This window comes from Dama dama, chromosome 18, assembly GCF_033118175.1.
Source record: "Dama dama isolate Ldn47 chromosome 18, ASM3311817v1, whole genome shotgun sequence".
In the NCBI taxonomy this organism is placed as follows: Eukaryota; Metazoa; Chordata; class Mammalia; order Artiodactyla; family Cervidae; genus Dama; species Dama dama.
Window position 1 is genome coordinate 8,711,858 of NC_083698.1, and position 60,643 is coordinate 8,772,500.

Here is a 60,643-nt window from a genome sequence, read left to right on the forward strand (position 1 = left end):
CTGATATGAAAAAGTTTTAATGGTCTGGACAGAAGATCAAACCAGCCACAACATTCCTTTAGGCCAAAGCCTAGTTCAGAGCAAGGCCCTAACTCTCAATTCTAACTCACAAAGGCTGTGACAGGTGAGGAAGCTGCAGAAGAAAAGTTGGAAGTTAGCAGAAGCTGGCTCACAGGTTTAAGGAAAAAAATGCTGCCTTTATAAAAGTGCAAGGTGAGGCAGCAAGAACTGATGGAGAAGTTGCAGCAAGTTACTCGGAAGATCTAGCTGAGATAATTAATGAAGGGGACTGCACTAAACAACAGATTTTCAATGTGGACGGAACAGTGTTCTATTGGAAGAAACGCATTCTAGGACTTGCATAGCTAGAGATAAGTCAGTGCCTGACTTCAAAGCTTCAAAGGATAGGCTGACTCTCTCATTTAGGGAATCATGCAGGTAATGACTTGAAGTTGAAGCTCATTTATCATTCCAAAGATCCTATGGCTCTTCCGAATTATGCTCAATCTACCCTGCCTGTGCTCTAATAAATCAAACAACAAAGCTTGACGGTGCATCTGTTTATAACATGGTTTACTGAATATTTTAAGTGCACTGTTGAGACCTACTGCTCAGGAAAAGAGATTCTTTTCAAGATATTACTGCTCACTGACATTGCATTTGGTCTCCCAAGAGCTCTGACAGAGATGCACAGGCAATTAATGTTATTTTCTTACTTGCTTAACACAACATCCATTCTGCAGACCATGGATCAAGCCACCATACATAGCGATTCCTCTGATACATCTGAACAAAGTAAATCAAAAACTTTCTGGAAAAGGTTCACCATTACTTTTAAGTGTAGTATAGCTGAATATACATATATATTCTTTTGCATATTCTTTTCCATTATGGTTTATTACAGAATATTAAAGATTCACCATTGTATTAATAGATGATATTAAGAATCTTCATAAAAAATTTAAATTGAAAAAAAAGAAACTTTTTGATTCACGGGGAGAGGTCAAAATATCAACAGTAACAGCAGTTTGGAAGAGACTGACTCCAATCCTCATGGATGACTTTGAGGGGTTCAAGGCTTCAGTGGAGGAAGGAACTGCAGACGTGGTGCAAATAGAGAACCAGGATTTGAAGTTGAGCCTGAAGATATGACTGAACTGCTACAACCTCATAAAACTTGAATGGATGAGAAGTTGCTTCTTATGGATGTATAAAGAAAGTGGCTCCTTTAGATGGAAACTATCCTTGTGAAGATGCTGTGAAGACTGTTGAAATGTCAACAAAGAATTTAGTCTATTACATAAACTTAGTTGATAAAGCAGCAGACTAACTTAAATTTTGAAAGAAGTTCTACTGTGGGTAAAATACTGTCAAACAGCATCACGTGCAACAGAGAAATCATGAAATGAAAAGTCAATTCATGTACCAAACTCCATGTTTGTTGTCTTATTTTTAAAAACTTCCAGTCACCCCAACCTTCAGCAACCACCACTCTGATCCGTCAGCAGCCATCAACATCCAGGCAAGATCCTCTGGGACTCCCCTGGCGGTCCAGTGGTTAAGACCTCGCCTTCCAAGGCAGGGGGTGCGGGTTGATCCCTGGTTGGGAAGCTAAGATCCCACATGCCTCATGGCCAAAAAACCAGAACATAAAACAGAAACAATACTGCACAAATTTAAGATTTTAACAATAGTGAAAGTCACTCTGTTGTGTCCGACTCTTTGCAACCCCAGGCCAGAATACTGGAGTGGGTAGCTGTTCCCTTCTCCAGGGGATCTTCCCAACCCAGGGACTGACTCAGGTCTCCGGCATTGCAAGCAGATTATTTGCCAGCTGAGCCACCAAGAAAGCCCAGATTCCAATGGTCCACGTCAAAAAAATCTTAAAAAAAAGAAAGACCCTCCAGCAGCAAAAAGATTGACTTGCTGTAGTCTCAGATGATGATGAGCACTTTTTAGCAATTAAGCATTTTGAATTAAGGTATATATCGTTTTTGTAAGACAGCATGCTATTGCACACTTAATAGACTATAGTATAAACATAACTTTCATATGTACTGGGAAACCAAGAAATTCCACGTGACTCACTTAATTGCAATATTCACTTCACTGCAGTGATCTAGAACCAAACGCACAATAATCTCTAAGACATGCTTATAATTCACTTTTTTTTACAAGAACTGACTCTTCCTCAGACTCAAACCTTAAAAGAGGACATGTTTCAAACGACTATATAAAAATAGATAAACAAGGTCCAAATGTATAGCACAGGAAACTATATTAGGTATCTTGTAATATACTACAATGGAAAAGAATCTGAAAAGGTATATATTTTGAATCACTTCATTGCACAACAGAAACATCATAAATCAACTATACTTCAAAAAATATTATATGTGTATGTGTATATACATTATATATTTATATTATATAATACATATTTATATATGTGTACTTATATAAGATTAATATTTTATATAAAATACTTACATTTATATAATGCCTGCCAGGCATTGCCCATTTGTTTCTACAAAGATTACAAAGGAAGTTGTCCCTCTCCCAACCCCCAAATAGGTACTGTATTTTACTTCTGTGCATCCCACACTCTCTTTGGCCACTGGCAACTACTGTTGCTATATCATCTCTCAAAAGTCCAGGTATAATCCTCATGACCAGCTGATGCCAATAAGCTTTTATTTCCTCTGCCCACCTCCCTCAAGTTTCTTATAAATTGTTACACTTCAAATCAGTATCTCACAAAGTGTTCCTAAACAAGTCAGAAAAAAAGGGACTTAAGGGGGTTTATATCCCCTTCTTCCTTCAAAGCCAGTAAAAATGCATCAAGTCCTTTCATCACATCACTCCGACCTCCTCTTTCCCCTCCCTCGTCCACTTTTAAGGACTCCTTTGATTACACTGAGCCCACCCAGATAATCTGGGATAACCTCCCCATCCCAGGACTTAAACCATAACAATAAAATTTACTCCCAATCCTACTGCTGTATCTATACAATAGATTATTTGTCAACACAGAAGAATGAAATACTGATACACAGTGTAAGAATGAACCTTAGAAACATGTTAAGTGAAAGAAGCCAGTCACCAAAGGCCACATATTGTATGATTCCATTTATATGAAACGTTCAGAATAGGCCACTTTATAGAAAGATCAGTGGTTGCTTAGGGCTGGGAAGAAAATGGCAACCCACTCAAGTATTCTTGCCTGGGAAATCCCATGGACACAGGAGCCTGGCGGGCTTCAGTCCATGGGATCACAAACGAGCTGGGCACGACTGAGCGACTAAACAGGGCTAGGAAAGCAGGAGGGGGATAATGCGGATTGAGTGCCAATGTGTACAGGATTTCTTTTTAAAGGGCATGAACACATTTTAAAGTTAGACTGCAGTGATTATTGCATAGCACTATAAATATTTTTAAAAGCTGCGTACTTTGAATTGTGTAATATGGGAATGATGTCTTTAAAATGCTACTGTAACTATTTATTCTGGCTACCACTAAACAGTTATTGTGTGCAAGAAACCTTAGAGGCCCTATATCACCTAATTCTTAACTCTGGGAGGTCCATTTCTCATCTTATAGATGAGAAAATAGGTTCAGTAAAATTAAAACATTTACACAAAGTTACAGAGCTAATCAGGAATAGTGCCAGATATATTTCTCTAAAAAAGTGTCTCTAAAGTCCATGCTTTCTAAGTTATGCCATGTTTGCCATCAAATAGTTTATTGGAAATAGTTGAGTATCATTTACATACAAATGGCCTTGAAAAAACATGCATTTTGTTAATATCACTGGTGGGAATAACCTTTTTGACGTATCAACGATAAAAAATAAGGCTTGACACAGGGAATTATACCCATTATCTTGGTGTGTGTGTGTGTGTGTGTGTGTGTGTGTATCTGTATCTATAATGGAGTATAATCTGAAAAAAAATAACATTGAATCATTATTCCGTGATCATGAAACTTAATACTGCAAATCAACTATATTTCACTAAAAGAAAAAAATGCTTCAAAGGTTAAGCGTCATGTGTTACTTAATTCAAAATCCATATCTAGAAAACAAATGCCTCTGGGGAAAACTGAAAGTAATTACAGTCATATAATTGGTTCCTTCTCTTTCAATTTATGCAAAGCTAGACCGAGAATGTTTTCAAGATACAGATATGTGTCATTTTTGAAATTAATGCCTCTAGAAACTTTTGGCTCTCTATTTATATTAGTAGAAACACCAGCAAATTATAGACAAAAACCATCATTTCTTTAAACTACATTCATTAAGCAAAAATATTCCTTTATTTAGACTTACATTTAGTTTTTCATCCATATATTTACAGGAATTTACAAACAGTAACTTACTAGCCATTCCAGAAAGGTAAGTGGACCAAAAAAGTATAAGAGGAAGAAATACAGATATGATACTAATGGTATACTTCACCTGAATTACTAAATTATCTATTTAATTGTTACATTAGTCTATTTGTTGCTGGAACAAATTATCACAAACTCAGTGGCTTAAAACAGCGCAGGTTTATTATCTCCTGGTTCTACAGGTCTGAAGTTCGACAAGGGCCTCACTGGGCTAAACTCAAAGTCCCGAGTTTCGCCTCCCTCTCTGAGCACTAGGGGAGAGCGCTTCCTCGCCTTGTCCACTGCCGGGGGCCACCTGCACTCCTTGGTTCCTGTCCCCTTCCTCCTTCAAAGCCAGGAACAGTGGGGCAAGTCCTTCTTCCATCACATCACTCTGACCTCTCCTTTTACCTCCCTCTTCACTGTCAAGGACCCTTATGATTACACTGGGTCCAACCAGATAAGCCAGGATAACCTCCCCAACCCAGGACTTCCAATTAAGGTTCTTAAATCATATCTGCAAAGTCCTTTTGTAATATAACAAAACATATCCACAGGTTCTGGGAATTAAGACATTGAAATCTTTGGGTTAACTATTATTCTGCCTGTCACAGTTGCCCCTATCTTCAAAGAAATCAGGATATACCCACAGGAAATTTAGCCTAAACTGGAGGAGCCATGAGGCATACTAATGATTTAAATGGAGTATGTAGAATTTGGATGAAGAATTCCTCCTCTGTGTTGTCTTAGTTCTACTGACACTGTATTTTGAAGATGAACTATAATTAGATATATAGAATAACAGGAGAAATAGTTGCTATTCAAAACCATGATAAGAAATAGAACTATCTAAATCAATCTCTCAATTTTTAAACAGGAACAGAAGCCAAAAAAGCTTATTTTGCATTTTCTTTCTACACATTGTTCTGTCATAGCACTCAGCAATGACCATTAATACAATATCCACAGCCTATATCATAAAATTGGATGTTGTACTATTAATAATTCGAACTACAGAAGAGGTAGCTGGGAAGACTATATACTTGGATATACTGACAGTGAGTTTTTATGAAACTTTAAAATAAAATATCCAAAGGCACACTACATATGTATATGTGGTTAAAAACACAAATCTCTCCTTTTTGAAAGGTCCAAATTCAAAATGAAATAATATCACTATATTAGAAGACTGACTTTTGTTTAATTCTCCAGAACAATGTTCTGCTCAATATATAACTTTTTCAACTTAGCATTATATCTTTTTTGACTCCAAGACAGAAGGCTGATGTTTGATGTACTCAAGTCATAGCCAATGTTTACCAATTCTTTGATTCGACTCTTTAAAGTACTTATGCTTGAATCCAAAATCCGAGGATGTTCAATTATTTGTGAGATGTTAACTTTTTCTTCTATGAGGCAGTCTATTTTATCATTAAACTTCTTCTCTCCCAAGAAGATCACATCTGGATAGCTTAAAACAAACTTCCGTATCTCTTTCGCAGTACACCCGAGAGAGATCAGTTTTTCTTTGATATTTCTGTAGCTTCTTCTCATACAGTCACTGGAAAGGTCTAGGATTTTAGCTCCTGGACCACATATCAGACTAAGCAGCTCCTCGTTATTCAAGCAGAACGTGGACTGTAAAAATTCAATATTAGTTTTTATCCGTTTGGTGCTCTGAATTAAGATGAAAGGGTTTTTAAAAATTATCTTCCTGACAAAATCTGTGGGACCATTGTGACCCAACGACAAACAGACTTCTTGCAAAAATTCAACCATCTGTTTATTCAGATTAAGACTATTGGAGAAGGTACGCGGGGCATTGGTCAACAATCGACAAAGGTATTTATGGGTCAGTCCAACTGAGTAGAGGAACTTTATGTTATTCTCTAAGTTCAGGTTGTCACTGGACCGAAAAAAAGATTCAGGAGAACGTTCCAAAATATTTACAATTTCAAGGTCTGATGTCACAATTCTTCTCCACAGATCCCACCGATTTGCAAGACTTTCAGGCGTCCGAGTCATGGCTCGTGGGTATCTTGATATGATGCTAGCAATCACTTCTTTGCTGGCTCCTTTAGACAGAAGGAATGTCTGCAGGTCCTGCTCATTAGTATCTGTTCTGTTAAAAACTCCAGGCTGTCGCTTCCTTGCCATGTCAACATCTACTCCCATGGTAAGTAAGTTATTCAGCAGTTCCTCATTTTCCAAAGGTTCACTGTCTGCGTTATCACATTTCTTACCGAAAAGCCTAAATGAAACTGATTTAAAGATGATTTCTGTTGAAAATCGGATCATCCAACATCTTGAACCAAAGAGATAGTTACTTCTCACATACAAGAGGTTTCCTGGCGCCATAATGGTCAGGTAGCCCAAACCGTATGGAATGCTGTACAAAACAACATATACAGTATTACACAAACACACATGTTAAAACAGCTAACACATTTTATCATGATCCTGTATTGTGGTCATTTCTGTAAGAAAACACTAGAGATCCAGCTCTCCTGATTCTGTGATAACAATCTCCCCACCACACCCCCACTCCCTGGCTCACCACTTCCAATTATCTGTGGGCCAGGGGCCACTTCTAGTCTTAACACAAATAAAAGCAGCACACAGCAACAACACTGCCCCAGAATTATTCTTGCCTTTACTTACTGTTTGGTCCTGCCTGCACTGGCTACCCAAAACCAACTGCCCCTTTGCATCTCTGCTTTATCTAACTGCTTTCCAAAGCTTTGACTTATTTTTACTAACACATGCTTTCAATTCTGCCTTGTCTTCTAACTTCCCAGATTCTTGGCCTTGCATTTGCCCACAGATACCAGCCTTCTTTGCCTCTTGCTCTCACTTTTTGGTTATCAAACTTTAAATCTAGCCCTGAAAACAACACTTCATACTACGTTATTTCCACCCTAAACACCTTTTTCTAGGTTCATGGTATTCTTTAAAGCCATCCTTAATTCTTATCCTACATGCATCTCTGGTCAACAGCCCTGATCCCAATCTCCATGTCACTCAATTTACCCTAATGCTCCCTCAGTTGTTGGGTTAACCCAACAACTCCAAACCGATTTTCACTTCATTATGACCCAGTTGGGATATTTCATACACAGTGTCCACAACATGTGGAATTATACAGAGAAGTGAGATGTACATATTTAAAAACTTACTTTTGCCATTCTCCTTACCACCATTTTACAGAAGACTAACTCAGGGCTCTCTGCATCTGCTTCACAATACATATAACTTTGATCAAAAGATTAAAACCTTGACAACTCATTTTCCTGATCATTTAGAAATGGGACATAAAATGTATGAACTTATACATGACAATAATCATAGGTCCCTATTAAAACAAATATCTCTGTTTATAGGAAATATTTTAACAGAAGAGCAACAGAAAAGTTTTTGTCTTGCTATCCAAATTGTCAGATGATTTATGCTCCTAAATTGCTTATGGTCCGAGTCATACAATACACAACACTTTTTTGTAAAGTGTTGTACATAATACTTTACCAGTACTTTCTCCTTTTCAGACTATATAGCTGTGACAAACTGCTCTTAATTTCTAATTACTTACAATGGGCTCTTAGTACTTAAAAGAGGGTTCTCCCTCTTCCTCTCTCCTAATTAAGCATAAAACAAAGAATAGAGATAAATGGCTCCAACTCACTACTACTATCTCTGGGCTTGATATGCTGCTTTCAAGATCCATAAAAGAAAAGTTCCTCTGTGCCTATCCTTTTAAAATACTCCAATTTAACAAGAACTTGGATTATGCCTACTGGCTGGGAACATTCTAATAACTCACATAATCCATTAATCCTCAAAGAATTAGGAGAAGATTCCAAAACTATAGATTCAAGTAACATTCTCACAAAGTAAACAGGAAACAGCAAAAGCATGTTTTAAGACTGCCCTATACCCTGAGTTCATTATTCTTCATGTCTTCATAATAACATATACTCTGTAACTATATAATCTTCCAAAAATACACGAAGACAGAAACTTAAAAGTAAGAACCTAATTAAAGAATGAGGCTTTACCTTACCCAGCTCAAAAACCTCCTCTCTTCCAGATGCTCAGGGTGACCTCTACTGGATAAAGGGGCAGAACACTGACAGCTCTAGATAAAACCAGTGCTTTCCAAAGAGTGGGTATGAGACGATCCAATGGGATATAGGAAGAAAACAGTAAAGCTCTAATTTATACTTGTCTTGGCCTTTTAAAATTTCTACTTTTTACATGTTTCATAATTATACAATATAGTAATAACAGTACCATAAGACATGTATATAACTAGTCAGTAAATATACATATGTTCAAGGTATATTTATAGACCTTTTTAAAATTAAGATTATATATGATCAAAAATGTCTAAGACTACTCCTTTAGACCACATTCTACTCTTGAGAAACAGAGCTGAATGAGTCACAGTAAGTTCAAAAGAAATTCTACTGACGACAAACTGAAAGTAAAAATATATGCCAAACATCTTAACAAGACAGTAAGAAATTAAGACTTCTGGATCTGTTATAGGTGGATTTGTCTTTGTGTATAATTCATTCTCCGTGGACATACCTTTCACACAAATTAACAAGTCCAAAACCAAACTGAGCATCTTTCCCAGCCCCCAAACAAACGAGCCCCCCTCTAATTAATGAAATCACCATTACTCTCATAATAAAAGATGTGAAAGTAAGCTTTGCTTTTTTTTCTTGTCCTCGAACCCAGAGTCATTCATTCATGTAGACTCTGCTTCTTCAGTATCTCTGAAATCCAATCTCTCTGCTCTTCGCTAATTCTCTCACTCAAGATTATCAGTCGCTTAACTCCTTTCTCTAATATCAGTCACTCAAAAGTGCCCCCCACGGAACACTTATGAAACAAACATGTGGTCATGTCCCTCACTTCCTGATTAGACACCTCTGTAGCTCTCCCCTGGAAGGTAAAATCTTCAGACTGGCCTTTCTAGCTAGCTCTTCTATTTTGCAATCTCACAATGAAACACCATTGCCTGTTAAGTCTCTGGTCCTAGACATCCTTGACCATTCTTGTCTTCCCGAGTTTTTAAAGCCACTCTGTCTTTCAGAAAGGCCCATCCTCCTAAATCTATCCATAGTACAAGATTCCATTCAAACAGTATTTTCCCACAACTCTTTAACTTAACAAGTACTTCAAGGTGAAGTGAATCATTTGTTTTATAGTAATTCATTACTAAGGAGCCTAAAATTAAGTCTTCTATTTAAATAGGAAAAAACTGAACTGGCCACAAAAATTTGGTTTTGATTACAATATTATAAATGAAAAAGTTGGAGCTCCCCCCCCCCCCCCACTATCAATAGTATGGGCAGGATCAGCTAAACCTAAAAACAATGGTAACTAACATCAACAATTGGTAAACATAGGAAGACATAAGACTTCTAAATATCACTGTTGGAAGGGAATTTGATACCATCTATTGTATCTTTCAACCCAGCATTTCTACTTCATGAAGATTATCCAAAGGAAATGAAGGACAAGAATGCACATTTGTTACTTCACAGAAAAAAAAAAAAAAAAAAAAGATGAGCATTATAATAGTTTGTGGGAGTAAAAAAAGAAGGAACCCAAATGGCCACTAAGAGCAGAATGATTTAATAAACAGTGGTACGTCACTACAATGAGGCTTCCCCGGTGGCTCAGAGAGTAAAAAACCTGCCTGCAATGCAGGAGACCTGGGTTCAATCACTGGGTGGGGAAGATCCCCTGGAGAGGGGAATGGCTACCAACTCCAGTATTCTTGCCTGGAGAATTCAATGGACAGAGGAGCCTGGTGGGCTACAGTACATGAAGTCACAAAGAGTCCCACAAGACTGAGTGATTAACACACATCAATATAACATTACACAGCCTACTCTTTAAAAAGAGGCAGATCTAACACAATAAAAAATATGTCCTAGGCATTCTAAGTGGCAAATTGCTTAAGAGTGTGGCTAGGATAATATCACTTGCATGAAAAGGGGAGAGGGGATAAAAACGGGGGAAGTTATTTTTCAGGTTTCAACACAAAAAAAGTTACACCTGCTAAATATCAATGTTATTTTACTCTTTTAGCACCCAATATCCCTTCAAAATAGTCCTATGACACCTAGTATGGTGAATAAATATTTAAGCAGCCTAAAGCAAGTAGTATCAACTGACTCAATCTATAAATTTAAAAATAATTAATATTCCAAGTTATTTCCATCTGTCTCTCAAATTGACATTTTTAATTACCAAAGCCATTACTCCAAGCGTTAAAAGCCAAAGTTAACAAATACACGGAAAACCTCTGTACTTGTGAGGTCTAAGGGATAAAAGTGAGTTTATGTTCCCCTCTGCTCACAATTCCCCGGACAAGGGGGCTTTGGATGGAAATGGGTAATCTCTGGTTACACGGTACTGCATTCCAGTCAGTCTTTCGACAAAAAGAGCTAAGTTTGAAGATCTTTACAGAAATTCATTTCTCACCTCATCTGTCTTAAGGACAGAGGACTTTGCGTTCCTCCAAAAAGCGGAAAAATAGTTGTCCCTAGAAACAGAAAAAATAAAGAAAGGGGTACAAAATGTTGTCAGGACTCCGTAATACAGAAAAAAGATCAATCTCACTTAACAGTGCATAATGTTTTCGTAAAATGCATAATTTTCAGCACACTAAGCATCTCTCAGAGATATTGGGAAGAAAATGCTAAGTACAAGCCCGAGGATAAAGGGAAAAGGCAGCAGAAACACGAGCATAATTTGCAAAACCCAGAACTAAGGGCTTCACAAACATCATCTTACTTAAAAGGTAGGCATTATTCCTAAAATTACAAAATGAGAAAAAGTGCCGAGCTCCCTTACTAGCTTGACTTAGCTGGTGGAAGCAAGTTTCGAACCTACGCGGGTCTGTAACTCAAAAACTCTACGGGTATTTCTACGAGTTCCAGTCCGCCGGTTCTTCGGTCCCTCGTCCTCCCACAAGGAAAGTCAACCAGGGGCTGCGCGGGAATGGGACTCAGTTACACATCACAGCCACCCAGACCCGACTCTAAAAAGAAAAAGCACAGCAGCACCGAGTCACCAACCTCAACCTGGAATACAACAGGGCACGGGAAAAACCCTTTCCTGTCTCTTCTGCAGTCTCGCGAGAAATGGAGGGACGGAAGTGGACAGAAATAACTTCCGGTGACAGGCCGCGCATACATGTGACGTCACGCCTCTGGCACCACCCCTCCCCCGCGGCCGCGCAAAGCTTTTCACAGCCCGACGCTGGGTCCCGGCAGGGGGCAGCAGGAGACCGCGGTGAGCGCCTTCTGGGAGTATTTCGGGGGGCGAAACGGGACTCGGGGGAGCCTTCCAGCCATCCGGCCAGAGGCCCTGAGTTGCTGCTAGACACCGACATGAAATGGGAAAATCACTATTATATACATGAATTTTGTAGCGTGATAGGTTGATTACGCTTATTTATGTGATAACATGATGTAGATGAAAACTTCAGCGTTTCAGTTCAGTTCTATTCTGTCGCTCAGTCGTGTCCGATTCGGCGACAACATGGACTGCAGCACGCCAGGCCTCCCTGTCCATCACGAACTCCTGGAGTCCACCCAAACCCATGTCCATTGAGTCGGTGATGCCATCCAACTATCTCATCCTCTGTCGTCCCCTTCTCCTCCTGCCCTCAATCTTTTCCCAGCATCAGGGTCTTTTCAAATGAGTCAGCTCTTTGAATCAGGTGGCCAAAGTTGAAGTTTCAGCTTCAACATGAGTCCTTCCAATGAACACCCAGGACTGATCTCCTTTAGGATGGACTGGTTGGATCTCCTTGCAGTCCAAGGGACTCTCGAGAGTCTTCCAACACCACAGTTCAAAAGCATCAATTCTTCGGCGCTCAGCTTTCTTTATAGTCCAACTCTCACATCCATACATGACTACTGGAAAAACCATGGCCTTGACTAGACAGACCTTTGTTGACAAAGTAATGTCTCTTGTAGGGACTTATATTATCAAAGATTATTTCAAACTTAAGCAACATCATGGTTTGTTTTCATTGATGTCTTGTAGGCGATTAGTTCTCCTGAAGAGATTAGTTCTTCTGAAAATAAGTTCCATATTTCCTATCTAAAATTTTCTGATTACAAATATATCTTAAATGCATATTATAAAATGCTGAATAAGAAAAGTATAATAATGGTCAGATAAGAATGGTGTATTATTGATTCATTTTTTTCTTCTCATATTTTTGCAAAGAGGTTTACTCATTAAGGATTAAAAATATTTTTCAAATTCGCAAAACATTGTCATTACCTCCAGTAGGAGAAATGACTTGGTTGCCATTGGCATTGCATTAGAATGGAATCTTTATGTACCTTGCCTGTGTTTTATTCATTATTCACTATACCCCCCACCCTGTTTTCAGGATGAAGGGATATGGTGAAAATTAAGACAAAGCCCTGCCCTCCTGGACTTTATTTCCAAGGTAGGTCTCATTCTCACCCTGAATGTCTGCTTATCTACATGCTTCCCCAAGACCACAGGTGACCCAAGCCTCTACTAAAATGATGTAATTAAGAAAAGAAAGTGTGGTTGGAATCACTGGGAACTGTGTGTGGGAGAAGACCAGTGGCAGGGAGTAAGCAATGATGAAGAAACAAAGAGGAAAGGGGATGAGGTGAAGTAGTAGCATGGTAGAAGATAACTTTTCCTAGAAACTGTTCTAAAGTTTTTATCTTTCTGAATTTGTTATAAAGGCTAAAGTAACTCAATTTTTAAGTCAAATTTATATTGTCATTATTGTCATGTATCTCTTTTTACAGTTCTCTTCCTTTTCTGCAACCATGGCAATATAAGATCATATATGTGTTTCTTTTTTAAAATAGGGGTATAGCCAAAAAATGTCCAACCTACCACACAATTGCACTCATCTCACATGCTAGCACAATAATGCTCAGAATTCTCCAAGCCAGGCTTCAACAGTACGTGAACCATGAACTTCCAGGTGTTCTAGCTGGATTTAGAAAATGCAGAGGAACCAGAGATCAAATTGCCAACATTGTTGGATCATCGAAAAAGCAAGAGAGTTCCAGAAAAATATCTACTTCTGCTTTATTGATTATGCCAAAGACTTTGACTGTGTAGATCACAACAAATGGTGGAAAATTCTTCAAGAGATGGGAATACCAGACCACCTTACCAGCCTCCTGAGAAACCTGTATGCAGGTCAAGAAGCAACAGTGAGAACTGGACATGGAACAACAGACTGGTTCCAAATAGGGAAAGGAGTACATCAAGGCTGTATATTGTCACCCTGCTTATTTAACTTATATGCAGAGTGAAGTGAAGTCACTCAGTCGTGTCCAACTCTGCGACCCCATGGACTGTAGCCTACCAGGCTGCTCAGTCCATGGAATTTTTCAGTCAAGAGTACTGGAGTGGGTTGCCTTTCCTTCTCCAGAGGATCTTCCTGACCCAGGGAACGAACCTGGGTCTCCCACATTGCAGGCAGATGGTTTACCGTCTAAGCCACAAGGGAAGCCCTATATGTAGAGTACATCATGTGAAATGCCGGGCTGGATGAAGCACAAGCTGGAATCAAGATTGCCGGGAGAAATATCAATACCTCAGACACGCAGTCAACACCACCCTTGTGGCAGAAAGTGAAGAAGAACTAAAGAGCCTCTTGATGACAGTGAAAGAGGAGAGTGAAAAAGTTAGCTTAAAACTCAACATTCAGAAAACTAAGATCATGGCACCTGGTCCCATCACTTCATGGCAAATAGATGGGGAAACCATGGAAACAGTGTCAACTTTATTTTCTTGGGCTCCAAAATCACAGCAGATGGTGACTGCAGCCATGAAATTAAAAGACACACTTACTCCTTGCAAGAAAAGTTATGACCAATCTAGACAGCATATTAAAAAAAGGAGAGACGTTACTTTGCCAACAAAGGTCCGTCTAGTCAAAACTATGGCTTTTCCAGTAGTCGTGTATGGGTGTAAGAGTTGGACTATAAAGAAAGCTGAGTGCTGAAAAATGTTGCTTTTGAACTGTGGTGTTGGAGAAAACTCTTGGGAGTCCCTTGGACTGCAAGGAGATCAAACCAGTCAATCCTGAAGGAACTCAGTCCTGAATATTCATTGGGAGGACTGATGCTGATGCTGAAACTCCAATACTTAGGCCACCTGATTCGAAGAACTGACTCATTGGGAAAGACCCTGATGCTGGGAAAGATTGAAGGCAGGAGGAGAAGGGGATGGCAGAGGATGAGATGGTTGGATGGCATCAACAACTTGATGGCCATGAGTTTGACCAAGCTCTGGGAGTTGGTGATGGACAGGGAAGCCTGGCGTGCTGCAGTCCGTGGGGGTTACAAAGGGTCGGACACGACTGAGCAACTGAACTGAACTGATCGTTGCTTTACAGTGTTGTGTTAATTTCTGTGGTACAACAAAGTGAATCATCTATATGTATACATATATCCCCTCCCCCTTGGACCTCCCTCCTACCCTGCAATCCTCCTATCCTATCGTCTATGACATCGCAGAGCACAGAGCTGAACTCCCTGTGGTACATAGCTGGTTCCCATTAGCTATCTATTTTACTTATGGTAGTGTATACATGTCAATCCCAATCTCCAAATCATCACACTCACCCACCCTTCCCCCCATATATGTGTTTTTAAGTGACCTTACTTGGGGTGGGGATCAAAGTTGCAGGATTGAATGGACTGCTCCTTCCCGGGCCCCCTTTTTATTTGAAAGCATGTACCAGGGCAAGGACAGACTCTGGAGCCCTCCTTCCACAAGTTGTACTTAGACACTCAGGACATATGCTGAGAGTCAAGTACAAATATAGTATCTGTGCTGTATTCAGAAGCACCTCTGCCCTTTTATAAAGAAAGTTGTTTGCTCTTGTTTGAGGTTTTCTGTTTGTTGTTTTTGTTGTTGTTGTTGTTACTAAGCCCAAAGTACCTGCCTGATCAGCTCTGCCCAGGAAGTGTCCTTAGTTTTTCATGCAAATGGACTTCTAGCAAAACCACAAGGCTTTGGTTGACTACTCATGTTTGAATCTCAGAGGATCCGACTGAGGTCAGAGAGGAAGTGGTCCTCCACCCCACTCCCCCTACCCAATGAAATCACACCCACAGACTCCTGCACTCATGGACACATGGCTCACCCACACCACGTCAGCTTCCCAGACAGACTGCCAGCTGCCTACAAGTCTCACTTGAGGGCCTTCAGAGGAACGTCAGGTCTCTGCCTAGAACTCTCTTCCTCCATTCTCTTGCCTGGCATTTGGTTTGCCTGAAAACCAAAGAGAAGTCTGCAAAGCTTAAGGCTGAGTAAACCAGTAAAGTTACCCACATAGTCACAGGCAGTTAATATTCTTTGTTTGCAAACAAACAAACAAAAGGGCTAGCTTAATTTCCTTCCTTTCCAAGACAGTTGTTTTTAACAACATTTTTACAGAGTTTCCTGCTGGCAACTTTATTTCTCTGAAATGTGCCTAACCAGAATCTAGAAAGACATCATGAGTAAGCTCTCCTACTTCCAGGCTAATTACCACAAGGGTCGGTGGCAAGGAACTGGATACTTAGCCTGGCAAATTTGCTGATTCCAGACCTGATGTTGAAATGGGAATCCAAGTTCTTGTTCACAGTGTCAAAGAATGAAATTTATGATCAAGCAGACACTCATGGTAGTAAACATGCAGGATTTATTTTAGAGAAGTGAGAAGTACAAAGCTCTCAGGACAGACACCGAGATAGGGCGAAGTGCCCCAAAGGCAGGAGTTACAGCAGTTTGTATCTTTATCAGTATTGATCTGTTTGTTTTTGGTTGACTTGGGTCCCTGACATATATGTAATTTTTAACCAATCGTTTTAAGGCAACTATGTCTAGTTTGAGATTTTTTTTAAAAATTTTTTTGTAACTTGCTTTTATTTTTTTTTTTTTTTTGATCCCCAAGTCCTTGACTTTTTCTTAGACATTGAGTTGCCCTCCCATGACCCTTTCTAATGACCCCAGGCCGTTGTTCAAGGACCAGATGTATGGGGTAAAAGTTAAAGGTCTACCTGGTGTTTTTCTTCTTGATAAGTTGGACAGCAGTTAACAATTGTCCTGTCTTGGGTCTGGATGTTTTATTACCTACTAGATTAGGGAGGTATTTCTCTGAATGCCTGGAAACTGAAACAACTGTATAACTTTAGGTTAATGAAGCAAGATATTTGTATGGGAGAAAAATTTGAAATTTAAAAAAGAACCAAGGTCCCAGCCCTACACTAGCTGCCTAAAAATTTCTTCCTCGATATGATCCTGGGTTCTCAAGGTAATTAGATTGCCACCATCACCAGAAGAGAGTTGGCTAAGAGAAACACCATAAACTTGAGATTCCACTCAGTCTGGTGAGTTTAACAACCTTTTGGGTTGTTTGATCCTACAGTACTCTGCCTTAAATTACCATGAGGCAATTCTTCATCACTGGTAGAAAATGTTACATTACTGCAGAGCAGGGGAGCAAATATTCACAAGATGGAATAAAACCCACTTTTTCCAAAATTATATTCCTTCCTGTTTACAGTCTATCTTAAAATTCCACCTTTAGAGATTTATTCCTCGGTATTTATAGCATGACAATTTTAAATCAGAAACGGATTTGAAAGGGAAAACAAATTAAGCCAACAGTCAGCGACCAGCAACCAGTTCCTCTGGTTCTGCCGGCTGCACGCGCTCTCTGATAAACCCAGAACCACCTGAGTTCTGCTAAAGTAAACCATGTCACCTGAAAACATGAATGAGCAAAATGAACCTCACTGCAGATGTTGTCCAAGGCGTTACTTGCCACACCACACAGAAAAGCAGCTTTCAGATCTGTTGTTGGACAGCCTGGCTCACATTTTCTTCCTACTGGATGGTCTTCAGGACTTCCAACTCCTCTCCTCACTATTTCACCCAAAGTCAGCCGTGCTCCAGGCCCATCTTCAGATCCAAATCCACCTGAGGCTCAGTGAAATAAAATCCCACCTAGGTAACAGATCCTAGTCTTCTTAGTAGTGGAGAGGGATTCGAAATAGCAGACCGTATTAAATCTCGCTTTTAATAGTTAACAGTTATAGAATAGTTATTATGTGTAAGGTCTTGTTAACCCTGCAAAGCATATTTTGTTATTCCTACTTTACAGTTAAGAAAAGGGAGAGATGAAGCAGTTAAATAAGTAGCCCCATATCACACACCCAGGAAGCAGGAACCAGAAATCAGATCCAGGCTATTTGACACCAAACCTGAGCTCTTAATAATTAAATTCTATTAACCTCCATGGCTTACTTGCTCAGTTGTGTCTGACTCTCTGCTACCGCATGAACTGTCGCCCACCAGGCTCCTCTGTCCAAGAGGTTTCCCAGGCAAGAATACTGGAGTGGATAGCCATTTCCTTCTCCAGGGGATCTACCTGACCCAGGGATTGAACCCAGTTTTCCTGCATTGCAGGCAGATTCTTTACCAACTGAGCCACCAGGGAAGCCCTATTAACCTCTACTGCACCTAATAAATGCCTTCCCTAGTAAGTGCATGAAAATATTGATTGAATAAAGTTACTTATATTTCTAAGATGATCAGAAATACTCTAGCTCCTTATAGTTATTTTTTTCCAGCTGCAAAAATTAATTTTCTTTGTGGAATACCAAAATAATCCACTAAAAAACACTACATTATCTTAAATGAAAGTGAAAATTGTGAGTATATTGCAATTGTTTGCTAGTATTATTTTTCCAGCTTTATTGAGGTATAATTGACAAATTAAAGTTGAGTATATATAAGGTATACAACACAATGATTCGATGTACCTATCCATTGTGAAATGATTACCACAATCAAGCTAATTAACACATCCTTCACCTCACATCATTACTATTATTTTTTGTGTGGGGTGAAAACACATAAGATCTACTCTCAGCAAATTTTAAGTATACAGTACAGTATTATTAACTATAACCCCCTTGTTGTACATTGATTCCCATAGATATCTAAAGCTTTCTGTCTGGTATTAAGTGAATGGATGAATAAATGAATGAATGAACCGACTAATTTACTGACTAAGCAACTGAGCTTCCTCATCTAAAAATGTTTTCTTTCAGTTGGTCTTTTGATATTTATGCATCACCAGGTAGGCACCAGAGAAACAAAGAAACTTAAGAAACACTCCTTGCCTTTAGCAAGTCTGATGGAGATATTCATAGTCCAAGAGAAAAGTGTTGACCCAGATGACATTGAAGGTCCCTTCCTGCTATAGGCTTTTGTGATTTTATTGAGTAGGAGCTTTGCACCCCATGTACTGAACTGGTAGATTTATGATCAGGGGAGATGGCCCATTCTTCCTCCCATCTTAAGCACCCAAATCAGTGAAAAGGAGAAGATTTTAAATGACTGCTAACCTTGGCTAGATTTTGGGAGGGGGAGGTGGGTGCTGTCAAATAATCACCGAAGAGGTAACTTAGGGCTTCCTCTTCCCTGGAGGCTCAGACAGTAAAGAATCTGCCTGCAGTGCAGGAGACCCAGGTTCCATCCCTGGGTCGGGAAGATCCCCTGAAGAAGGGAATGGCAACCCACTCCAGGATTCTTGCCTGGAGAATTTCATGGACAGAGGAGCCTGATGGGCTGCAGTCCATGGGGTTGCAAAGAGTCAGACCCCACTGAGCCATTAACACTTTCACTTTTCACTTTCACTAAGCAAAATAGCAAAGATGGGAAGTCTTACCTTACTGCCATCCAGCCTTCCTCACCGCTCCTGATTCCTGTCTGCTGAACCACTGGTACCTCCTGCTTCCGCCTGAGTCTCCCGCACCTCACTGTGACACTAGGCAAGCCAGCTGAGCATAAAGAGTACCCGTCTCCAAAGCTGCCTGTAGAACTTCTCTCTTCAACCTTACCTGTGAGGTGGACTCTTGACCTTTCCACCTCAGTATCCCTCATAACCTGCTGTTGTCAATGCTAGCTGCACATTAGCATCGCTGCGGGAGCTTTTTAAGTATCCCAAAGCCCAGCTCTCCACCCGCAGGGATTCTGATTTAATTGGTTTGACGGGAAGCCCAGACATTGGTCTGATTTTTTGTTATGTTTAAAACCAGTTTTGGTTTTCAATGGATGATTCTAATGGATAGCCAAAATTGAGAACTACTGTAGCTTTGAAACTGGAGTTGTTTCATTTGTACCCGCAGGTTAAAGCCCCCTCTGGATGCTGGGGCCAGTTCTGTTTCTCACCAGGGAGAATTCAAGTAGCCTTCAGCTAGCAGCTCAGCAACTCGGAGCTTAATCCCAGGTGACCTGGGCTCCCAGTGTCAGTGATTACCGGCTGCTGTTCCTTGTGATTGAGCCTCTGCCCCAAAGGAGTACGGGGAATAAAAGAAGGGGAAACAGTTGCTGGGCAGGCAAAACAGTAGGTGTTGAGGCCTTCCCACTGTGTTCTGCCTCCCTTCCCCTGCTCAAACCACTGTAACAAATTTGACCAGAATAAACAGTATCACTTAGTGACAGGCACGGATAGGAAATTATCTGACCTAATATCACTCAGCCATGCCCATGTCAAGCTGCAGATTTTTCTCTTTATTTTACTACATCTACCACTCTTAGTGATAATTTTTAATAATCTCTTGCCCAGAGATATCTCATCTTTAATCGCCTTTCCTTTATACTCTCCCTGTCTTAACTTGAAACTGGTTATTTCTAGAATATTTTCCTCTCCCTTGATCCATTTTTACCTCCCCCACCATGACTATAACCATGCCTAAGCAAAAGACTATTATCAGTGGTGTATTTAAACCAGAAAAAAAAGAGAAGTAACATTTTAAAGGGAATTCTTTTTTTTTTTTTTTTTTGGTGTAAAAAGAAAGAATAAGTTCTAGAGTTCATAAAAGCGCTAATAAAAGCTCTTTACAATTCTCACAAGAGCCTGTATTCTTTTTATTCTCCTCTAAAGAAAATTTTTCTTCAGACACCAGCATTCAACATAAGTCATTTTTAACTGGTGTGTTGTTTTCTCTTTTGATACTGGCTTCTCTTGTATGCAGGTCAGGAAGCAACAGTCAGAACTGGACATGAAACAACAGACTGGTTCCAAATAGGAAAAGGAGTATGTCAGGGCTGTATAGTGTCACCCTGCTTTTTTAACTTATATGCAAAGTACCTCATGAGAAACGCTGGGCTGGAGGAAACACAAGCTGGAATCAAGATTGCCTGGAGAAATACCAATAACCTCAGATATGCAGATGACACAACCCTTATGGCAGAAAGTGAAGAAGAAGTAAAGAGCCTCTTGATGAAAGTGAAAGAGGAGTGTGAAAAAGTTGGCTTAAAGCTCAACATTCAGAAAACTAAGATCATGGCATCTGGTCCCATCACTTCATGGCAAATAGATGGCAAAACAGTGGAAACAATGGCAGACTTTTATTTTCTTGGGCTCCAAAATCACAGCAGATGGTGACTGCAGCCAAGAAATTAAAAGACGCTTACTCCTTGGAAGGAAAGTTATGACCAACCTAGACAGCATATTAAAAAGCAGAGACATTACTTTGCCAACAAAGGTCCGTCTAGTCAAAGCTGTGGTTTTTCCAGTGGTCATGTATGGATGTGAGAGTTGGACTATAAAGAAAGCTGAGTACTGAAGAATTGATGTTTTTGAACTGTGGTGTTAGAGAAGACGCTTGAGAGTCCCTTGGACTGCAAGGAGATCTAACCAGTCCATCCTAAAGGGGATCAGTCCTGAATATTCATTAGAAGGACCGATACTGAAGCAGGGAGGTGATGGACAGGGAGGCCTGGCATGCTTCAGTTCATGGGGTCGCAAAGAGGCAGACATGACTGAGGGACTGAACTGAACTGAACTGAACTTGTCTCACAGCTATTTTGGGTTTTACTACTTTTTTAATACTTCATTTTACAGACTCTTTCCAGAACACTAGCACCACCTACAATATTGTCTTAATTGAAAATTCTACTCTGGTACTAAAGTTTCAAAATGAGTGTAAATATCTAGCACCATGATGGAGGTTCCCTTCACTAAGCAGTCTGCTTTTCCACTGTCACAGGGGAAAGGCCTTGAGGTTTCACAAAGGCCAGGAATGAACATGAGGGCAGATTTTATTGACATCTGTTTCTGTTGGTAAGATTGATGACTTCCCAGCCATCAGTGACATGGAGAAATTCAGTCTCTTCTTCAGCCCAGGAGAAGCTGCTAAATATCATTTTCCTAGTACCAAGGAGTTTCATAACACACCATTCTTTGTACCCAGTTAATTATAGTGGCAATCTAAAGAAGCAACCCCTATTGTAAGGTTTAGAACAATTCTCAGAAAAAGTACTTTTTAAAATTCACATATTTGTCTAGTTAAAGATAAGTGCTTTAAAATATGTTCATTTTTCCTGACATTAAATATAAACCTTAGCTTGATTCTGTTCTCTGTTTTGATCAGGCACTGTGATTCTCTGTGAACATTAGCAAAAGATTAAACAGGTACAGAGAGAAAGAACTCTCAAATGTTTTAAAGCACATAGAATGATTAATTTTTTCTATTGTGTATTGAATTATGTGTTCCATATTGCCCTTGAGAATATCACAATCATGACTTATGATCTGTATGTATTTTTAGGACATATTTAAATTAGTCATTGTGAATCAGATATCCTAAGATCATTTAATTAATTACCTGCATTACCTAACCTCTACTTAAATTTCTTCTCTAGACATGTTACTCCTACAGACTAAATTATTCATCTCACCAAACTTTCTAGGCTGACAAAAACCACTTGCTTTCTAGCTTAGGTACTATTGTGAAAGCAAGTCTCAGTTCAACAAATACTTTCTCTTTTATTGAAAGATAATGGTAAAGAATCATCATGTCTAAAAATAGATACTTGGAGCTTAGAATCTGTCAGACCATATGTTGTACGACTCCAAGATCCAGGCAACAAAGGCATCCTTCTCCAGTGGGTATGTATTATTACTTTCTAGAGGATTGAGTGCCAGCCTAGTCGTATTGACTGCACCGTCATTGAAACATGCTTAGAAGAGAAGCAGATGTGAATTCCTGGGGATGGTGGAGGGAAAACATTAGTTAATTGGCACTGAATGCATTTGTACCTGTGTTGTGAGAATGCATATGATGATGTGAATATTTTTCTAGTGTTCTTGAGATTTCTTTTAAGAAAATTACTTTTCTTGTTTCTCATTGACAGTCAATGAAATAACCACAAAATACAGAATTTGAGGCAGCCTTCACCTCTAAGCAAGACAGCCTTTCACAGAACTTTATAAGATCTTTTTAATTCTTTTTCTATATTGAAATTTTAACATTTTTTTCTACTAGACATTATTTCATTGTTTTAACCTTTAAAACTTCTTTTAAAACGTGAAATAAGTTTTCAAACCTGTTGCCATGAATCTCTAAATATGTTTTCCATATATGGTACACATGTTATATTATAGCATGTTGCAAATTCTATATGGTGCAAACTCAACCATCTTCAGAGATTCAATTACAGTTTTATATTAGAATATCATTCTGAGACTGCATACATAGTACCTTAAAGCAATTTGACCATTACTCGGTTTAGACCACAAACAATTCCAGCCTCCAAAGGGGGATTCTTTTATAACTATCAAATTTCCACTCCTCTTTAGACTGCAGAGGCCCAACTGCATTGCTATATTTACAAAACCAAACACTTTTAAAATGTAAAGGTCAAGAGGCCCAGGTCTTCTCTAACTACTTAGCAACAATTGTGCTGGTAGTTATAGAGATAGAAACGTCTGTTCTTTATTAACAAAAGAACTTAAGTCCTCTTAAGTGATGGAAGTTATAGAAGAGGAAAGAAGAAATGAAAAGTAGTATCGGACAGTATATTTATTCCAAGACATGAGGCTGTGTGTATACTTCCCTGATGGCTCAGAAAGTAAAGAATCTGCCTTCAGTGCAGGAGACCTGGGTTCGATTCCTGGGTTGGGAAGATCCCGTGGAGAAGGGCATGGGAACCCACTCCAGTATTCTTGCCTGGAGAATTCCATGGACAGAAGAGCCTAGTGGGCTACAGTCTGTGGGATCACGAAGACTCAGACCTGACTGAGCAACTTTCACTGTGAGGCTATATTTCTTTTATTTTTTAAAATTATGTATGTGTGTACGTATATGTATGTATATATGTAAAGTAAGCTTACATACATGATACAAAGATGCAAAAGCAGATACAATAAGAACTTATCTCTCTCCTTTTATTCAGTTACCCAGTTCCCCTCTCTGAAGGACAACCTGTACCCAGTTTCATGGCAATTCTTCTAACAACAAAATACATGCATTTGCCAACATACATATATAAATTTACTCTCTCTCTCTCCTTTCACTCAAAAGGTAATATGTCATATATTCTCTTCTGCTCCTTGAGTTTTCACTCTCGAAGATTGTTCCAAATCCGTCATATAGAAGTCATCACTTTAGCTACTGTCTGCATAGTACTCCACAGTACAAATATAGCATAATTCATCTAAGTAGTCTGTTAATAATAAGCATTTACTAATGTTTCCAAATGACGAATAGGCAGCAATAAATGTTTCATTTGTGTGTATTTTGTACTGCACATATGCAAGATTATCTGTAGAATAAAAACCTAGGTGTTGAGATGATTGGGTCAAAGTGTGAGCATTTTCAATTTTGACAGAACCAAACTACCCTCCGTGAACATTCTACTGGTTTTCACTGACAGCAGTAACATATGAAATGGAAACAATGTTTTTAGCCAGGACCCACTGCATATTTGTACTCCAAAAGAAATGAAAAAGGACAAATATATTCTTGTTACATGTTATAAATGTCAGGAAACTCTAGCATTTGAAAGATAGGAAATAAAAGCTGACAGTACATAGTAAATATTTCATAGTTTGTTGACAAGCAAGAAAAGTATCATCATGTTACAATAGAGAATTTCTAATGAAAACTGTTAAATTTTTCTATTTCTATTGATAATTCTATTACTAAAAGTAATAAAGAGTTATTTCTGATAACAATGATAACAACAGGAAATATTAGATGAGATTTCTAAACGTTCCATAATACATGGAACAAGTAAATATATCAGTGGACTGTGACTTTTAAAATCTTATTTATTATATAATTATTTATTATTAGACTACAATAATGGGTATCATAATGTCACAAGGCTCTAATTAGTCCTCAAATTTACAAATAGCTATTCTGGGAATACAATTTAAAATTATTTTAGGGAAAAAATCCTTGAAGAAATAGTTAATAGTGCTATAAAAATTCTTAACTGGAAGACTAGGTATTAATACTACATTATTCATAAAATGAAAAAAGCTCAGTTCAGTTCAGTCGCTCAGTCGTGTCCGACTCCTTGCGACCCCATGAATCGCAGCACACCAGGCCTCCCTGTCCATCACCAACTCCCGGAGTTTACTCAAACTCATGCCCATCGAGTTGGTGATGCCATCCAGCCATCTCATCCTCTGTTGTCCCTTTCTTCTCCTGCCCCCAACCCCTCCCAGCATCAGGGTCTTTTCCAATGAGTCAACTCTTCGCATGAGGTGGCCAAAGTATTGGAGTTTCAGCTTCAGCAGCAGTCCTTCCAATGAACACCCAGGACTGAACTCCTTTAGGATGGACATAGTAATTAAACCCCCTTTATTAGGAAACAGGGCTTCCCTTGTGGTTGAGACAGTAAAGAATTCGCCTGTAATGTGGGAGACCTGGGTTCGATCCCTGGGTTGGATAGATCCCCTGGAGGAGGGCATGGCAACCCACTGCAATATTCTTGTCTGGAGAATCCCCATGGACCGAGGAGCCTGGTGGGCTACAGTCCATGGGGTTGCAGAATCGGAAATGACTGAGTGACTAAGCACACACACATATTAGGAAACAAATTCTTAAGAATTCTTAACCATCCTTTATGATTCAAAATTTCTTTCATTGTTCCAAATTTAAGCTCAACTGAATGTCAATACCACTGTGTGGATTTTTCTGATCATAAGATGAATTGGACTAAACAGTTCGGTGGTAAACCTTACTACTGAAACCCTAGAAGTGATAAAACAAGTAGTTTTAAAGACAAAGTCCCACAGAGCTAGTCATCACATTTAAATTGTGTCTGCAAAATGCAAAAGAAAACAATTTGGTCAAACAACTACTGGTCAAGTAGGTGAAACATAAAACCAGTCAAACACATCTTTCAGCATCATATAAGGGACAAACTGCTGCTTGACTGGATTTCATCCAAATATTTATCATGCTGTAATCTTAGCCCTGTTCTCAGATGACAGCAGATAAGGTGGCAAAACACTGCTTTGCAGTAGCCATTTAAAATTAACCTCATTGTGTAACTGTCATATATTTCACCGCTGGTGGTAAAGAGTCCTCTTGCCAGTACAGAAAACGCAAGAGATGCAGGTTCGATCCCTGGGTCAGGAAGATCCACTGCAGGAGGGAATGGGAATCCATTCCAATATTCTTCCCTGGAAAATTCCATGGACAGAGAAGTCTGGTGGGCTACAGTCCATGGGGCCTCAGAGAGTTGGACATGACTGAGCACACACACATAGACACACAAGTCAAAAGGCAGGACTACAACATAGAATGCACGTCACATGAAAATAAAGTAGCTTGGCTCTTTAGAAAGAATGGGCCTGAACTGTATGAAAATGATTGTTTGCATTTAACAGTAATAATACATTTTCTGTCCTGGTTCACTCACAATCCATCTCTAGCATCAGCATCGTGTATGGTACCAATACATCAGGCAGGTTTAAAAACAAAGGACCAGTTCTTCATCCTACTATCATTTCAACACATTTCATGTCTGTAGTTATTTGACGTTGGCCATCTCAAGATATTCTGGAATTTTCCACACTAGTAGCTTCTCTCTACTAGCGTTTCATATAATTCAGGAGTGCACAGAGAATTAATGTGATCTCTCTTCAAATAAACAAGTCTCCTTATACAAATATAGAAGTCAACCTCTGACTTTTTAGAAACCTGTATCTAATCATGTGCTCCCCAGATGCTGCTACCATGGTGCCAGAATAATTGGTAACATTCTGGGCTGCTATATTGTGACAGCTGGCGCCATTATTTCTTAAGGCAGAAAAATGATTTTAAAAAATGAACAACAAAAATTCAGTGTTTCTGAAGCCATTGCCCCCTTTTCTGTCTGTATAATGCTGTCAGCTAAACCCAAGATCTGCAACTAGATCAATATCCTACTGACATTTCTCATGTGCAGTCTCTGTTGTTTTCTCCATCCTTATGTTAAGTTTTAAACTAATGAATTCATTAATAAACAGGACATTTAGCCAAACAGGACATTTAGCCTGACAACTAATGTCTACACAATGAACCAAAAAATCATCCATAGAGGTTGATTGGATTCAGTTATTAAAATAATCAGGATAAGACAAGTGAAATATTTCTTTTTAGATTGTTTTGAAGCAAACATTACCAAGTGAAAGAATTAATCTAATTATTTTTTTCTTCATACTTTGTAAAAATATTCTGAGATCACAATGATTTGCTTTCTATAGGTAATGAATGCTTTGTAAATATTAGCTCATCTAAGTCTTATAATTCTAAAAGTGAGAAATTATTATCCTTGTTTTCCTGAGGAGGAAATTGCTGCTCAGAAGAGTTAAGTAACCTATCTACAGTTATAAAATTAGCCAGATTGTAGCAAAGCTGGCCTTGCAACTAGATATCAATTTCAAATACTATACTCACTTATTTGTGAGTGAAAGCAAAAGTGTTCCATAGATATCATTCTTCAGAGAATAGAGCCAGAAGAAATTAATTTGAATCGTAACAAAGTGTGAAGTTTGTAAAGAGAATGCTGTTTTTCAATAAGGATGGGATGTGGAAAGAAACATACAGGGAGTTGCTATTACTTTATCCCTTACACATGGGTTACATTTTTCAGTATGTATTAAAATATTACATAATAAAAGTATTTTAAAAGAAATTTTAAAACAAACTAATTATTGAGAGATGTTGTGAATATCTTAAAATATAAAAACAGATATTTTCCCCTAGGTAACCTCAAAGTAAGTAATGAGTGGGCTCCAAGGAACCCACCACAGCCCACACAAAAGTCCTGACCCACTATTTACCTATCGTGATTGTTTCTTTGTTATTTCTGTGTCAGAAAACTCAGATGACTCCAACAGGTATTAGGGGAAATCTGCTCCTAAAATAAGATTAGAACAAAATCCTAAGAGGATTAATTTTCTTACGGGAAGGTCATTTTGATTCAAGTGGACAGTTTTGAATTTGGATTTCAGTATACCTAATAAAAATCAACAGGTACCTTTCCTTGATGTTAAGATACTAGTTTTCAAATCATTGTGACAAATCATTGTGACATCATCACGTTGAAGCCCAGATATGCTCATTTTCTCAAGAGGGGTTTCTTTCTGTTAAGAGTATGTGTTCTGATAGAAGGCTCTTAATGAAATGCAGGCTAATAAATTTGCTGTTATGCATGCGGGCTAATTCATAATTATTTTTCAGGACTATACCATGCTCACAGACATCTGATTGGTCAACCTTTACTGTGGTTTGGTCTTATTCATTTAATTTTGTTTTAGTAGTCATGCCTGTAATCATAAAATAGCCAGCCCAATCCCACTTTTCAGAGGTAACCATCATCTTGTACCATTTGTGTTCAGTTCCTTTTATTATTTCCGTAACTCTAAATGACATTTCTTCATGTTACATGAGCTTATTAAATTTTAATTTTTACTTTTAGCAAAATTGCATTCACATAACCTAAAACGTCAAATAGTACTACAAAGCTTATAGTGAAGAGTGTGAGACTGTCAGGGTCCTGTCTCTCTCAATCTCTTATGCCCAGTCTCAATTGGCAGCTTCTTTCAGCTTTTCTTTCTTTAGCTATTTATATTTTATATAATATGCTTATAGTGCTATTTTCTGCTTCTACTTTAGGTGTTTATATGTCAGCTTTTTACCCTGAAAAATTTGGATTGGGCTTTTGTACATAAGGTCGCCACATTCTTTTCTACCCATGGTTACAATTTTTAATCAAATTATTTGCCCATTATTTTATATTACTATTATTACTGTGCAAATATTGTTCATAACTAAGCCACATAGTGTAGTTTAGTTTTTTATTTGTGTTACTAATTATTTCATGAACTCTCTTAACCGGACTGTAGAAGTCCTTTCCTTATGAGTAAATATGTATCAGGTGAGCTATTAGTTCTGATTTTTAACTCAAAGACATCTTTCCTGGAGTCCAGGTCCTCCTGCTTCTGTATGGATTGATCATGCTCCAGACTCTCTGTATGACGACAGCCCAGAATCGTATTAATTATTACCCTAGGTCTTCCCTTTCCTTTTCCTCTTGTGTTGAATTAATTGTTTCCTGGAACCTATATCTTCTTATTTCTTGGGGTGTGTTCCCCCCCTCATTTTAATGAAGTCAGTCATCTGATAGCTGCCTAAGAGTCCATAAAAATAATATTTTTAATATTTATTTTTATTTATTTGTTTGTTTTTCCCTGTTCTTAGTTGCAGCCTGCAGGTTCTTTAGTTGTGCCATGTGGGATCTAGTTCCGAGGCCAGGGATCAAACCCAGGCCCCTGTATTGGGAGCCCAGAGTCTTAGCCACTGGACCACCGGGGAAGTCTCAAGAATAATATTGTTGAAATCTTGCAAATCTGAAAGCATCTTTAGCTTACCCTCCTTAACAGTTTGCCTTGAAATCCAGGGAGGCTGGAATTCATTTTCATCTATACGTTTTTTTATGGCATTGGTCTCTTGCCACACTTTCCAGTGTGGCTGTTGAGAAGGATGGTGCCAACACTGACTCCTGAATCTGGTTTTCCCTGTGTGGGAGCTTTTATTAAACATACATTCTCTCCTTCTCAAGTATTTGTCGGGCAGCCATTATTGTGCTAGGCTCTGTCTTAGAAGCTAGGGATTACAGCACTGAAAAAAAGAAAGGCATATATCCCTGCCTTTGTGGAACTTACATTCTGGGAGTGGGTGGGTAACAAATAATAAGCAAAATAAATGTAACATATGTAACATGTTAGATAGTGATAAGTACTCAAGCAGAGAACTGAGAGTATGCAGTGTGAGGGCTGGAAATGTGGATGATAAGGGCCTTACTTGGAGGGGAGACTTGAGTGAAGACTTGAAGGAAGTGAGGGAGCAAACCTCACTGATGTCCAAGGGATGACAATTCTGGGCAGAGAGAACAGAGGGCACAGGCCCTGAGACAAGAGCGTCTGTCTTTTTTAAGGAATATTAGGAAGCCAGTGTGGGGGCTGGAGCAGATATACGAGGTACAAGGTAAATGGCCCTGAGCTCTGAGCAGTAAGATGGAGCCGGATCTTGTGAGAAGTTGGCTTTTTATTCTGAAAGAATGGGATACTTTTGGGAAAAAGCAGAAATATGGTTGCTCTCAGGGCTTCCCCAGTGGCTCAGTGGTAAAGAATCCACCTGCAATGCAGGAGACATGGATTCAATCCCTGGGTCAGGAAGATCCCCTGGAGAAGGAAATGGCAACCCACTCCAGTATTCTTGCCTGGAGAATCCCCATGGACAGAGGATCCTGGCAGGCTACAGTCCATATGATCGCAAAGAGGCAGACACCATTGAGCGACTGAGCACGTATACACACATGACTGCTCTCACTTTTGATACCTGAGTAAAAACATGGAGGGCAGAGGTGGGGCAAGCACTCAGGATGCTATTATGATAATCCAGGTAAGAAGTAATGGTAGTTTGGGCCAGAGTGGTGCTAGTGGAGGTGTGACAAATGGTCAAATTAAAGGCATATTTTGAAGGTAAAGCTAACAGCATTTGCTGACTTACTTGATGTGGGGTGTGAAAGAAAGGAATCAAGCATGACTCCAGGGTTTTTGATCTGCAAAAACTGAAGAAAACAGTTGTCCTTATGTGAAGTGGGAAAACCTATGGGAGGAACAGGTTGGAAGGTATTTATCAACAGGTCAGTTTTGTCCATATTAACTTTAAGATACAAGTAGAGATATCAAACTGAGAATCTAAGGAGAAGTCCAAGCTAAGATAGAAATTTAAGAGTCATCAGTATCAGCTCAGTTCAATTCAGTTCAGTCACTCAGTCATGTCCAACTCTTTGTGACCCCATGGACTGCAGCACACCAGGCCTCCCTGTCCATCACCAACTCACAGAGTTTACTCAAACTCATGTCCACTGAGTCGGTGATGCCATCCAACCATCTCATCTTCTGTCGTCCCCTTCTCCTCCCGCCTTCAATCTTTCCCAGCATCAGGGTCTTTTCAAATCAGTCAGTTCTTCACATCAGGTGGCCAAAGTATTGGAGTTTCAACTTCAGCATCAGTCCTTCCAATGAACAGTCAGGACCAATTTCCTTTAGGATGGACTGGTTGTATCTCCTTGCAGTCCAAGGGACTCTCAAGAGTCTTCTCCAACACCACAGTTCAAAAGCATCCATTCTTCAGCGCTCAGCTTTCCTTATAGTCCAACTCTCATATCCATACATGAGTACTGGGAAAACCATAGCTTTGACTAGATGGATCTTTGTTGGCAAAGTAACGTCTCTGCTTTTTAATATGCTGTCTAGGTCTGATGGTCATATGCCAGTCAAATGCCTGGGTGAGATATCCGCTTGCTGAGTAGATACACATCCCAAGACTGAGCCCTGAGGCACTTGAACAGTTAGAGATTGATGAGATGAAAAGGAATCAATCAAAGAAAGGTCAAGAGGAGCCTGCTGGGCTGTCGTCTATGGGGTCGCACAGAGTCGGACATGACTGAAGCGACTTAGCAGCAGCAGCAGCAGCAAGTAAATGTCACATGTCCCTGCAAGTCAGGTAAAGAAGATTCTCAAGGAAATGAGAGTCATCATCTGTGTCAAATTGTGCCGAGAGGTCAAGGAAGCTGAGGTTTGAGAGATGACCATAGATTTGGCATCATGGAAACCATCAGGGACTTCGGGTGGAGCAATTTTGATGGCATAATGGAGATGAAAATAGTGATTAGAGTAGGTTTAAGAAAGAATGAGCAGAGAGAAATTGGAGATGACTGGAGCACTGCTGACAAGGAAAGGAGAAAAATAGAGCAGTAGCTGGGGAAGGGGGGTTCCCTGGTGGTTCAAATGGTAAAGAATCTGCCTGCAATGCGAGAGATCTGGGTTTGATCCTTGAGTTGGCAAGATCACCTGGAGAGGGGAACAGCTACCTCCTCCAGTATTCTTGCCTGGAGAGTGCCATGGACTGAGGAGCCTGGCGGGCTACAGGCTACAGTCTATGGGGTCGCAAAGAGTCAGACATGACTTTCACTTTCACACGACTTTCACTTTCACACGTCTTTCACTTTCAGCTGGGGAAGAAAAGAGAAAGTTGGTTTTACACACACACACACACACACACACACACACACACACACACACACACACAGAGTGAGAGTGAGAGCTAGAGGGAGAAAGAGAGAGGACATATTTGTATTCTAATGAAAAATTTTCCTGGAGACAGAAAATTCGATGCTTTGGGAGAGAAAGAGAAGAATTACTGGAGCAAAATCCTTGAGTAGGCAAAAGGAAATGAAATCTAATGCACAGGTGGAGAAATTTGCCTTTGTTCAGAGAGTTCATCAAAAGTAAAAGGAGGAGGTAGGATGTGGGCCTCGTGACATGAAGAGCAGGATCTTGTGGTGGTAGGAGTTATGGAGGATCTCTTGTCGTTAATTCCAAACTCTTCCCAGCAAAAGAAAGCTGAATTATTAGCTGAAAGTTAGGGTGCTGCTGGCAGGTTGGGGTTTAATGAGAGAGAAGAGGTATGAAGCAGTGACAGAGAATGAATCATGGAAATATGGCACAAGTAATGTAGCATTTAGAGCCTTGGTGACACTTGGGTGCATGTTATTAAAGTGAAACCAGTCAGCATGATTTTTCTGCAGTCTTGTTTGTGGGGCTTGGGTACAAAAAGTGAGTTTAGTGTTGGATCTAACCAGAGTTGTGGTTTTTTTCAAGTAAAGACAAAGAAGGAAGAGGAACAAGATTGATGAGGATACAAGGTCTTTATGCCCAGAGTTCTATAATTTTTTCAGTGATTGCCTTTCATTCATTGTAGTAGGCAATCTATAGGCTCTCAAAGTGGAGTGTCCTGCTTTTTAGTTCTAGAAAATTCTCTTGTATTATTTCTTTCTTATTTATCCCCTTCACTTTCTCCTTTTAACTGTCCAAAACTGCTATTAGTTGGATAGACCTCTAATTTTTTTTTATCTTTTCTCATGTATTTTTTCTCTGCCTCGTTTTATTCTCCTTTGTGAGAAATTTCCAGAAGGTGAGCTTCCAACTCTTTACTGAATTTTTATTTTCACTATTCTTTTTATTTCTAAGAGCTTGCTTTCAGTCACTGACTACTGCTTTTTTAAGGTCACCTCCTGTTTTGGCCTCTTGTACACAATCAATAACCTCTCTTTCTTTCTGGGGATAAACATTATAAGTGCTTAAAATTCTTTTTTCCTTCACTCTCCACACTGTCTCTGCTTTCTCTAAGTTCTTTGTTTACTATGGCTTCCGTTGTAAGTGTTGAAAGTCTTCCATTTAAAGTCTCCTTTGATTGTCTTATAATTCTTGATTATCTGCTTGTGTGTGTGTGTGTGTGTCTAGTGGAAGGCTTGCTGGTGAATGGGCTACTCTAAGGGTGATTTGCAGGACTGTTGATTTAGAGAGCATCCAATGTGTTGATCCATTTTCTAAGAGTGGATTCTTGGAATATCCCTCCTGGCAATGTATGTCTAGGTTCCCATGCTCTGGAAGCCAAGAAGGAAAACGGGGGCAGAAAGGCTTAATAAATTCTGCTGCATCAGTTTGCCATCTCACCCCTGATCTCAGCTGTTCTTGTTCTCTGCAGGCCTGGAACCTCTCTGATTCAGAATTTCTAGGTAGGACTTCTGGTTTCCAGTTCTGCATTTAAGTATCTTGAAAGTCTATCCTGACAAGGGAAAAACTGAACAGGCTGAAAAGCCACGCTTCTTGGATCCCAAAGAGAAGAGGAGGACGCAGGGCAAACAGCTGCCCCCAAGACTGGTGGTGGTTTAGTCACTCAGTTACATCCAACTCTTTGTGACCCCATGGACTGCAGCCCACCAGGCTCCCCTGTCCATGGGATTTTCCAGGCAAGACTACTGGAGTGGGTTGCCATTTCCTTCTCCAGGGGAACTTCCCAATCTGGGGATTGAACCTGGGTCTCCAGCATTGCAGGAGAATTCTTTACTGACTGAGCCACCAGGGAAGAGATGGGTAAATACAGAGTCACAGCTGACCAGAACTGAGATTCCTGGGTGGGAACAACTAGGGGAACCAGTGACAAGGTAGGAAAACCTGGATGTAATTGATGAACTGCTGGAGACTCAGTGCGGACAAGTATGAGAGTTTAAAATGCGGATGGGTATGTGAGCTAGACAATTGAGGCTTGGCCATTAAGTATGTATCTATATAAGACATATAAGGAATTAAAATAATTCAGTGGAGGCAACAGTTCTTTATTCCTGCCTCTTCCCATTTTCTAACCCTGCAGAAAATTAACAGTTAATTGTAAATGCTTTTTCTATTTTCTAAGAATGAAGAAACTTCACATAATAGCAAAGCTTCATGATTTGAACAAGAACCAAGTTCAGTTAAAAAATTTTTATGGGAATTTTCTTTTTTTTTTTTATGGGAATTTTCTAAACACTTTGAGCAACGGGGTGGGGGAGGGAAGGTGCTAGTCCATTTTTATGATTTTACTAAATGTTTTCTCAAAAATCCTCTAATTTCTTCCTTGTTTGAAAAATGGTTATTTTTTGAAACCACTTTATCACTGACTAGTTTTAATTAATGTTTTTGCAATTGTGCTTCCCTTGGCTTTTAAAGATTATAAAGATGAAATAGCAAAACTGAAAATATTCCAGTTACCTTTAGAAAGTTGCAGTGTAGATGTTATTTATCATTATCTTTTGAATTCTTCGAGTCTCTGTATCTTAACAGATCATAACTGATCATTATTCTAGTATCTTGTGCAAAGTTTTACCATCATTTAAATATTAAAATGAGAACAGATTATAAAATGTGTCAAGCTACTGAATTGCAGTGTTCTACAAGAGCTATGATTAATAACTACAATATCTTTAGTTCAAAGTGAGGTCGTTTTTCAACTTTTATAAGGAAATACAGTTTTTGAATTTACAGTTTAAAGAACACCCTAATGAGGGTCAGAAATTGTCAAAGCCTTTCTCACATATTTGTTTCTCATATATTTAGCAAAAACTAAAAATACAAAATGCTGCTTTAAACTCAGTACAGTTGTGATGCATTGTCCTGTGGTGGCAAGGAGAAAGTAAACAGAGTCATGGTTAAAGACCCAGGGTCAAGGTCTGCCTCTGCCTTTTATCAGCCCCACGACCTTGGGAAAGTTACTTAACCTCTCAGTCTCCTCATACTAACATAGAGATAGTACATTCTTCATAGAGTTGTTAGAATTATGTTGAGATAGTGTACTTGAAAGGGGCTTCCCTGGTGACTCAGCAGTAAAGAATCCACCTGCAATGCAGGAGACGCAGGAGATGGCGGTTCGATCCCTGTGTCAAGATCCCCTGAAGGAAGAAACAGCAACCCACTCCAGCATTCTTGCCTGGAAAAGCCCATGGACAGAGGAGCCTGGCGGGCTCCAGTCCATCGCGTGGCACAGAGTCAGATGTGACTGAGTGCGCATGCATGCGATGTGCATAAAGCACTTAGTACCTAACTGGTGTGTACTTGGGAGTCACTCAACAAATATTAGCTGTCACGATTATTTTTATGGTGGGCAATTTGGACTTTTTAAGATAGTATAATTTCTTTTTATTTTGGCAACTGTACTTTTGTTTCTTTGCAGGGACCAAAATTTCAAAACAAAAGAATGTTATACTATATCGTGTTCTTTATTCTTATTTTCCTTCTTGTTTATTTTTAAAAAAACAATTCTTAAGTTTTATAAGTATATATTCTAGTTTATTATTGCAATATTAGTCAATAATGAGGAAACTTCTTTGATATGCCTATTTTCCCATGTTAGTACTGCTACAACAAAATGCCATAAACTGAATGGTTTATAATCAACAGAAATTTCTCTCTCATAGTCCAGGAGGCTTGAAGTCTGAGATCAGGGTACCAGCATGATTGGGTTCTGGTGAAAATTCTCTTCTGGGTTGCAGATTGCCAGCTTCTCTTTGTGGATTTCCCTGGTGATTCAGACGGTAAAGAATCCACCTGCAATGCAAGAGACCTGGTGTGATCCCTCGGTTGGGAAGACCCCAAACTTCTCTTTGTATCCTTACATGGCCAGAAAGAGTGAAGAAGCTCTCCAGAATCTCTTTTGTAAGGGCACTAATCCCATTCATGGGGCTTCCCAGGTCTCACAGTGGTAAAGAATCCACCTGGCAATGCAGATGTGGGTTCAATCCCTGGGTCAGGAAAATCCCTTGGAGGAGGGAAAGATAACCCACTCCAGTAGTCTTGCCTGGAAAATTTCATGATCAGAGGAGTCTGGCGGGTTACAGTCCATGGGATCACAAAGAGTCAGACACGACCGAGCAACTGAGCTTGCACTAGCACGCACACACACACAATCCCATTCTCAAGGGCTCTGCCTGCAAGACCTAATTACCTACAAAAGGCCCTTACCTTCTAATACCATCATAACAAAGGTTAAGGTTTCCACATATGAATTTTGGAGGGACACAAACATTCAATATTTAGCCTTGTACTCAGACCGCCTGCATTACTGTCACATGAGCTGCTTGTTAAATGTGCAAATTCCTGGGTCGGTCCTTTACGCTCTGCTCAGACCTTCTGATCTAGAAATTTACATTTATAATAAACACTTCATGTAATTCATATGCACTTTAAAGTTTGAGAATCACTGTTATAGACAGTGTCAAATCAGGGAATCAACATATATAATCTGGACATTAACAAAATATCAAGTTTTTTTTAAGCTACTACAGAAATGTTAAAAGATAAAAATTAAGTCACTCTTGTAAAGGTAAATCAGCAAACTTTACAATCAAAATCATGTCTATAGACTGAGATTCTATATTTTAAATTAGTAAATTAGGATATTTTCTTTCAAAAAGTGGTATTATGCCATATTTCAGTTTATTTGTCGATGTAGATGTCATTCAATTCCTTCAAACACATTAGGTCTTTCAAATGTTTAGGTAGCTTTTATTAAATCATTGCTGCACAATACCAAATGATATTCCAGTTATTAGATTAGAAACAGAAGTTTGTGATGATTTTTGGTTGACAGCTTATTCCAAGAGACTCTCTAGCAAAGTTTTATAGCCTGCTATACACACACAACACATTCAGAATTACCTTACATACCTTCAAAGAGGTGAGTTCTAGTCCTGATTTCTTGGCTGAATAGAAATTCATGTGATGATATATAAATATATATATATAAAATCACATTAATTTATTTGTGTATATTAATTCTTGGGCTATAGAAAGCATTCAAATATTTCATATTATTTTGCCCTTTTTAAAGTGGCATAGAGTTTACAAAAAATCTTTGTTAGACTTTTTAAAGATGCAGAAAAAAGTCGTACTCTGTTTACTATTGGCAATGGAGATTTTTTGCAAATACATACTGGGATGTAGGTAGTCAAAGCATTATCTTCTGAGTTATAGAGTTACATGGGTACTTGCAAGACTGGGAAGTATATCAGGTATCATGGAAAATTGGAATCATGCCTAAATTCTCAGTTGACAAGGTATCTGCCTTTCCAAGAGGGAGATATTGTGATTAGGTCCATAAGTCACCATTCAAAATGAGTGCTGACACTGGTTAGGAACGTATGCCATATTAATTCACAGGTGATCAGCTGCCTTTGTGTCCAGTCCTTTTAGAGGTCCACACATTAGTAGCCAGGCATAAACAAACCTGGTTTCACTCAAATCCAGCACAAGCCATAGCAACTAGGGGCAATTTCCCTAAGAAGGGCATTTTAAATGTTGTTCAGTCGCTAAGTCGTGTCTGACTCTTTGTAACCCCATGGACTGCAGTACACCAGGCTTCCCTGTCCTTCACCATCTCCAGGAGTTTACTCAAACCCATGTCCACTGAGTCAGTGATGCCATCCAACCATCTTATTCTCTGTCGCCCCCTTCTCCTCCTGCCTTCAGTCTTTCCCAGAATCAGGGTCTTTTCCAATGAGTCAGCTCTTAGCATCAGATTACCAAAGTATTGGAGCTTCAGCTTCAGCATGAATCCTTCCTATGAATATTCAGGGTTGATTTCCCTTAGGATTGTCCTCTTTGTTGTCCAAGGGACTCTCAAGAATCTTCTCTAGCACCACAGTTTCAATGCATAAGTTCTTCGGCTCTCGGCCTTCATGGTCCAATGCTCACATCTGTACATGACTACTGGAAGAACCATAGCTCTGGCTGTACAGACCTTTGCTGGCAAAGTGATGTCTTTGCTTTTTAATAAGCTATCTAGAATTGTCATAGCTTTTCTTCCAAGGAGCAAGTGTATTTTAATTTCATGGCTGGAGTCACCGTCCATAGTGATTTCGGAGCCCGGGAAATTCAAGTCTGTCACTGTTTCCATTTTTACCCCATCTATTGGCCATGAAGTGTACTATAGACAGTATTTAATATTTCACAGGCTCTTGGTGAAAACAGAAGAGACACTGCGAGATTATTTGAAATTTTCTTTCAGATTCAAAACTAAGTGTATCTTGACTTTAACAACTACTTGGACCCTTTGATACAACTCTTTGAGAAACTCATTTAGATTATGTTCTGTGACTACTTGGTGTCATGAAGATCCTTGAAGATCTGAAGTTAGTATATATTCTCTTCAGTAATCAATAGCAGTATCTTGGATTATAGGCATATAATTCCATCTTGATAACAGTAATATCTTAGATTCTCTAACATTTCATTAGGCCACTTCAAACAAGTTCTGATTTCAGAAGTCATAAATAATCTTTTGAAATCTTAAAATTTAACCAAAAAAGCCCTCAGTTTTACTTAATACCTTCTGGAAGCATGTATTTATTCCTTTCAAACTCAGGTACTAATTTTGTTTGGAGGAGCAGCTTAACACAATACAGTAAGACTTAAATTGGAGCCTGGGACTAATTCTGGGTAGGACTTTTGCTACCTAACCATGGAAATTCAGGCAAATCACTTAACTTCTTGAGCCTTCAGTTTCTTATTCTGCAAAAGGTAAAAAAGATACACCACTATGCTCCCTCCTATTTCCTTTTCATATACTTTAACCTCTATTAATAGGTAAAAATAATAATTTTTGGTTTTAGGGTTTAATGTCTCCTTTTTCTTCAGCTTAACCCTAATTACAAAGGGTACAAGTTGCATTTGCTAAATAAGTTCAATTGTATGTCCCAGAAATATGTCTTGTGATGACTCTGAAATTGTATATGGGTTTCTGGCATCGTGCAAGTGTCATTTAGCAATTGCTTCACAGGTAGCCCAGTGAGCACCTGAGTGGGGAGTTGGGAAGGGCAAGGAGTTGGAGTTAGACTACAGAGTCAAGCTAGGGCAGATTAGGGAGGGCCTTGAGTGACAGATTTAGGAATTTGAAGGTCCTTTCATTGTGCAGTAGGAAGTCATTTTATAATGGAATGGCAGTGATAGTTGTGTTTTAGAAGGCTAATCTGACACTCATAAGGACTAGAAGATAATGGAGAGGAATGAACATGATATACCAAATTGGAGTCTTCTGAAATATTCAAAATATAAGATAAGAGGGGTATAATCGACCGTGTGGGCAGTGGAAAAAGAAAAACTGGGAAGGAATCAAGATGCCCTGGGAAAGAAAGCACAGCAGGGCATGTTCCTGATAGATGCGATGGACGAGGTAAGGAGGGATTCAAAATTCTCCAAGGTCTCAAGTTGAACAGACCAGAAGAAGGAGGTCATTAACAGAAGTCGAGATGCCTGGAAGTGTTACCTGGATGGACGATTCTGGAGCATAGTTTTAGGCAGGTTGCATGGCAAGTGATGGTGAAGCATACTCAGTGGAAACCGTGGGTGAATGTCTTCTAATGAGGGAAGCAAAGCCGTGAAAATAGTCATAGATGAAAGCTTTCTCTGAATAATTTTGAGATAACATTTTATTGCCATAGGATCACGTATCTGGATACTCAGTGTTTTGTATTAGGTTTGGAAAAATTCAAGGGAGTAATCAGTACAAACCGTGGTGTTTCTGTTTTACAAGAACTGCTTTTGAAAAATGAGAAAGAGGTATACCTGTTTGTAAGGAATTACTGATGAGGCATTACTGACTCATTTTAAATCTGACTCATTTTTAAATGGCTTGTACAACAAAATGCAGAATTCACCAGTGGGCGAGGTGCTTTAAAGAACAGGGTTGAAATTCAAAATACATCAATCATGTGGTATTGTTATTAAAGTATTTGTGACACACAAATAGGAATTAAGCACATAGGAAAACCCAAGACAATTGTGCTATGGTGAAACACATAATTCAAATATTTAATGAAAATCACTTGGTTAACTTAAATGAATTTTATAGGATTTTGCCAAGATCCATAGAATGGCAACTACAATGACCAAATGTATTTCAGATAGACCTTATGAGAAAGGGCTAAAGAAAAATCATGTAATCCATAAGAGAAATGGCTAAAAACAAACCGTAATGTTCCTCCTCCTGAATTTAGGAGGTATATTTTGTCCAAGACAATATAAGAGAGAAAAACTATATTTAAAAATATATATAAATATAAAATACATAAACATATATTTATATATTTTATAAATATAAAATATATAAATATATATTTATAAAATACATAAATATATAATAAATATAAAAATATATTTTAAAAATATAGAATATAAAGAATTGCTTCAATTGCTGCTGCAGGTTTTGTGAAGTCAAGGTCTATTGATAGATTCTGGCTTCTAAATGAGATGGCAAATAGGTTGTATCTGACCAATTTGTGAAAGATCAAATAACATGAAATGGCAATTACAATATACTGGTTAAGGTGGGGGAAGGATGGGCTTCCCAGGTGGTGCTATTGGTAAAGAAACCCACCTGCTAATACAGGAGCTGCAGGAGCTTCAGATTCGATTCCTGGATTGGGAAGATCTCTTGGAGTAGGAAATGGCAACCCACTCCAGTATTTTTGCCTGGAGAACCCCATGGACAGATGAGGCTGGTGGGCTACAGTCCATGGGATCACAAAGAGTTGGACATGACTGAAGTGCCTTAGCCACAGCGGCAGCAGCAGAGGGGAAGGATGGAGAACACTTCTCCAAATATGATTTGGCTACAGTTAGAGCAATCTTTTGGAAATAGGTTGATATGATTACAAAACCCAAGATTCAAAAGCTGAGCAGAGTTATATGGGAGGTTATCTAAAGGTGTTGATTTTCTGTCAGTGAAACTTCTTACACTTGGAGCAACAATAAAATGCTTCCTGAAAGAAAAAGAAAAATAAATAATAAATAATTTAATATCTCATTTGTTGTTCAGTCACTAAGTCATGTCTGACTCTTTGAGACCCCATGATTGGTGGATTAATCTTAACTTTCAGTTTCAATATTTGGCCTTGACTAAGGAAGCTCTTCAGGACCATTTTTAACTTAGAAAGAAGGGCTTTGCCCAAAGGACATTCAGTGATCACTGTGTAAGGAAAGGCCTTCCCTGGTGGCCCACACAGTAAACAATCCGCCCGCAAGGCGGGAAACCCGGGTTCTATCCCTGGGTTCATTCAGTCCCTGGGTTGGGAAGATCCCCTGGAGGAGGGCATGCAACCCACAGCAGTATTCTTGCCTGGAGAATCCCCATGGACAGAGGAGCCTGGTGGGCTACAGTCCACGGGGTCACAAAGAGTCGGACACGACTGAGGGACTCAGCACAGCACAGCATTTAAGGTAATTCTCCATGATGGAGAATATTCAATGAAATATTTTAAATTCTTTTGTTGTAAGTCTTTAAAATCAATGTGTTAAAAACCACTACAATATTTAAAAGTAATTAGCCTCCAATTAAAATAAATAAATTGAAATTTAAAAATAAAAAAATTAAAAAAAAATCAATGTGTTACACTTATAGTATATCTTAGTTCAGACAAGCCATATTTCATATGTTCAGTGGTCACATGTGGCTAATGGCTATTGTGTTGGACACCATGGCCCCAGATGATCTCATCCAAGCCCTCACCTTAAAATCCCACCTATATGCTGATTATTTTCAAATTGATGTTTCTTGCATGGACCTCTCTTCTGAAGTCCAGACTCAAGATAACCAGAGCTATACTTGACATTACTCCTCAAATACCTAATGAAAGTGAAGTCGCTCAGTCGTGTCCGACTCTTTGCGACCACATGGACTGTAGTCTACCAGGCTCCTCCGTCCATGGGTTTTTACAGGCAAGAATACTGGAGTGGGTTGCCATTTCCTTCTCCAAATACCTAACATATATCTCTAATTTATCAAGTTCAAAACTGAACTCATGGTCTCCTCCAAATTTACTCTTCCCCATTTTAGTTATTGGTAACTCCATCATTTCAGTTACTCAGGACAAAAACATAGAGTCAACTTTGACTCCTTTTTATCTCAAATTTCATATTCAAGCTACAACTCCTGTGGCACTCTTAGTTCCATGTTTAAGATATACCCAGAATCTAATTCACTGCCGTTACCATTGTCCAAACTCCTAGTATCTGTTGCCCAGATTATTGCAGTAGCATCCAAAATGATCCCCCATAGTCCGGCCTGCTCTTAGCCAGATGTCCTTTAATAACGTAATCCAGAACATTTCACCTATCTGCTCAAAATTCTCCAAAGGCTCCCAGTCTCACTTAATGTAAAAGCCAGTCCTTAGGACCTTCAGAACTCCACAGGATCTGGCCTCCTGTTACTTCTCTGACCTCATCTCCTACTGTCTTCCTCCTTGCTCACTCTACTCTAGCCACCCTTGCCTCCTGCTTTTATCAAGACAGTCACGATCTAGCTTCAGATCTTTAGACTTGCAATATCCTCACCTATCTCCATGGCTCACTCATTTCTTGCAGTTCTTTGCCCAGATATCTTCTCAGGAAATGATGTGAATGAATGATATGACTTGAATAGTTGCCAGAAGGAGGTGTTTGAGAACTAGTGCCACATGTTTGCCCTTCTAACAGAAATCAACATACAACTTTCAACATTTATTGAGTACCCATTGTATATTAATATAAGACAAACATGTATGATTGGCTGGTCTTAGTAACGGGAAACACTGAAATAATCTTATTCCTTTAAAAGATTCTTGAACATTTTCAGCGCATACCAGAACAAATATTTCTTGAATGTTTTCAGCACATAGTGGAACAAACAAGTGAATTCCTTAGTTACTGAAATGCAGCATCTACTAACAAGCAGGAATATCTTGTCAGATATTATAGGGCTTCCTCCTCCTAGGCAATCAGAACCTACAAACACAGTCCCTCTGTCCAGGCAGTATTAAAGTCACCACACTACTAGAACACTTAGTTCCAGTCCTAGTTTTACTCTCAGCTTGGTGGGTGACAATAAATCATTCTTTTATTGTCTGAATTACTTATTCCCATGATCAAATGCTTAATCTCATCCACTTCTCAATTCAGGTTAGGAAAACAGGACGATATATACTTGGGTGTTACAAGCTGCCACAATTATGTATGCATTATGGGGTCTGAGAACAAAAAATATATATTTTTTAAATCTAAGATTTTCTAAATCAGGACTATTCAAAACTGGTCTTCAGTTTGTGGTAGATTTGAGATCTTTACTTTTCTTCTTTTTCTTTTTTTTAAACCCAATTTTCACTCAACACCACTTGTATGATTTAACGCATAGCTTATTCTAGTTCACACATACTAGTTTTTCAGTTCAACCTAACCCCAAACAAAGGAGAAACATGATCAACCTGAGAAGTCAAAAAGTGTAGGTAGGTCATCCCAGAAATAGATTTGAAGGTAAGATGGTGGGGAGGAAAAAGGAAGTAATGAGGGAACATATGAAAATAAAGGAAGGAGAGTCATGCTAAATTTATTGAAGTGGCTCAATTCAATCCAACAAGTGTTTATTGAGTGTGAAGCATTTCGCTGGTCTTTTTAGTAATGCCAAGGTGAGCAAGACAGTCTTTGCCATTAAGGGTTTGGGAGTAGGAGGTGAATTAAGAAGGGCTGCTGCTGCTAAGTCGCTTTAGTCGTGTCCGACTCTGTGCGACCCCACAGATGGCAGCCCACCAGGCTCCTCTGTCCCTGGGATTCTCCAGGCAAGAATACTGGAGTGGGTTGCCATTTCCTCCTCCAATGCATGCATGCATGCTAAGTCGCTTCAGTCCTGTCTGACTCTGTGCGACCCTATGGACAGCAGCCCACCAGGCTCCTCCCTCCACAGGATTCTCTAGGCAAGAATACTGGAGTGGGTTGCCATTTCCTTCTCCGATTAACAAGGGCACAAGTTATTAAAACATCATGCAGAGTACATAAAGGAAATACAGGGAGAAGAGAACTGACATTAAGGGTATTTTAATATGCCAAGGGCAGTCACATATGTTAACTCACATATGTTAACAAGCCTTCCAAAACTTCCAGGTAAGCTAGAGGAGGATAGGTAACTTGTTCAAGGTCATTTAAGCGAAAAAGCCTATGCTGGCTTTGTCCTCAACCAAGGTAGAAAGCCTAGGCTCCTTTCAGGACACCATAGCTAAGGGGAAGCTCCTAGGAGGCGTGGGAAGGGATTAAGTTAAGATTGGCGAGAACAAAGAGATCAGAAAAGCTAGTCAGGGCGGCGAGTGAGGTGGGCCTTGAAGCTGAACAGGCGATTGGGCAGCCTCCTGTGAGAAAAAAGGGAGGCACTTTCAGCTCAGGAAGGAGTGAAGGCTACTGGCCGCCCTGCCAGTCCTCCGGGTTGGCCAGTCAATCTAGGCTGAAAAATTGTCGTCCAGTGGGCCCCTTCCCCAACCCAACCCCCTCTTGGCCCCCGTCTTTTTCTTTGGGGCTTTTCAGCGTTCACCAATTTCACCGTTAGGCACCAGTATTTTCTCCTTTGCTTTGAAACTTGAAAAGTCTCAAATCTTCTAAAAAAACGACCACCGAGTCCCTTGGACGATGGTGGGGGGGGGGGGGGGGGTCCGACCGGCGCCCCTGACACAGCGCCCTCTCCCACCCCCTCGGCCAGGCCGCCACCCGGGGAGCAGCACGCACCCCCGGGAAAGTGTGCTCCCCCGAGAGCCGGGCTTCCGGGCGGGGGCGCCGCGGGTGGGAGGCCGGGCGGGGGGCGCCGCGGCGGGGCGGGGCCGGGCGGGGGGCGCCGCGGCGGGGCGGGGCGGGGCCGCGGCGGGGCGGGGCGGGGCCGCGGCGGGGCGGGGCGGGGCCGCGGCGGGGCGGGGCGGGGCCGCGGCGGGGCGGGGCGGGGCGGGGCGGGGCGGGGCGGGGCGGGGCCGCGGGCGCACCTGCCCGGCGCGGCGGGACTCGCGGCGGCTGCGCGGCCGACGTGCTCCCCCCTCCCGTTCCGCCGTGTGTTTACGTGGAGACGAAGATGGCGGCGGCGGTGACGACGCTGCCCGTGCGGCCGAGGACGGTCAGCCAGTGAGCGCGCAGACTGGTTCCACTCCGGGAGGGGCGAGCGCCGGGCTCGGCCCCGCGCCCTGCGCCGCGGAGCCTTGCGGACCCACCCCCGTTGGAAGCGACCTTACCCTTCCGTCCCCGACCCCCCGCCTGTGTTCCCCCAGCCTTCCCCGCAGAAGCTATGGAGGACGAAGAGAGACGGAAGAAGCTGGAGGCTGGCAAAGCCAAGGTGAGAGAGCCGGGGGCCGCCCGGCCCGCGCTGGGAGGCGGTGGCCGGGGAGGGCTGGGAGGGCTCCTGCGAAGCGGAGGCCTCAGCTCGGCAGCCCCGGCGCCGCCTGGGACGGAGGTGCTGCGGCGTCTGCTTTCCCCCCTTGCCCTCGTCTCCCTTTTCTAAATGAAAAAGCCTGGTGAGACACTACATAGCGGTTATTTCCGTGATGACTGGGTGGTGTGGCTCCTTTCTCGTGAATGCCCAAATAAAACCTCTTTTTTACTGTATAAGCTGGTACAGCTTGCTTCTGAATCTCCAGCCTTTGACTTGTTTTGAGGGGGTTTTCTGGGTTGTGCAGACATTGTGCTTTTCAGGGCGGGGGTTTGGGGCCCTTCTTTACTCGGTTGGGGATTTGTGCGCTCATCATCGGCTTGGCTTTCTTAGGCGGCACGCTGGCACTCTCGAGTGTGTGACTGGCCTGTGACAGCTGCCTCAGTCGTGGCTTGAGTGTGCCACAAGTACCAGTTGTGAACGTCGCTGGAGGGGCGCTTTTAGCGTGGCTTTGTGTGTTTGTGTTTGGGGGTCTTTGTCACGGCATGCGCCTTGCATTGTGTGGAATGTTATTGCAGTCTGTGAGTGGAACTTCTGGGGACGAAAGGGTCCATGTTCTAAGCATCACCTATAGAATTCTTCCTTTCTTGTTGAGTCCCTATCTTACGTGGGTGTATGAAAAAGACTGGAAAGCAAACAATGGAAAAGGTTTATTATTCACTGGGTTTCATGAAAAATTTGACATAGACGAAACATAAATTAAATAGAATATTTTTTTTTTAAATTACGTGCTTGAGCATATTTTTTGACTGGCCAAAAGGACCCCTTCCTCCCTATAACGAAATTACAATTCATAGATTGTATGTTTTATTAGAGATGACTGTTCACAGCCATACTTGCATCTCAATTAAATTATAATATAGTTTAACTGTTTCTTTTCCTCTCCGTCTCCTCCCTCCAAATAAGCAAAGCGAGACTGGGTCTGTGATTTCAGTAATCACTAAAGAACCACACTGCGGAGATACAATCGTAGATGCTTAACATAAGTTTCTTAAATTAATATAAACATGTAAACTAGCTCTGTATTATCTAAGGTCAAACCTTAAGTGTTTGTATCAGGTAGATTGTTATTTTAGGATCTATACACAGGGAAAGGAAATCAAGGCATCTTTAGGATCTCAAAGTTGCTTACATTTCTGCAGTCTTGAGGGTCTGAGTACCGTCTATGAATCCAAGAAAGTGGAGGAAAAGTGTGCACCTCCTTCCAAAAGCATTGAAGTTCTCATTAGACGTTTTGTTTGTTGGCTTGTTACCTCGGTATTTTTACTATCTGCTTCCAGAAGTATCTCTCCTAAGTATATATGAAGCAGTCCAGAAAACATAGTTTACTTTGGACATCTCTCATAATAGAGGATTTACTTAAATTGCTTTGGTTTGGCAAAAAAGAATTCTAGTTTCTTTGTGTATATGGGATAAAAATCTTCTTTTTACATTCACTTTCATTGTGGAAGAATATCTTGTAGAATTGAGCTGAATTTTTCTAGTCAGAAATAAATTTGAGACATGTAAGACAAGATATATTTGCTGGAGCATTGGCACCAAAATATAAAAACACTGGGACAACCTTCAAAGACAATGTTAGGAGAATCACTTTCTAAACTATATTATTTAAGTATGATAGAATATTTTTCAGCCATTAAGGTTATGAAGACTGATAGGAACATGGACAATAGGAACATGGACATTGAAAACAGTGTATACATTACTTCTTTTGTATAAATGTATGCTTTTATATTAGGACTTAAAAACTTTGGGTTGTGAGTGTAAGTTCCTTAAGCAAACCTATGTCAAACTCTGTTTTACACCAAGAGCTGGAAATGCAGAGATGGTTACAGTCTGTCTTCTGAAGTTGCTCAAAGTTTAGCAGGACAGATACTGGCTAATAAGTGCAGTGAGAGAGGTGGTATTGTAGGATTTGTGGCAAATTGTTTCATTTGTTAAAATCTGTTAAATGTTGCTACCTCATTTTTAAGACTGTTTTACAAAGAAGGTTCTTGGTATTGATACTTAATGCAGTCTAGCCTGATACCTATCAAATAGTAAGTATGCAGTAAATATTTGCTTAATGAATGAGCAGAATGACTATGAACTGTTAATGTGTACTGCTTAACTAGCATGTTGTAATTTAATAACAGTAATTCAGAATTCTCATCATTGGAAGTCTCATTGCTGGCATTAGAAATCACTTAAAATAACCATTTCTAAAACTTTATTCAGATACTTGGCTCTCAAAATGTCTTGCTTGTTCATTGAATTTAAATACTGTATTTGCTAATCTAGTTTTACAGACCACAACTTGTAAAATTTCTTCTTGGTGTTTGGTAAACTATTCATTGAAAAACTACTTCCTTTCTGTATCTATAATTGGTCATTTTTTAAATGACCTGTTGTGAATACAGTATAGTATACTTTATAAAATGTGTTATACCAACCAAAATTCGCAATGATAGGAGAATAAACTTGGTATGTGTGCTGTGCTTAGTCGCTCTGTTGTGTCCGACTCTGTGACCTCATGGATTGTAGCCCACCAGGCTCCTCTGTCCATGGGATTCTCCAGGCAATAATACTGGAGTGGGTTGCCATGCCCTTCTCCAGGGGATCTTCCCAACCCAGGGATCAAACCCAGGTCTCCCACATTGCAGGTGGATTCTTTACCGTCTGAGCCACCAGGGAAGCCCAAATTTCCGTATATGTCGCCATTGAAATAATTCTGCAGAAACGTTCTGATTTGGGAAAATGCCCACATATAACACCAGATTGATAAAAATGTTACCAAAAAAAGTATATATACAATCTTTATATATGAAGACACCTGACAAAAAAATGCACCAAGATATAAATGATGGTTCTTTTTGGGTGGTGGGTTATAGGCAGTTTTAATTTCCTTTACACTTTTTAGTATTTTCCAGATTCTCTGCAGTATATTTCCTTTATGACCAGTAAAAATGTTTAAATGCCATTTTTTAAATGCCATTTTTAAAAACAATAAAAGCTTATCAAATATAGTATGTTGAAGAGAATGTTATATTGTTTGATCATTATACAGAACAAGAAGATGAGCCCTAGGGTAACCTGGTTTCCCAAGGGCCCTGGCATTAGTGTAGCTCTGGAACTATAATTCTTATTCCAGTGCTGTTTCCAGTATGTGGTTGGGATTCTCTATCATTAGATGTTTCTGTATCTCCTTTCGGGCTTTGTAGATCTTACAAAGCTTTTTCTCTGTCGATTCTCATTGCCATGAACATGCCTATCTTGCGTTGCTCCATCTCACCTGCCTCCTCTCCTAATTTGCTGTTTTAGATTTGCTGTGACTAGCTTGAGGGGATGGTCTGTAATAACCAAGCACTGATGGAGCCTTGTGAATGCGCTTTATGATAATTTCGTTCTTCTGCTACTTGTTGGTTTTTTCATTTGCTGTTGGGTCCTCAGTTGCTTCCTCAGTACTGATGTAGTAAGAAGTGTGACCCGTGGAGGCATGAGACGTTACTGCATTAAGTAAATATTTTCAGAACCAGGCTAACCTCATTGCAAGGTGCTGACAAGGACAGGACTACACAGGCTGTCCTTGTGTTGATCCAGACTTCTGACTCCACTTTAAATGACTTCAGTTTTTTTCCAAGTAAAATTATCTACAAGTTTATGTAAAAGAAAGTGTTGTAATATTAGCAAACAGAATTAGAGGACAGTTGTATGTTTAGTATAAAATTACTTCTGCATATTCACAGTATGTATACTTTTTAACATTCTACTGGCAGAATTCTGTAAAATCAAAGTTTTTTTTATCAGCTATTCAGCATTTTATATGGTTGGCATTGTTGAATAATTATAGAAATTTTTGCCTGTTGCATTCAGTAAGTAATAATTATATGATTGTTTAATGAGCATTTTCCGTTTGAGAAATAGTGCCAGTTCTATACAAAAAGGACAGTGCTCTCCTCAAGTTGTATATTAGGTTATTGATAATAGGACTTTTCAATCGTTATTTCCACTCCTATAGACAAAGTTAGTCATAGTGTATAATTGTTCTTTGCATATTTCAGACACTCCCCGCCACCACTGAGGACGTTGCTCTCCATCCCTGTTTCTTTTATACTTTCTAGTTTTTTATTCTTACCTGTGACATAGATTGCTTAGCTTTCAAAGTAGATACTGCAGTTTGATACCTTCAACATTTATTGTAAGAGTGGTGCATTCTCTGTGATTTAAAAACCAACTCATGACCTTTAGTGTTTGTTGAAAGAAAAAAGCAAAACGTGATTTTTAGTTTATGAGCTTTAAAGAGAGAATATGGAGGAAAGAATGGGCAGAACAGGGTTCTCGAAGTGTATTTTGAAGAGAGGTTTTGAAGGCTAATCCAGGGACATGGCAGGAACAGGGATAGAGCAGTGATTGGGTAAAAGAGCCTCAAGATCCAATGAAGAGAGACTTGGTAAGGAGGTCTGTGGTGTCCTGTTAGTGAAACTGAAAGTTGAATAAGCTCGTGAAAAAAAGGAAATGAAAAAGATAGAATATATCCAAGTGATTGGAATATGACAAGATTATAGCGAAAACTATTTTTAAACAAAACACCTCTTATTTTTATATATAAAAAGTTTGCAGTAAGAATTAAACTATGACTGTAAAATACTTATCTGTTGTAGGCTACTGATTATTGAACTGTAGGTGAATTTCTTCTAATACGAAAGTTAGAAAAGGTTCTTGTGGTAAATTGTTAAACGTTAAATGATAAACATTTTTTATATCTCAGTTCAGTTCTGCTGAAATTGAAATTGAATATCTATTTCACTAGTGAGCATCTCTTTAAAAACTTTAATTTGGAAACCTTCAGAATTTTTCAAAGTTTATTTATAAGCTTATAAAAGGGCTGTTTTGCATTTGGAACTTCTGTATTTATATGCTGTTTGTCATACAAGAAAAGACATTTATTTGCTTATTTGTTCAACCAACATTTTTGAACGCCTACAGCTGCAGCTATGGACTTTACTTGGCAAGCACTTATTTAAATTATGATGAATTCTGTGCCTTGTTGTCTGTGGGAAAAATCCTGTCACAGTCCATGACTCTCAACAGGTGTTTTGAAGACAAAATGTGTTAATGATCAAAAGCTTTTTGAGTTCTTCTGGTGCTAGATATAAGAAGCTATGATTTTTCTTTTTTTTTTTACTTGAGCCACCTCAAGTCATATAAAAATCAACCATCTTAAAACAATTCAGAGGCATTTAGTACGTACACAGCATTGTGCAACTACAACTTCTGTCAAGTTCCAAAGCATGTTTATGATCCTAGAATAAAGCCCTGTGTGCGTTAAGAAGATATTCTTCATTCCCTTCTTCCCCAGGCTCTGGCAGCTGCCAGTCCACTTTCTATTTCAGTGTTTACCTGTTCGAGAGATTTCACATGAGTGTAACTGTACCATTTGACCCCAGGGCCTTTTCTCACTTGGTGTAGTGTTCTCAGTGGGCATCAGTGTTGTATGTATCAGTTGTTCATTTCCTTTTATGGCCAAACAGTTTTCTCTTGTACGTACATACTGCATTCTGTTTGTTTATTCTTTGATGGGCATTTACGTTGTTTCTACCTTTTGGCTATTGTGAATGGTGCTCCTGTGAACATTCACATATAGTATTTGAGTACCAGTTTTCATTTCCCTTGGGTATATACCTAGGAGTAGAATTTCTGAATAATATGGTAATTCTATGTTGTTGAGAAACCACCAAACTTTTTCCAAAGTGGCTATACCCATTCCCGACAGCAGTGTATGAGAGTTCTGATGTCTCCATATCTTCACCAACACTTACTGTTTTCTAGTTTTTTTAAAATTATGGCTATTCTAGTGGGTGGGAAGCGATATCTCATTTTGCTGTTACTTTTTAATTTCCTAGTGACTAAGAATGTTGAACATCTTTTCATGCGCTTCTTGCCCATTTGTCTGTCTGCTTTGAAGTGTCTATGCATGTCCTTTGCCCATTTTTTAATAGGGTTGTTACCAACTTCTTTTGCATAATATTATTATTGCTTATATTTGTGTTACATATGTATTTTTATATCCTGAGAGGGCGAAAGAGTGAGAAACATGCACTCGGGCAGGTGATGGAGACAGAGAGAGATACACATCTTCAGTAGGGTTATCTTCCATCTTTTTTTTTAAGGCCTTCTCCTCTCTGCCAAAATTTAAACTGGTCCTTCCTCTCAGTTCTTGGTTTGACTAGAGCATGATACTAAAGTATGAATTCTGTGTGGGCCAGTGAGTCATTTGGTTCTCTGACCAGCTGTTTAACAAGTGCATGCAGTTGGTCCAGGGGGCACCTGTTGGGTTTTTGGCTTGATCGTTACCAATCCTTTTTCACTGTGGGAGAAAATAACCTAATCTTCTTTAGTAACAAAAAGACCTGCCGTTTGCATATGTGAACACAACAGATCTGTATTGATATTTTGCTAGTGTAAGATATTTTTGTTATCATAGTGACTCCCCTTTTACTTCTAGAGTTTTTGTGGTCATGGTCACCAAAATATCACTTAGGACACTGAAAGCTCGTTTAGATATGTTGCATAAAGCTGTGGTTGATTTGCCCATGGATTTAGTGCGATTCAAAAACTTAGAATTGTTCCAGAAGTGGTTTTCCCTACGTTGTTTATTTAAATCTATAGATTCTTTTGTACCATGAGAAGTTCCTTCATCCCCTTTGTTCATGAACAGTGTGCTGTTTGTTTTCAGTTGCCATCGAGGTTATGATTCTTATTGTGGTTTGCTGTTCACTGAGATTCTTACGTGGTATAAAAGTTTCTCTGTAAGTCTAACTTTTTTTTTTCCTTTTAAGAAATCATTTCTTAAAGCCCCTGGAGTGAGTTCTTTTCTTTTAAGAGATCATTTCTCAAAACCTCCAAATTATTATTTTTACTAATAAGAACTATACTAAACTTTGATATTCAAAATCCTCATCTATAAAGATTTGAATTTATAAATTGTGTTAATTGAATTAAGTTCTCCAGTTCCAGAGCTTTGAACCACTAACTGGGTATGTGGTCAAGAATCTCTTTCCTTCTTGATATTGAGCACACAAAATTTGTGAACAAGATTCCTTGTTTACTAAGGATCATTCATTGTGGACTCTGACTAGACAGTATTTATTCCTCAAGGGTCTCACTTTTTCAAGTTGATATTGCCTTACTGTTTCCCCGGGGAATACAGGGACAGGGCCCAATTATAACTAAAAATATTTGCTGGGAATTTATATGAAATAATAGGTTTTGGCTGGAAGTTACAGAAACCTTTCAAAGATAAAACATTGAGTGTATTTTAATGTAAAACCATCTATATTTGCCAAACTGATATTTAATTTTTAATTTATGTAAATTCCTCTCCTAAAGAAAATATTAATAGATGTCTGGTCATTCTTACCCAGTGCACTTCCCTTTAACAAGACAGCTCTCATTTAATGGAAATAAAAACAAAAAGAAATAAATAGGGCCTACTTAAACTCAAAAGGTTTTGCACAGCAAAGGAAATAATAAAGACAACCCACAGATTAGGAGAAAATATTTGCAAATGATGTGACTGACAGGGGATTAGTCTCCAAAATTTACAAACAGCTCATGATGCTTGAGTGAGTGAGTGAAAGTTGCTCAGTTGTGTCCGAGTCTTTGCGACCCCATGGACTATACGGTCCATGGAGTTCTCCAGGCCAGAATACTTGAGTGGGTAGCCGTTCCCTCCTCCAGGGAATCTTTCCAACCCAGGGATCGAACCCAAGTCTCCCTCGTTGCAGGTGGGTTCTTTACCAGATGAACCATTGGGGAAGCCATTGTGATGCTTAATAGCCTCAAAACAAACAACCCAATCAGCAAATGGCTGCAAGACCTAAATAGACATTTCTCCAAAGAAGACATACAGATGGCCAAGAGATATGTCAAAAGGTGTTCAGAGTCACTAATTATTAGAGAAATGTAAATCAAACTACAATGAGATATCACCTCCCACCAGCCAGAATGGCTGTCATAAAAAATCCACAAACAATAGATGCTAGAGAGGGCGTGAAGAGAAAGGGGCCCGTCTACACTGTTGGTGGGTATGTAAATTGGTACAGCCACTATGGAGAACAGTATGGAGGTTCCTTAAAAAACTGAAAATAGAGCTACCATGTGACCCTTCGTGGCAAATAGATGGGGAAACAGTGGAAACAGTGACAGAATATTTTTTTGGGCTCCAAAATCACTGCAGATAGTGACTGCAGTCATGAAATTAAAAGACGCTTGCTCCTTGGAAGAAAATTTATGACCAACCTAGACAGCATATTAAAAAGCAGAGACATTACTTTGCCAACAAAGGTCCGTCTAGTCAAGGCTATGGTTTTTCCAGTCGTCATGTATGGATGTGAGAGTTGGACTATAAAGAAAGCTGAGCGCCGAAGAATGGATGCCTTTGAACTGTGGTGTTGTTGAAGACTCTTGAGAGTCCCTTGGACTGCAAGGAGATCCAACCAGTCCATCCTAAAGGAGATCAGTCCTGGGTCTTCATTGGAAAGACTGATGATGAAGCTGGCCACCTTTTGTGAAGAACTGACTCTTAGGAAAAAACCCTGATGCTGGGAAAGATCGAAGGCGGGAGGAGAAGGGGATGACAGAGGATGGGATGGTTGAATAGCGTAACCGACTCAATAGACATGAGTTTGAGTAAACTTCGGGAGTTTGTGATGGCAGGGAGGCCTGATGTGCTGCTCCATGGGGTTGTGAATAGTTGGACACGAGTGAGCGACTGAACTGAACTGAACTGAAGTATCCACAGAGAATACCGAGATGCAGACTGTTTACAAAGCTAGGAGATGATGATGTCTGTGAAACTAAGGAAGGCGTTTCAAGTAAGGAATGGCCGCTTGTCAAAAATGAAAAATCAAGTGTGATGAAGACTTTAAAAGTAACCTTTAACTCTAGCAATAGTTGGTCAGAAAGGGATGTGAGTAATTCAGGTTATTGTGAGATGGGGAATGAATGTGAATCAGGAAAGCGTGGTGAATGCTATCTTTTTCAAAGGTTTCCTTTTCTTTCTTTTTTTTTTTTTTTTATAAAAAGCATTGTAATACTAGTGGTTATGATCTTGCACTAGACCAGACAGTCTGGAATCAAATCTTGGCTCTGCAGTTTATTATCTTTGTGACTTTATGCAAGTTACTTAACCTGTCAGTACTGCTGTTTCCCACCTGGAAAATAAGAACAGTGATATTATCTGCGTTGGGGTTGTTGTGAGGATTCAGCTTATACATATAAAGCTCTTAGAACTTTGTCAAATTATAAGAACTTTACAGGAAGTATTAGCTGTCATCAACATTATCCTTCTCATGCTGGAGCATAGAGGATTACACTGTATAGCAGAGAATTAGATTGGAGAAGTAGTCTGGGATCACATAATGAGGAGCCATATAAGTCAGCTAACAGAGTGTGGATTTTACCCTCAAAGTAGCCAAAAACTGTGAAAGAATGTGTATGTCACATGTTTAAACTCTGAAGAGGTTATTCATTTCCAGAAAATATGCTGTATTCAGGCAGGTATGCTGCCTCCAGGTGGCGAGTATATGTTATTGCTATACAGGTGAAGCAGTCAAACCGTGTGTGTGTGTGTGTGTGTGTGTGTGTGTGTGTGTGTGTGTGTGTGTGTGTGTGTGTAGGTGAAGCAGTCAAACCGTGTGTGTGTGTGTAGGTGAAGCAGTAAAACCGTGTGTGTGTGTGTGTGTATGTGTATGTGTAGGTGAAGCAGTCAAACCGTGTGTGTGTGTGCAGGTGAAGCAGTAAAACCGTGTGTGTGTGTGTGTGTGTGTGTGTGTGTGTGCAGGTGAAGCAGTCAAACCGTGTGTGTGTGTGTGCAGGTGAAGCAGTAAAACCGTGTGTGTGTGTGTGTGTGTGTAGGTGAAGCAGTAAAACCGTGTGTGTGTGTGTGTGTGTGTGTGTGTAGGTGAAGCAGTCAAACCGTGTGTGTGTGTGCAGGTGAAGCAGTAAAACCGTGTGTGTGTGTGTGTGTGCAGGTGAAGCAGTAAAACCGTGTGTGTGTGTGTAGGTGAAGCAGTAAAACCATGTGTGCATGTGTAACCGTGTGTGTGTGTTTTAATAGGAAATATTAATTGATTCAGATAGCTAAATGTAAGCACCCGAATTCTAGCAGGGCACTTTGTTCCCAAAAACTGATTAGTTATGTGAAGGAGAGAAAAAGAGGGTAATTGAAAAGATAGAAAGATTTCAAAGAAAGCTAAGAGAAGTATAGTTGGGCCTCTTATGAAACTGAAAAGCCATTTGGAATCCGTGCGTTCTGTCATCCCTTATTTCACTCTCATAATATCTGACACTCTTCTCTTTGCAAATCAGCTTCCTCTCCTTGTACCTCAGTTTGTACAAGACAAAAAAATTACAGGCTGAATCCCCAGATCTGTTCTATTCAGTGGAATTGTTTTGCATGATGGACACTTAAAAGAAGAGGAAAAGAAAAATTATTTAAATAGTGTAACCAGATCAATTCATAGAGTAAGCATCTAGCTTAGCAGTTCCCAGACTTTGCTGCACAGTTGAAGCATCTGGAAAGCTTAAAACAATTTCAAAGCCTAAGTCACACTCCATCCCCAAATCAGAAAATCTGGGCTGCGAGCCAGGACTCAACTATTTTATAAAGATCACTAATATGCAATAAATTTTGGGTCCCACTGACATAGCTGCTTTGCGTGATTCTGCAAAACTAAGTTGATTATACATCTTATATAATATACTTACTCTTATATACATACTCTTATATGCCAGCTACTTTACTTGGTGTGCAACTAAAGAAGTGTGGATGATTTCATGTCAGAGGGAAAAGCTGGCTTTGTAGATAGAGAAAAAAAAATATTTCAGTCTGCAACATGACTAGCAGGTTGATACACAAATGTACTTTGTGAGTGATTTTAAGGATATGTATTGGATTATTGCATTGTCCGCTGGTTTTAAAATCCTTCAGTAAGATTCGTCTCCTCCCTGTTACTTCCTAGACATCCTTTCTAACTCTGTTCTCTAATCCAAAAGAGAGCTTGTCAACTGCCTCCTTTCTCATCAGTCCACGAGTGGGAGGGTCAGCCGGGGCGTCGTGCGTGGTAGCATCTCTGAACACTGGCCAGTTTCCTGAGCAGGAAACTGCATTCTTCAAAAATACTTAAATATGTTTCACCAAAAAATAATACATATAAGATATATGGATAAGAAAACCATTTTTTAAAAACTACCTCTATGCCTATCACCCAGTTTAAGGAATATGCACATTTAAATACATCTGAAACCTTTCCCATCCTAATCTTACCCCCTCCCCACCTCAGGTAATCACGATTCTGAATTTTCTTTATTAGTGCCTTGCTTTTCTATACTACATATGTTTACTTAAACAGTGTATTCGTTTTGCTGTTTTTGAACTTAATGATATTATAAGCAGCCAGAGATTTTCTTTTTGTTCAGTATTACACATACTATTCCATTACTAAGAATTTACCTCGTTTAGCATTCTCATACCGATGAGCATTTCGGCTGTTGGCAGTTTTTCCTCACTGTTACAAACACTGGTGCTGTGTTAACTAGCTCGTTTTCTGAGGCATGGCATATGCCAGGGGCCTAGAGGAGTGCAGAGATCATAATCCCTTGGTCCTTCAGGCCACGGAGAGTAGTGACTGTGTTGTGGAGTGAGGTGGGAAGAGGAAACAAAACCAAAGCCAGCTGGCGTTTGTATGTTTATTATGCATGCAGTTGCATCACCGATGAGCTCTGACATGTCCCTTGGAGCTGTTGGTGTGTCCCGATACCTGACAAGGTGGGCCAGTGAAGTGACCGACTATGGCAATTCTTTTATGTTTTTAAGTTGATATTTCCTACAAAAAATGTGCATATAAGAGAGGTTAATAGTCCATCGTTGTTTTTCAGTCGCTGAGTTGTGTCTGACTCTTTGCGACCCCGTGGACGGCAGCGCGCTGGGCTCCCCTTCCTTATCTCCCTGAAAGTGAAAGTTGCTCAGTGTCTGACTCTTTGCAGCCCCATGAACTATACAACCCATGGAATTCTCCAGGCCAGAATGCTGGAGTGGGTAGCCTTTCCCTTCTCCAGGGGATGTTCCCAATCCAGGAATAGAACCCAGGTCTCCCGCATTGCAGGCAGATTCTGTACCAACTGAGCCACCAGGGAAGGCCCAGTTTGCTCAGACTCATGCCCATTGAGTCAGTGACCATCCAACCATCTCATCCTCTGTCTCCCCCTTCTACTTCTGCCCTCAGTCTTTCCCAGCTTTAGGGTCTTTTCCAGTGAGTCAGCTTTTCGCATCAGGTGGCCATAGTACTGGAACTTTGGCTTCAGCAACAGCCCTTCTAATGAATATTCAGGACTAATTTCCTTGAAGATTAATTGGTTGGATCTCCTTGCAGTCCAGGGGACTCTCAAGAGTCTTCTCCAACACCACAGTTCAAAAGCATCAATTCTTCCGTGTTCAGCCTTCTTTGGTCCAACTCTCACATCCATACATGACTACCGGAAAAACCATAGCTGTGACTAGACAAGCCTTTGCCGGCAGATGTCTCTGCTTTTTAATACCCTGTCTAGGTTTGGCTTAGCTTTTCTTCCAAGGAGCCAGCATCTTGCTCCTTTCGTGGCTGCAGTCACCATCCACAGTGATCTTGGAGCCCAAGAAAATAACACAGGTCACTGCTTCCACTTTCCCCTGGCTCTTTGTCATGAAGTGGTGTGATTGGATGCCATTATCTTAGTTTTTTGAATGTAGAGTTTCAAGCCAGCTTTTTCACCCTCTTCAAGAGGCTCTTTAGTTTGTCTTTACTTTCTGCCATGAGAGTGGCATCATTTGCATATCTGAGGTTGTTGATCTTTTTCCTGGCAATCTTGATTCCAGCTTGTGATTCATCCATTCTGGCATTTCCCGTGATGTAACCTGCCTGCATCGTTAAATAAGCAGGGTGACAGTATACAGCCTTAACAAGCTCCTTTCCCAGTTTGAAACCTGTCCATTGTTCCATGTCTGGTTCTAACTGTTGCTTCTTGACCTGCATACAGGTTTGTCAGGAGACAGGTCAGGTGGTCTGGTACTCTCATATCTTTAAGAATTTTCCACAGTTTGTTGTGATCCACACAGTCAAAGGCTTTAGTGTAGTCAATGAAGCAGAAGTAGTAAATGTGTTTCTGGAACCCCCTTGCTTTCTGCATGACCCAGCAAATGTTGGCAATTTGATTTATGGTTCCTCTGCCTCTTCAAAACCCAGCTTGTACATCTGGAAGTTCTTGTTTCACGTACTGCTGAAGTCTAGCTTGAAGGATCTTGAGCATAACCATGCTAGCTGTGATCCATGAAGGGGAATAGTCCATTACTTATGGTTTATAAATGAATAAACCTCAGATGATGACCTGGATATATTGATGCTGCTGAGCATGACAGCATCTGTTGCAGATACATCTTGTCTTAGGGATTCTCCTTTACGTGAACTGCTATTATGTATGTATTTTTAATGAGATTAAACTTTATACTATGCAGAGACTAGATGAGGTAGGGCACAGTGCTGTTCTTCTCACCATTCAGAGTTAGCAGTGAATGAGGTGACAGTGAAATAAGACAGAAGTAGGTGGCTCAGTTGGTACAGAACCTGCCTGCAATATAGGAGACCCGGGTTTGATTCCTGGGTTGGGAAGATACCCTGAAGGAGGGAATGGCAGCCCACTCCGTATTCTTGGCTGGGAAGTCCCATGGACAGAGGAGCCTGGAAGGTTACACAGTCCATGGAGTCACAAGAGTCGGACACAACTTTAGTGACTAAGCCACCGCCGCCACCAGGTGGCGTCTGAACAGTGATGTGTGATACCCTCTCACTGTTAGGAGTTATGCTTGTGGGATGTTGTGGGGGTGTCTGGAGAGGCTGATGAAAGAGGTCAGGTCCCAGGACAGTATAGTTCCTGGGACTTCTGCCTTATTTCTGTCTTTTGGGATGAAAGTTTTGATAGATGTGTAATTGTATTATGTCCATTTAAAAATAGTGATACCAACATATGGGCCCAAAGTTTTAATAATGAATAGTCTTTACAGATCTTTGAGGGAGGGAGGGAGGCAGTGAAAATCTTTAAAAAAGGAAACAATTACCCATACTCTGATCTGTTGCTGCTGCTGTTCAGTTGCTCAGCCATGTCTGGCTCTTTGCGACCTCATGGACTGCAGCACGCCAGGCTTCCCTGTCCATCACCAACTCCCGGAGCTTGCTCAAGCTCATGTCCATCGAGTCGGTGATGCCATCCAGCCATCTCATCCTCTGTCATGCCTTTCTCCTCCTGCCTTCTATCTTCCCCAGCATCAGGGTCTTTTCCAATGAGTCGGCTGTTGGCATCAGATTGCCAAAGTATTGGAGCTTCAGCGTCAGCATCCTTCTAATGAATATTCAGGGTTGATTTCCTTTAGGGTTAACTGGTTTGATCTCCTGTAGTCCAAGGGATTCTCAGGAGTCTTATCCCATACCCCAGTTCCAAACCATCAGTTCTTCAGCTCTCAGCCTTCTTAATGGTCCAACTCTCACATCCTTACATGACTACTGGAAAAACCATAGCTTTGACTAGATGGCTTTTGTGGGCAAAGTAATGTCTCTGCTTTTTAATACACTGCTGAGGTTTGTCATAACTTTTCTTCCAAGGAGCAAACATCTTTCAGTTTCATGGCTGCAGTCACCATAATGCAGTGAATTTGAAGCCCAAGAAAATAAAGTCTGTCACTGTTTCCCCATACTTTCATAACCTGTAAGTAGTTACTGTTGACAGTTTGTTGGTTCTTTGCTTCTGTGTATATTTTTAAACTTAACTTGTGTCATACTCTATATGTAATTTTGGCCGCTTTTCTCCCCTGACTGTATGTTGAGAGCATTCTCTCACATTGAATTTTTTGGGAAAACGTTGTCTTTGTCAGCTGCATAATATTACCTGTATGATTGTATAGTAATGTAACCATGGACCTGATATATCAGTTTTTAGTTCTTTTTTTAAGGAATAAACCTAAAATTATTGCTTATTGGTGCCTCTGTTTTGTAAAAAAAAAAATTATTATTATTATTTTTTACTCAGCAGGTGTTTATTGAGAACCTATGTACAAGCACTGTTCGAGACTTAGAGTAGCCTTTGATTTTGGTGAAAACTCCTGCCCTCCTGGAGCTATCTTCTGGTTATTTGTTCTGTAGTAATAATTTGACTTCATATATATGAAGCATAAACAGTATTTTCATAATTTTATACACTTAGAAGTTTGGTCTAAACTCTATAATGTAATCATTCCATTTTTTATT

At 39.9% G+C, this 60,643-nt stretch overlaps 2 protein-coding genes and 1 long non-coding RNA gene across 12 annotated transcripts in view; 2 read left to right on the top strand and 1 right to left on the bottom strand.

The window, feature by feature from the left end:
* Window positions 1–4,295: 4,295 nt before the first annotated feature.
* On the bottom strand, window positions 4,296–11,532 carry MTERF1 (mitochondrial transcription termination factor 1). Of its 5 annotated transcripts, none has more exons than XM_061164858.1 (4): window positions 11,463–11,531; window positions 10,867–10,927; window positions 8,426–8,516; window positions 4,296–6,757 (listed from the first exon to the last, which is right to left on the bottom strand). In XM_061164858.1, the coding sequence occupies exon 4, from the start codon at window positions 6,724–6,726 to the stop codon at window positions 5,569–5,571; it is 1,158 nt and encodes a 385-aa protein (XP_061020841.1). In that variant the 5' UTR covers window positions 6,727–6,757; window positions 8,426–8,516; window positions 10,867–10,927; window positions 11,463–11,531; the 3' UTR covers window positions 4,296–5,568. The 5 variants fall into 5 exon arrangements, with proteins under 5 accessions (XP_061020841.1, XP_061020842.1, XP_061020839.1 ...); XM_061164859.1 differs by lacking the exon at window positions 11,463–11,531 and adding an exon at window positions 11,239–11,448; XM_061164856.1 differs by lacking the exon at window positions 8,426–8,516 and having other exon boundaries at window positions 11,463–11,532.
* A 70-nt stretch (window positions 11,533–11,602) lies between these two features.
* LOC133072736 (uncharacterized) lies at window positions 11,603–13,341 on the top strand. The gene is made up of 3 exons (XR_009696804.1): window positions 11,603–11,679; window positions 12,794–12,853; window positions 13,254–13,341. It is a non-coding gene; the product is annotated as an uncharacterized LOC133072736 (long non-coding RNA).
* Window positions 13,342–44,980: 31,639 nt separating this feature from the next.
* The window catches only part of AKAP9 (A-kinase anchoring protein 9), a 163,978-nt gene continuing 148,315 nt past the window's right edge, over window positions 44,981–60,643 (top strand). For all 6 annotated transcript variants that reach the window (XM_061164862.1, XM_061164863.1, XM_061164864.1 and 3 more), the window contains exon 1: window positions 44,981–45,239. In XM_061164862.1, coding sequence (XP_061020845.1) covers window positions 45,192–45,239 — 48 coding nt within the window. In that variant the 5' untranslated portion in view covers window positions 44,981–45,191. The remainder of the gene's footprint in view (window positions 45,240–60,643) is intronic.